The sequence below is a fragment of the Opisthocomus hoazin genome, chromosome 2 (assembly GCF_030867145.1).
Source record: "Opisthocomus hoazin isolate bOpiHoa1 chromosome 2, bOpiHoa1.hap1, whole genome shotgun sequence".
Taxonomy (NCBI): Eukaryota; Metazoa; Chordata; class Aves; order Opisthocomiformes; family Opisthocomidae; genus Opisthocomus; species Opisthocomus hoazin.
This window is the reverse complement of record NC_134415.1, coordinates 15,270,114-15,324,348: the sequence shown is the minus strand read 5'-3', so window position 1 is coordinate 15,324,348 and position 54,235 is coordinate 15,270,114. Positions and strand designations below refer to the sequence as shown.

General features: G+C 43.6%; 1 protein-coding gene across 1 annotated transcript; it reads right to left on the bottom strand.

The window, feature by feature from the left end:
• Positions 1 to 22,182: 22,182 nt before the first annotated feature.
• On the bottom strand, positions 22,183 to 52,566 carry LOC104329309 (visual pigment-like receptor peropsin). Its single transcript, XM_009934414.1, has 6 exons — positions 52,446 to 52,566; positions 43,516 to 43,721; positions 28,635 to 28,734; positions 26,468 to 26,572; positions 23,286 to 23,509; positions 22,183 to 22,620 (listed from the first exon to the last, which is right to left on the bottom strand). The coding sequence occupies exons 1-6, from the start codon at positions 52,564 to 52,566 to the stop codon at positions 22,183 to 22,185; spliced, it is 1,194 nt and encodes a 397-aa protein (XP_009932716.1).
• Between the last annotated feature and the right edge of the window lie 1,669 nt (positions 52,567 to 54,235).

Sequence of the window (54,235 nt, the reverse complement as noted above, 5' to 3'; positions counted from 1 at the left end):
GGCTCTGCTTTGGTGCTGGGATTTGCCACAGGGGAAGATCCATTTGCAAAAGAGCTGACCATGCAGTCAGGAAGCCACCAGTTTGAAGACGATAGGTATTGTCCAGGGGATGGACAAATGCTCCAAATCTGTACGTGTTCATGTCTCCCACCTTCACTTCTAGTCAGAGGCCTCTGCTTGCGTTTTCTGCTAACAGGTAGTACTGTTTGTGGTGGTAGTTTTTAAGTTTTACTATACTGTGTTTTAATTGGCTTGTTAGTAAAAACAAGATTTAGCAGGATCCATTGAAAGTATTATTAAATGTGTGAATGCACACTTTGAGTAGGTGACAAATTTCAAGGGACAGAGTCTTTACTACTGCATGACATAGATAGGCACATATACATATATACACATACATGCCTAGTAAGTAAGGCTTATGCATATTACAGCCTCGCTCCACCACAGCAACAGCAGCTCAGTAAATCCAAAAACCAAAGTCGTTACTCTATTCATTTCCATGTGGGTAGCAGTGACATGCGAAGAAGCTTTGTTTCCACTGTATTATGAAGCCTGAAAGCAAAGGAACACAGACCTCTAACCTGTCCCCTGAAAGTCTTAATGAAGCAGCTAACAAACAAGACCAGCAACTCGAAATACTTTGGTTTCAAAGAGGCTTTGAGAACATTCTTCATTTTTGAAGAAAATGTAGTGACTGCATTGAATTGTGATCTACTCAGAGGTTACATATGCTCTGGAAGAAAAAACAGCAGAGAGTAGAGATCTGAGAGATGAGTGTAAGCAAGGTCAGTGTGGACAGAGGAGATAGTCTGGCCAAGACTCAGTAAGGAGGTTTGGTGTTTTCCAAAAAGGTTAGTAGAAGACCTGGAAGACCCGACACTTGCTGATAGATCTTGGACACAGTCCCTTAAATAAATCTTCATTTTGAGATCATCTGTTACGCAGAATTTTTAAGGTATACAGTTTTTGTTTAAAAAGCATTGCTTTGGGTAACAGCTGGGTAAGGGCGATGTTGAGTAACAGCTGAAAATCTGACTTCACTGAAGTGAAGTTCACTTCAGTTAATCTAAACCTCATTACAAACCTACCTTCAACTTTTTTAAACAAAGTTTTTGTTTATAATGTAATGGGTGGGCTTACATATTTCAGCCAACACAAAAATGTAAGATCCCTCATGTCTCCCTCTCTCTGTGTGCAGTGATGCACAGGTAAATGAAATGGGGAAAACTCACCTATTTGGAAATGGCAAATGAATCCACCTGTTCTGGGTTTGATGCTCACCAAATGGTATGGCCCCTGAGCTGACGCAGGCAATGAAGTGACCATATACAACCATTTGGGCACCATCAGGGACAAGTGTGCTTTTGGACTCAGGTGTCCAAATTCAGTCCAAGTTAATTACTGACCTGGCCCATAATCTTTTGATCAGAGCTGGCCTTTCTGTAGTGACCAGAGCAAATGTCATACATGAACAGGTCAAACTTTTGTAGAAGGAGGAAGACAGAAAGGTTTTAACATGACAGGTTCACATAGGTCAACAACCCAAGTAAGAGCAGAGGATGGTGGCTTCAAAGGCCATAAATTGCTTCCAAGAGGTCTGTTCAAGGTGTTGATGGCGGTACACACCCTGTGGAGCAGCACAATCTGTTGTGTTCATCTCCCTAGCACTCAGGAGGGACTCCTGCCTCCATCAGCATTAATATATGCAAAGAAGATCATATTTGTCTGTGTTACAGAGCAAGGTATGCCTGCAAAATTTTTAGAGAAATCTGAAATTTAGTTGGGAACTTTTTAGGGGGGAAGTGCAGAGTCTTCCCCACACTGGGTCTTTGTCCCGCCTGTGCTCTTCTGACGTGGGGCTGCAGGCCACACTTTTAAAACCATGAGATCATTTGTTCTCCAGGCGACAAGTAGGAAACGTATAAGGACTCAAAGTGACTCAGGGCTAAGCTAACTGGTCTGTGATGGTTACATGGAAACTGTTGAATGTATCTTCTCAGATGAGCACTACAGCTTTAGTAAGCCAGTACTATAAAATCCTGACCTCTGCAAATAAGGACAGCAAGCACAGACAAATTAAATGATTTCTGGGAGATCATGCATAGCTGTGTCACATCTAATCCCATCCAAGTGCTTAAAGAGAAAGGAACAAGTTTTCTGCTCTCAGGCAATTATCCTCAAATCTTTTCCTCCACATACTACCACAGGAATCAGAAAGCAGAATATTCTCCAAGTTCTAACACCCCAAGATGTCACGCACAGCCTGGCAGTGCTGGCTCTGTTCAAAGACAGTGCAGCTGCACTTGGTAGTGTTAACTCCTAACAAGTGGCAGCGGAGTTCAAATTCTGCAGTTTTTCTACATTTCTGAGGCTCTGTGAAATAAAATATTAACTTATGTATTAGTATGCTTAAGGAAACCTGTGCCTGAAAACCATTTATACATGAAGAAAACAAGGCATGGGGAGAACACAACAGAAAGTGAAAAATATAATAGGATGGCAAGGCACGTGGGAGGTGAGCATTGTTTGGCTTTAGCTGCTTAAAGCACTTGCATCTAAACTGACCTTGGGTAAATAAAATAACCTATGTCCTGGAAGGCTTACGTAAGGTATGCTGATGTGTTTGTCTTGTCTTTGAGAAAGGTACGGAGGCTGAATTATGTAAGCTGCAGCCATTGCCAGCATCAGAAACTTCTTTACATAGTTAGAGCAATTGGGTAGCCAGGCATCTGTTCCTTCTTTTTATGAATGAGGAGACCTCCTGGGTCAAATGAATACATAATGTTGGCATGCTTGACTTAAATGGATGGATACCAAACTCACACTGTGTAAATTTGACCCACTGGGTGTTTCTCAATGAAGATGGCAATAGCCATGTTTCCTGAAACTGCAGAGAAGCTGGAGTTTGTCAGCAAGCCCCAAGCCCCAGGTTGATTTGTTCACCCCACAGAGAATGGAGGGAGAAATGGTGACAAAATCAGTCTTTGCAGGTTTGCCAGGAGGCAATGTTCAAACAAGAGATGATAAGCCTCTCGTCCTGGACCTCCTGCAGCGTACGGCATGGGAATAAGGTCTGGCTGAGACCCTGCTGTCCCAGCTGGGCAGGCTCAGAAAATGAGGATTCATAGTAGGAAATGTGGAACTGTGACCAATACCTGAAGAGCTTCAGCATTTCCAATTCAGCATTGACCATTTTAACTGTCATGGATTTAGATTATCTTTTTTAAGTTCTGGGCAGACATCTTTGGAAACTTTTGACCTCATCTGCCTCTAGAATAATTGAAAGACATAAAGGAAATTCACCTCGGGCTTGGAAAGAGAATCTAATAAGGCTTTTGAGCAAACTCAGAAGTTACAACTATCTGTAAAAAGCGTTTGTATACTCTGAAAGCCATTTAATGTGTAGTGCATTAGGTGTGGGTACGCAGACAACACTAGTTAGGATCAACAAGTCAGCTGGGTTTGCTTACAGATCTCAGACTGTAGCAGGAAGAAGCAATGTTCACAAATATGATTTTCCTTTAACTAATTTGAAATATATCTCTATAGGAAGAAAGAAAACAGAAAGAGGATGCACTTGCACTTGAAATACAACAGGGAGCTATCAGGGGCATCAAGAAATCTTCATTATTTTTACCATTCTGCTGAATCTACCTCCTATGCCCCATATTCCCAACACCAGATTTAGAACAGAGGCTGCCACAAATGCTGTCTTGAAACTTAAATAAAGTGAACAGTAAATGCCGGGGCTGGAACAGCCGCTGTCACATTTGGGATCAGGAGATCAGCCAAGGTCAACTACTCGGGAAGAGTTTGCCCTGATTATGGGCACAGGCCTTTGGATCTGAAGAACTGTAACCAGCTTTACAAGCTGTGATGTTATGGAGGTGGACTATGATGTTTGTATCTCACCAGTCCACTATCAGCAACCAAGCGACTGCCACAACGGAAATGCATTTTAAGAACCCTTTTTTTGGAAGAACTTGCAGTTATTGCAAACAAAAATGTATGGTGGCTGAACAGAACTGGGTCTGCAGGAAGCACAACATATGGAGTTTGTTCATCTTGAATCCAGTGTAGGTGGGGATTGAGTCTTCCCTGGGTAAGTGGGATATATTCCATTGCTCCGCTACCTCATGTGAAACCTGATTCATCAGCACAAAGCTCCTTGTATGAGGAGTAAAATCATCTGGTTAGGATAGTGCTCATTGTTAATCAAAAGTTTCAGCAGTGTTGGATTCAGTCCTCAAATTTGCAGACGAGGACCACAGCTCTCAGAAAACACAAATGGCTTTTTCAGCGTGTTTTCGCTATCTGCGTACTGCCAGTGCGAGCCATGTGCTATCACTGCCACTGTTAATCCAGGTTGCCAAGAATACCAGGTCTCACTCTGGATCCCAGTGCCGCTTTCCCTGGCAGTAAAGCTCGACTATTCCAGGCAAATCAGGCCTGGAAAATGTAAACCCAGTAACAGTCTTCTGTCTGTTCTTCCTGACTATTTTCCTGACGTGTTTTCTGTTTACGCTCTGTAGGGCATCAGGTGTCAGAGCAAGTAGGTGATGCCAGTAAAAGCCACTTCACAGTAGAGAGCTCGTGGCTGCCTCCCAGCTACTGAATGCATCCCCTCTGTGGTGCCCTTATCCTTGTCTTCTCCAGCTTTGACTCTCGGCACTGAAGACTGTTCAGAATGCAGGTTTTTTCTGGAGGCAACATGCAGAAATCAGAGTGCTGCTCTGGCAAGCAGAAGTGTCCAAACATTCAGTGGGGCCAGAACTGCCAGTGTGTTTAATGGGCGGATTAATGTATTTACTGGTATGTATCTTTCAAAACAGGTACTTGCCAGAGTTCATGAAAAGCCCCTCTGCATGCACCCCCATGCAAAAGCTCACCGTGTAAGGGCATACATCGCTCTTTCTCCCAGCCGAGTGGTGGTGGCTTGGCCCCCCTCCAGGGCCTCCTTGCCCACTGTGCTTGTAGAGACCCATTTGCCTCCAGGGAGGTAATGCTTCCAGGAGGGATCCAGCCGGTGGAGGGGGAATGGGGTTGCATACCCATGTGCCTGTGTAGGAATGGGGGGATCTCAGCATGGAGTGGGAATACACAGGGTCCCCCCCAGCTCCTGTGGGGTGCTGCACCTGTATAAACCTCTCTTTATGTGGTTCCAGGTGCTGGCAACACCTTCCTTGGGGGACGGTATGCGTTGTGGAGGCAGACCCTCCTGTGTTTCAGCAGGGGTGAATTTAGCTGGGAAGGAAAGGAGAGAGGTAGTAGGGTCCTGGCACTGGGGGCTGGCAGAGCAGGGGAAGGCAATGGGGAAACTGGAGAGAAAATCAGGGTCCTGTTGGAGGGGAGGGGCAGGGGGAAGGTGCTGTGGGCTGTAGAGCACCTGCGACCCCTGTCATGTGCATACAAGGAGGGTGTAGAGCGATGCGAGGGCCTCACCAGGCATATAGACCCCAGTGGAATGGCAGAAATGCCACCACTTGCCCTTCTCACCATCGTTGCCCTGTCCTTCTTCTCCTCTCACTCCCAGTGGGCAGGTAGAGATGCTGTCTCTGATGTTTCTTTAACCGGTCACCACCAAGGTGTTCATTGCTGTAAGAAGGTATTGAAGCTCCAGACTACCATTAGTCACTAAAACACTTTCAACTAATTACTCTGTTGTCTGTGAATGAGCCCAACATTGGAAGTGCTGCTGTCTGCCCAGGGCGGCTGAGCCGGCAGCAGCTCTGCCGCTGCGGGGGGCTGCGGGACAGGGCTGCAAGCAGGAATCCCGCACCCCTTCCTCCTCTCAGGATACCTGTGGCTGGGCTTTTGTTGTAATATGTCTGCAAACGGGTCAGGGCTGGGGAGTACAGACTGTGAAGGACTGCTATGACGCTTTTTGCTGCCCATTTCCACTGTCTTACCCAAGCATCATGTTCTTTGGGGCATTTCCAGCCACACAGCAATGAGGTGTACCCTAAGGGACAAAAGATGTAGGTGCAAGTTTCTGCAGTGCAGTAGCCTGTATCTATGCTTCTGTAAGCCAGTAATTTTTCACAATTCACTTCCATTTAAAAAATCAGAAAACAGACAGTATGCATAAACATCACTCTAGACTGTAGCAGTTCAATTAACTATGAACTCAGTGATGTAGAAATAGAATAGCAAAGCCAAGCCATCTGTCTTCTATGATGCCTTTAAAGGCCACAGAAAGATCCAATGCAATTTTAAATCCTTCTCTGAAATCAAGCCTTGAGAAGAAATGCTGCTGTTTTGTTACATTCAAAAGAAGAAAAAAGAACTCTTCAAATCTTATTAGAAAAATAAATCTCTCTGAATAATCCCTATCCTCTGTTCCTTGCCTGCAGTGCCACAACCATATATTATAAGGTGAGCTCTGCATTTTGATCCCCAAATTAAGTAAATTACTTCTAACAAATTGCTTAGTCACAAGCACAGTTAAGCTAGAAATACCATTTTCATTCTTATAATTGCCAGCATTAGATGTCCATAAGAATTATGAAAGGAAAGTCTCTACATTTTATGCTTGCTAAGTCCTCAGAGTGTTTTGTACTATGGAAAATACTGTAAACGCTTTCAAACTACTTTAATAATTGACATTTTCCAGCTTAGATTCTCAAAGCTCTTTCCAAAGAGGAGCAAACAATGAAAGAAACTGAAAGATAGTTTTGGGGGAGAGAAAACTGAATTACATGCACGTTCTTATAAAGTAACAGAAGAAAAGAAAGGCAAGCAGCTTTCACAGAAAAGAAAGCCGAGAAGCACAGAGCTTACAGAACCCAGTTTGGAAAGGTGCCTGGTTTACTGAAGATACAGAGGAGGACACCTATCTGTAGAAAGACTAGCAGCCTATCTCCTGGGGCTTGCTGCACAAAAGTCATCTAAGAAGTAGTTCCCCCCGACAGCTGCTTCAGCTGCTGACTACCACCCCATAGCTGGCCTGGCCAGCCCTTGCCTTCCCCCGCCTGAGCGAAGGATGATGCCGGAGGAGAGACCTGGCCTCTAACCTGCCTTGCTTCGTTTGGACTGATGGTAGTAGGGGAAGCTCTTCTGCACACAGCTCCACAAGCAGCTTTTAAAACTGGTGGCTTCTGTCAGAAGACATAGGGATGTGGGAGGCAGTTGCCTTTTTTCAACCCAGCAACAACAAAAAAGTTGTTGCCAACAGGTCCTGGGTTTCCCAGCCCTGTGAGGGATGCCCATGGTCCTCACGGCTCCAGAGACATCCAGGGCTCTGCAGACACATGCTGAGAAGATGCGTGTGCTGGGGAAGGAGTTGCTCAGGACAAGGCAAAAGGGAAATGTTTCCTGCTGCTGCACCCACATCCCTGCAACACCATGCCATGTGCTGAGATCATTGCCTGGATTGTGATTTGCAAAATCCTAATTGTTTCTGTTGCATACTGATAGGGGTTTGGGAGTCCCATGGAGAAGACCAGGCAATAATCAAGCTCAGAGTAAGACTGACAAGGCATCTGTTGTGTTAATTTTGGTGAGTTACAGCTACAGCCATACCTTAATGTGTCCAGATCCTGGTTCAGTTTCTGCATCTCCACTGACAGCTCACCAAGGCAGAGCAGCCCAAAGCTGCTTTAAACTCTCCATGGCGAGTTTATCTTAGGCTGTTCAGTGCTGGTGGTGGCTTCTGGGAGTCCCTTACCATTGTTGTGGTTTTGCCTCAATTTGCAACAAAAGAACCACGCAGTTACTCTCTCACTCCTTCCCCCCTCCCCGGTGGGATGGGGAGGAGAATTTGAAGGAAAAAAGGCAAAAACTCGTGGATTGGGATGAGAACAGTTTAACAGAATGGCAAGGAGAGAAGAATTCAACAATCAATAATACTGATAAAAGCATATACAAGATGCAGTGTTCTCACCACCTGATACTCAGCTTGCTCCTGAGTAGCAAAAGCCTCTCCTTCAGCCAGCTCCCCACTTAAATGCTGATAAAAGCATGGCATCAGATGGTATAGAATATCCCATTTGATTGGCCATTTGCTCAGCCCAGCCAGCTTCTTGTGAAAATTAACTCTGTCCCAGCTGAACCCAGGACACCATAAAGTGAAAGATGTTTATGATCAGTGAGAAACGCGTCTGGCATGTCGTGTCTGCATGATGAACTTGCAGGGAGAACAGAGGAGACGATCTTGATTGATGGCAATGTAAGAGAAGGAGGTGTCAGGCCTGCAGAGCTGCGTAAAATGGTGCGTTTCACTCCCAAGTGAGCTAACAAAGTACGTAGCCAAGCTGCGATGTTAAATACTACACACTACCCAGCGTTACACAGCTCACTGATTGCCTCGGCTGTTTGCTCTGGAGCGGTGGAGCTGCTGCTGACGGCCCAAACGGGTTGTAAATAGCGGCTGTTGAGGCCCCCGGTGCATCACGGAGCAGCTTTGCTTTCAGCCCTCCTTGCGTCTGCTGAGCTCCCCTCTCACCGTGTCCTCCTCACAGGCTTTCTGCCATCGAGCCTTTTTTGCTGTGGATTGGGACAGAGTGTATAGGTACTCTGCATCGATGCTCAAGGGAGCTCAGACGCCTGGTGGGATGCCATCAGAAGCTCACCTTGTCTCCTCTGTGTCATTGCATGGGAAAGCCTGTAAAGAAACCTGCAAGTGCTAACTAGAACTGTTTCCATCCAGCTGTTCTTGTCCAGCTAAGCAGACAGTGATTTTTTTGGGAAACTACATTTTAAAGCTTCTGCTGCTCTAAATTGTATTTCTTTGGTCTTCAAAAAATTAATGCTTTACAGCTTTCTTTTTTCTTCTCTTAATCTAGTAAAAGGTCAATTTACAATAATGAGTAAGAAAATTGAAACAAGTACTAATTTGCATGTAATAAATTTGGTTAATTTGCAGTAAGCAATTGTTTGCTTTTAGTCTGTTGCTCTGTTTCTTTTCATATGCAGGAGGGGAAGGGATTTGGTGTTACTGTGAGGGATGCAGTTTGCTGAACAACTCTGCCTAGTTATGGGAAGTTTTAAGTAAATTGCTTGTTTAATTTATTTCACATTTGCAAGGTTAGACTTTCTGAAGGTCACAGAGTCAGAGGCATAAAGTCAGGCTGATGCCCGGCAAGAGATCCAAGAAATGAAAGACAACAGATAAACGGACTTCAAAAGAAAACTGAGTACAGCCCTCTGTACATTGTCTTTCTCCATCATCACGTCTGCTCTTCTACAAGAGCGGTGCATGCACATGATGACATGCAAACAAGCAGTGTTCAGAAAATGGGCGATCAAGAACTTTGCAGCAGATATAACTGAGGAAACTGGTACAAATGCTAGATTTTTTTTACCTCTTTGTTTATTTTTGTGTTTTTTTTTTTCTCTGGAAGAGTTTTTGAAGACATTCTGCAATGTCTTTGCCTTTTCATCTGTAGGAAACTTCACAGTACAAGTGAATCTTCATGGAGTCAGTTGCTATGAAAATAATGGTTCCTAGGAAATAGAGGGTAGTGCTTGGTCTGGTATTTGAGAAGAGATTTGCAACATTGTCACTTCTGCTGTCAACTGTTGTGTAGAGTGGAAATCAACAGGCTGAACCAAGGGCGGTCCCAGAGACCCCATCAGTGGGGTGGCAGAAGTGGGGTGTGCGCGTTTCATGAGCTTCTATGCCATAAATGGTTGTGGGAGAGTATGTAATTTACTGCTAATGGTGTGGCTATTGTTGCTAAGCTACAAAACTTCAGAAAGTCTGAGAACAGTTTTATGCACAAGAATTTCGGTAAGAGGGACTAAACTTACCCTGCAGCGCCCAAGAACTTGGCTTCGGTGTCCTCCTGTTTCACTTGTTCTGTGACTTGGCCTCATCTTGAGACGCTGTGGATGAAATCTTTGTGAGTTACAAATAGTCAGTTTGCTGTTGCTTGCAAGGGAATAGAACTTCTGTCCCATATCTCTAGGTTAAAAAGGGATGCCCTTTTCTGCTCCAAGGGACAAACATAAACACATAAGCAAGGGCATGATGGAGCAGGGAGAAGGGACGCTTCCCCTCTGACGTCCTGTTTCTCCTTCCCTCAGCACTGTGGGGAGAAGCTGCAGGGAGGATGCAGGCAAGATCCTGGCTGCTTGGGTCTGGCAGGAACAAACACAGGTGTCTGGGAAGGCCTTGGGTTTTGCTCGGTGCCTCAACAGCCAATCTTACGGACCTGGTCACGTCTCAAAACTGCTGCGGCTGTAAACACCAAAGTTGAGCCATTCCTCAGGGATGGGGGGGGATTTCACCCTGGATTTGCAAGGGATAATGTTTGTGATGACCCTTTCTGAAGGAGAGCATTGATGGTGGGGTTTGTTGCAGTCGCACGGCTTCTTAATCACAAGGTTTTACACAGGAAGGGTCAGTGCGAGGAATCTGAGCCAAAGCCCTGAATTTTCATCACTCCAGGCAGAGGAGTTGTTTTTTTCTCTAAGTGATATTTAGAGATTTCTGTGCTGAATGTCATTATCAATGACAACATTTCAGATGAATAGCCCCACACATGTATTCTGCGGCTACAATGTGAATAATTGTGAACGCTCCTCAATCTTTCTCTTCCCACTCCCCTCTCCCCCCTCAGCCTAAGTACAAACACTCATTTCATGGCTAAAGATATACTCTTAAACCACTTCTGACATTTCCTTGTTGTTGCCTAATGAAGGCTGCGTTAATGGGCTAGAGGGAAGTTTTATATAAGCCCTTGCTGAGATGTTGTTGTAGGATCGGAAGTGGGCTGCAGTTGCAAATGTTAGCATTTGTCTCTGGAGTTTATTTAACTGCAAGCCTGAATGTCTGCATGGCGTACAGGGCTTTGTGTCCCTCGCCTTGGTTTTCTGAGTCCCAGTGAAATGTCACAGTCCCAAGGACTGTGGGATTCAAAGATCAGCCACGCTGCTGTCCCTGCCAAGCTAACAAGGGGCCTCTATGCACCCCTGTTTGGAGGGAGACCACCAGGGACGTGCCTGCTGCTCCTCCTGGCTTTCCCAACCCTTTCCAAACACTTTTACATTCTGCTTCTTTCATTAATTGGATTATTTGGTTTTTAAGATTGTTGCTGAGTGAGTCAAATTGACCCACGGCTGGTTAACAAAGCCTGAAATAATAGTGACAAAGTCAAAGCAGTGCTGAAGGGGGAGACCGGCCACACAGACCAGGCTAGTTTCCCAGCCCTGCTGAGTGTGCTTAATCCTTGCTGGGTTTATCCAGGTGTCAAGGTAGGCTTGAATGGCAACCAGAGGCTGGGAATGTGCCCTCTTGCTGCCCGACAGTCTGGTCTTTCATCCTTTGTTTGTAACCTGGACTAATACAGGGATTTACCGACCGACTGGGGTGAGATGGTTTTCGTGTGGGGAATCTGGAAAAGCTTTCTTTGCTGTATTGTCCGTATACTAAGGAAAGAAAAAGGTCAGTTCAAAATGGGGGCTTCCTATGTTCAGCTGTAGGCTAGGATGGCAGGACACTTCTGCTCTTTGAAGGTCGGTGAGTTGAATGCTGTAAGTCCTCTAGACCAATAGATAAGGTAAACCTGCGGTTGTGATTAAGTAGAAAAAATAATTTCAACACTGTTAATGGCTGCCCAGACTACAGCTAATTTTTACTTTGCTTACTGTGCAAGATCCTGTATTAAAAAAGTAAGATAAACCTGAGTTTTTCAATGCAGAAGTGCTGTGAGTGCATTCTGCTATTCAGAAATCAACCAGATTCTTCAGGATTAGAGACAGCTGAGGCTTGTCATCTTCATTAAAAACCTTTGGGATCTGCAGCTGAGAGACCATATGCTGAGCATCCCTAGACCTGACTGTGCCCATTGAGCTGCAATGTATCTTGTTGGGGGAAGTACAATTCCAGATTTTTGCAGACAGAGGCATGAGGGATAAGTCTTTAGGTTATTGAGTAGATTCATGGAGAGGGTCTTAATTGGAGAACATAATTTTATGAGGCCAAAAGTATCATTCCAGGTATAGATTGTGGCAATACAACTAGCATTGTTAACCATTTCTGTTGCATATAGTTGTAAATGAAGAATGGCCCCAAATCCACATTGTTTTTGCAGAAGGGCTTAGGGGAGATTACTCTCAGGAGTAGTTTTTTTGATGCGTACGCCAGGCCTATGCTTTTCTGTTAGCATGGTAAATGCTTAGAGGGCTCTTTGTGGGCAGAATAGGTAAGAGCTAGCATTGTGGGAACTCCTCATGTTTCACTATTCCATGGGGATGCTCCATTTTCATGGGAGTTTGGATGAGGAAAAGCAATTAGGAAAAACTTTGCCTGCTTCTCAGTAAGAACTCTTGCTGAGAATTTTTATTAGAAAGTGTTTTGGTGTTATATTCACCCTAGTGCTAGCCTGGTCTTTCCTCACAGCCTTCTAAGAGAGAGTCAGCTTTTCTCACACTCTCTGACCCTACGTGCTCTACCTCTTGTACAAGTTCTGACTTCTTTCAGAAGCTGAAATGTTTAAGACTTTCTTGTGAGTTTAGCCAAGGTTTTGTATGGACATTTGTCTCCCAGAGAAAAGATTGCCAGTTCAAGCAGTACTATAGCTCACCAAATAGGCAACAGCTCCCCAGACACTGGTCTAAGCTGCACTCCCAGCCTGCCAACCCATGAAAGCAATTTGCAGGGCAAATAAACCATGCTACACCTCTTGTCCTTGCAGATGTTTGCATGCCTTGGTTGGATTGTGTCATCCCAGGAAAAAGCGAAATATGAGATAAGCATAGCAATTTTACTGTCTTTTACATGTTGCATGACCAATATGAGTCTTCCTTGGCTTACCAAGGTGTTCTTGTACTTTGATAGTCAGACAGCGATCAGCGACTTTCATGATGCTCTACCATCCCTCCTTTGCACTCCCTGTCCATGCCACCACATTAAGGTGTATTTTCAAGACTGTGTATTTCCAAGAATGTATAGTGTCTTTCAAATAATAAGGTGCATCATCTCTCCAAACGTGAATGTCTTCCCTTGCCATGGCTCCAAGGATGGGAAATGGTCTGGTAATAGCTCCTCCAAATTGTGGGGAGATGTGGGTCTTCTCTCTGGAACTAGGACTTGAACATTCAAATCGTTGAACTGGTCGTTTGCCTGGGATGATTTTTTGCTGATGGGACATTTCATAATGCTTCCGTACTTGACATCCTCTCTGCGAAGGAAGCTGAAGGCTGGGTTATCAGTTAACAAGGTATAAGTCAAGGATGAGCTAAAGCCCGTTTTCTGTTCCCTTGAAATCCATGCACAGGCCACATGCTGTCCCAGGGACTGGCTAGCATGTTCTCAGAGAAGTTAATTTTGGTCATTTCATACAGCAGTTTATCAATGATACGAAGCATGCCCTGAGTTCACCAAGTTTCCCCCACTTCTCTGTATGAACTTTACATGACACGAACCTATTTGAAATTTATCTTTGGTGTGGGGTGAAGCTTTGCCAGGTCACATCACCACAGAATCACAGAATCACAGAATCACAGAATGGTAGGGGTTGGAAGGGACCTCTGTGGGTCATCTAGTCCAACCCTCCTGCTGAAGCAGGGTCACCTACAGCAGGCTGCACAGGACCTTGTCCAGGCGGGTCTTGAATATCTCCAGAGAAGGAGACTCCACAACCTCCCTGGGCAGCCTGTTCCAGTGCTCCGTCACCCTCAGAGGGAAGAAGTTCTTCCTCATGTTCAGACGGAACTTCCTGTGCTTCAGTTTGTGCCCATTGCCCCTTGTCCTGTCACTGGGCACCACTGAAAAGAGTCTGGCCCCATCCTCCTGACACCCACCCTTCAGATATTTGTAAGTATATATTAGGTCCCCTCGCAGCCTTCCCTTCTTCAGGCTGAACAAACCCAGCTCCCTCAGCCTCTCCTCGTAGGGGAGATGTTTCAGTCCCCTCACCATCCTTGTAGCCCTCTGCTGGACTCTCTCCAGTAGCTCTTCATCTTTCTTGAACTGGGGAGTCCAGAACCGGACACAGTATTCCAGATGGGGCCTCACTAGGGCGGAGCAGAGGGGAGGGAGAACCTCCCTCGACCTGCTGGCCACACTCTTCTTGATGCACCCCAGGATCCCATTGGCTTTCTTGGCAGCCAGGGCACACTGCTGGCTCATGGTTAACCTGTCGTCCACCAGGACACCCAGGTCCCTCTCCGCAGAGCTGCTCTCCAGCAGGTCCACCCCAAGCCTGTACTGATGCATGAGGTTGTTCCTGCCCAGGTGCAGGACCCTGCATTTGCCTTTCTTGAACCTCATCAGATTCCTCTCTGCCCAACTTTCCAGCCTGTCCAGATCACACTGAATGGCAGCACAGCCTGCCGGTGTAAAAGACGGGCAGCAAGACGTGCTCGCGCTCTCATTTGCACTGCCAAACATGATTCTTGACATCGTACCCCCTTTTGCAAATACTGTGACAGATGTGACATGCACAGGGGCCTCCTGCTCGGGCAGCTTGCACTGATCTGGCACTGGACCCAGCAGATGTGTCTCCAGCCACATGCACACCCTCCAGGGCCATCCCAGCTTCGCCCGGGCACTGGGTCATTCCAGCAGCCAGACTGGCTGCGTACAGTGCCAGAGGCTGTCAAATAGCATCGAGAGAGGGCGTTCACTGCAGTGATTTCTGTGAGTCCTTCTGCTCCCATTTTCCGAGGTTACATCCTATGACATAATTAAATGCTGCGTGTTTGTTCTCCCCGAAGGGGTTTTGTCTCATTCAGTGAGCATTAAAGATGATGATTATTGGCACAGACAGCTGGTAGACAGTTCTTTTATTTATATTTATCATTCGGTGAAGCCCTGATTCTTGTGTTAGCAGTGGGATTATTGCTTTCCTTTTAGTAATTTTCTTATTGTTATATATTCTTATTGTATTACTATTTGGACATCCCTTGAATCCTAAGTTTATTCTTGTGCTTCTCCTGCACATCAGGAAGGATGCATTCTTGCTTCCCTCTTATCATGAACTATTATTATATAGACAGATTACAAAAAAAAAAATAATCCAAGGCCAAACCTTTAAACTGTTAAATACATATTTGTATACTCAAAGCTCTAGATAAAAACATAGGCCCAGATGACAGGCTCCTGTTCTCTGCTGCAGTTACTCCAATGCACTTAGCTACCTGTCTTAACTTGATTATGGGTATATGAAGTTTTATAAAAGTCTTCCAGGCACAAAACTTCTTGCCAGATCCATGTATATATGTATCCAGCAGTACCTTTACTCTGTTCTTCTGGAGAAGATCCCATTTTCAACTTTCATCCTGCTTCATCTGGAATCATCTAATTGCTGTGTCCCAGAAAGTGGGAATATATGCTGACCACGAGGACCTTTGAGGTATTTTCTTTCCCAGTTGCACAGTATTGTAGCTTTCCTTATTCCTATATCATCAATGCAGGAAGGGATTTGGGGCCAGCTACTGTGGAGTCTTTGCTGCATACAGGAATTAGGCACTTCAGACTACATGCTAGACACAGACCTGTTTGACCCTGCAGGCACCTCCACTTTGGTCTGCAGAGTTCCCTAAGTGCTTGCAAAAATCCTTTACATTTGTTGGTGTGCTGAGAAGATTCAGACTCCAAGCCTTCACCAACCTGAGAGGTCAGCAGAGGGATGCACAGCATTGCAAGAGAACCTGGTTTGCCAGTCTGGCTTACCTCCAGGATAGTTGAAAATATAGATGTTGTAGCATTACCTACCTTTTTGATTATTGCCCTGGCGTGAGAGCATTCGCCAGGGTAGACAGAGAACAATGTTCTTGTCCAGCCCTACCCTCAGGAAGGGATTTTGTCTCCTTCTCGCTCTCCTGAGGAAAGTGGCAAGCCACAGGCCATGCTTGGATGGGCACACTCTGTACCCCTCTTCTCTTGTCAGTCTGCGCAGCACAGAATGAAGGATTTAGGGGGTGGAGAGAAAGCCTGCAAGGGAGTGCAAGCCTGAGTAGTTCACACTGTAACTAAGTCACTGTCTTAGGGTGGTGGAGGGGGATTTCCTGTTTTCTGGTCTCTGCTACAAGAAATCCTTTTACATGAGTCATTAGAGAAAGAAGCATAATAGCACTGAGAACAGGGACTGGACTGCAGTGTGCTATCCCACTTCCTCCAGCTACACACTCCAGTTATTCATCTTACCATTAGAAATGTCAAAGCTATTAAGAAATGTTACTATGTATTTCAAAGTGCTGACACCCTAAAGGATTTTCAGCTTGGCAAAAATGCCAGCAGGGGAAATGTGGGCCCAAAAGGTTTTCTTGGGATAAATAAACTAATGATTGCTATAACTTCCCCCCCCCCCCAACCAATCAGAAGAGGCTATTTTTAAATGTGGAAATTGAACAGAAGCAATCCTGGGTTGATTGTTTAAACTCTGTATCCCAAGTGAAAGTGTTGTGCCAGTGACAGGGAGGTTGGTTATCCCCCTGAAAGCCAGTACTCACACATGTGAGTATTAATAAGTGTACTTCATGATTAATAACTGCAGTGGTTATGGTGTAATACTGATATGTTGATAATTATGAATAATATTAATAAGAACAAACAATCACATAAGAGCTGATGAGATTTTGATACACATGTAAATACATGAATTGCGTAATCATTAAGAACTCACCTACTGAGTGTACTCGTCAATAGCTAATCAAAGCAGTTGGGAACTGTTTGGAAATGAATATGTAGAGTAGCTGTTGTGGGTTTGCATGGCAAGGTTTTGGTAGTGGGGGGGGCTTCTGTAAGAAGCTGCTGGAAGCTTCCCCCATGTCCGATAGAGCCAGTGTCAGCTGCCTTCAAGATGTACCTGCTGCTGCCAAGTCCGAGCCCATCAGCGATGGAGGTAGCCCCTCTGGGACAACATAGTTTAGAACAGGAAAAACCTGCAGTGGCACAGCAGTCGAGAAAGACAAGTGAGTCTATGTGAAAGAAACAGCTCTGGAGACACCCAGGTCAGTGAAGAAGGGGGAGGAGGAGGTGTTCCAAGCGCTGGAGCAGAGATTCCCTTGCAGCCTATGGAGAAGACCATGGTGAGGCAGGCTGTGCCCCTGCAGCCCATGGAGGTCCACTGTGGAGTAGGTATCCACCTGCATCTTGTGGAAGACCCCATACCAGAGCAGGGGGATGCCCAAAGGAGGCTGTGACCCCATGGAGGGCCTGTGCTGGAGCATGCTCCTGGCAGGACCCATGGGAAGGACCCATGTTGAAGTCTGTGGAGAACTGTCTCCCATGGGAGGGACCCCATGCTGGAGCAGGGGCAGAGTATGAGGAGTCCTTCCCTCGAAAAGGAAGGAATGGCAGACACAACGTGTGATGAACTGATGGCAACCCTCCATTCCCATGTCCCTATGCTGCTCAGGGGAAGAAGGTAGAAAATCAGGAGTGAAACTGAACCCGGGAAGAAGGGAATGGTGAGGGGGAAGGTGTTTTTAAGATTTGGTTTTACTTCTCACTATCCTACTCCAATTTGATTGGTGATAAGTTGAACTTTTTCCCCAAGTTCAGTCTATTTTGCCCTTGATGGTAGTTGGTGAACGATATCTCCCTGTCCTTGTCTCAACCCTTGAGCCTTTCATCATATTTTTTCTCCTCTGTCCAGCTGAGGAGAGGGAGTGATAGAGCAGCTTTGGCAGGCACCTGGCATTCATCCAGGCTAAACCATGACAGTAGCTAAATGCATATTTTAGAGGGTGGCTTAAGGGCTTCAAGATCTTTGCAGAGTGACTTTACTATGCTCAGGCACGTCAGTTTTGCTGGAGTGCTTTAATGATGTCAACAGGGCTGTGAGTACAGAAATGGATAAGGAACAGGTATTTTTGGCTGGGTTTCTTACATCTAGAGCAAAAAAGGGCTAACCTTTGTCTCAGATCCTGCTGGAACAAGCCAGCAAATGTTGAGAGCATCTTTTGGAAATAGTGGAATTGCTTGGCCTACTGCCTTCTGACAGATGATGCTACTCAGCTTTAGGGTGTTGTACATGAAACCAACCCCAACAATTACAAAATCTCACAGTAATATCCAGGGCTGAGCAAGAGAGACAGAAGGAGCCTACATGCCGGAATTTCTATGCCAAATGGAGGAAGAGCTGAATATTGTTCTCCTACCTCATGACAATACCATTTGGATACTATCAATAGTCCTGAGATCTCATTTATGCAGGCTGGCACTAATCCATTCGATATAAATCACAGCAAAAAAGGCCCCTGGTAGAGGTAGTGGAAGAACCAGGTCTGATTAGCAAGCCCACACTGCTTGCCTGCTGTGTGTCTTCACACAGGACAAAGTGGCAGCACTAGGATAGTGTGTCCTCTCTGCCTTTGGCACACCCATTGGCTTTTGGCATTAGAAAAACATGAAAATACAGTGTTTCTAAAGAGAAAGAAGTGGGACCATGTCGTCCTTTGCTTCCCCAAGGTGAGTGGGACCTCCCTTGTAGGACTATCACAGACAGAGAGTGTTCCAAGCTGTGGCTTCCCAGGAAAGCACCCTGGTCACCAGAGTATCAGTCAGGACAAGAGCCTTCTTGCATCTCTAAGGTCCAAACTCATCCACTGTAAAAGAAAATCCAAGGTTGTGGGGAGCAGCAAGGTTATGGGGAGGAGTAATTTGACTCCAGGACTCTCTGTGCTCTTTGTACCATGTTCCGTTCTTGCTAAGTAAAAACCTTAAGACCCTATCATCCCCCTTCAGCATATCCAGACAGTGTCTATACTTGCTGACTGTCTTAAACCCCTGAGCTCTTTGCTTGTCCTGGGCAAGCAGCATGGGTTTGGTGGGCAGAGGAGCCCATCTGTGGAGGAAGCAGCAGGGGACAGCCTTGCCCAGGCACGTGTGGGTCCAGAGTCCAGGTCAGCAAGTGAGGGACAGAGGCAAAGTGTTTTACAAATTGATTTGTGTTGGTTCACACACTTAAAATGCTGAAGTGCATTCCCTTACCTGCACTCGAGCAGTGCTGGATTCTGGACCTGTTTTCTGCCTTCAGTCACTTGCTGGTGTCGTGGGTGCAGCTACAGGGCACTGGTGCTTTAGGGCTGGAAGCTTTTTAACCTGAATAACTTCAGTGACAAATGTGCTCTTGCTGCTACTGAACCTGGAGCACAGGCTGGTGCCTGCAAAGGCATCCATCCTCTTTTCCTCTGTGTAACCTGCAAAACCAGATATTCTGCTCTACAGTTATGTAGTCCCGTGGTATTACTGTATGTCCACAAAGGACTGTAGCCTTGCAGGAGGGAGGCCTGCCACAGTTGGTCCAGTCAAGGCTTTTTCTGTGTTGGCTGTTTCCAGCTGTCCTTCAGCAGGTATGCATCCTTTGGCTCCCGGCCCCTTGCTCCCCTGCTAATCCGGTTCTCCCCCTCTTACATTTTTCTTCTGCTTTGCTCCAGTTCTGGCTCATTTTTACTACTCCCTTATCCTCCCCCAGTCTAACCTCACTGTACATGCTCAACGGCGTATGAACGGGTAAAGATTTCAGCTGGAGTTTGGGGGCACTCTTGGAAATGGCCTGCTTGCTTTGCTTTCCCCCTTGCCCTTTTCACATCTTTCCATGTCAGAGTCTGAGTCCTGCAGATCAACAGCACTGCTACAATGTGCCAGGGCAAATATTTTCCCTAGTTATCTGTAAATTAGCTACAATACAGATTAAAAGCTAGCCTGGCATCTCTGGCCATGGAGGTTCGATGGGCAAGTGTCCAGCAGACCTGGGCTGCAGGTACCACCGAGCACCTCGTCTGATGGGGATGCGTGGCATTCCTCTTCCGTTGGAGCAGAACCCGAGCACTCTCAGCAGTGAGAAGGCTCAGTCCAGCGGGGTTACCAAGGTGGATTTTGTGCTACATCTAGAAGCTTTCAAAACTGCGCGCTAGCTTTGCCTAGCCCAGCCTGGCTTCATCCAGCTGTGACAGGATTTTGCCCTAAATGATTTCATCTATTTCTGCAGCTAGAGCATGCACTTTCATCTGGAAGCAAGCTGTTTACTTATTTGCTTTTAATTATTCATGGTAATGAAATAGCACCCATTTCTCAAAATTTTCCACAAAAATAAATACTCCTGTAGTTCAGATCCGTGGTCATGAAAGAAAACACAGTTCCCCACTGTTGCTTATAATGTTTATTTGTTTTTAACTTCAAAACACAGGTGACTTTCTCAAAACAAATAGAGTAATGGGGGAAATGAAGGCAGTCTCTCTTTGTAACTTTCCCAAGAAACACATCTGGAAAAGCATACTTTTGCAAAACAACTACATTTTAACACACCCAGACAGTGAGATTCCAATAAATCATAAATAGCAGTGAGGTTAGCGACCGACGTTGTTGGGTTTTTTTCCTTCTTTTTTTTTTCCCCTTGTTTAACTTGCAAATGGCACTGAATGAACCCACAATTTCCACGGCTAATACAGAGATATTTTACAGAAGTCTGTGAGTATGCAGTTAATTTCCAAGATGGGGAATTATGAAGATTTACCTCTGCACTTTGATTCTGTAAAACAAACTTGGGGTAATACCTGGATATCACAATATCTGATAGTCTTGCTACTGATGTAAGCCTACAGCTTAGCTATTGAAATCACTACCCTTCATTGCTACTTAGTTACGTTTACCTAAATGTTGTTTTTTACCCATAGGCAGGTACAAAAACTTTCTTTAGAAGCAGCAGTGAAGTGTTGGATTATATTTTGTAAATAGCTCTGATGCCACACTTCATCAGTACTCTTAAAACCTCAGTGTCATTTTTTGGTTTCATTGCCTGAACAACATCTCTTGCTCCACCTTAACAGTCAGGTAGAAAAACAAGTTTGAAGACAGATCAGTAAAATTAAAGCCCAGCTTTCCTGAATCTGAACGTTACAGCCAGGTCCTGCTCACCGGGAAGGTCAGGGAAGATGGAAATAATTCTGCAGATCAGTGAGGAAAATGATGAACTCACTGTTCAGATTCCAGTGACTAGGAAACACCAAGATCTACAACTCCTTGCATGTGCATAGACCCATGCAGAGGGTCAGGCACAGGCAACCGGACACATGCCCGTGCACGCAGAGGGCTGAGAGCCCCATGGTGGGCATGCCTTGGGATCCCACAAGGAGTACACGGCTTTGCTCACCAGCTTGCAGCCCTTGGAGCTGCGAAAGCTCCACAGCAATCTCAGCAGTGCTAGTCTTCTCCTAAGCCTGGGCTGTTCGGCACCACAGAGCTGAAATGATCCTCTGTGGCTCAGACTGTTGAAGAGGAAAAACACAGATTTGGAAATGTAACCTCCCAGTTAATAAAATTTAGATAGGAACACATTAGTTATTTTTGCTAGCTAATGCCTGCTCTTCCCAAGCTGAACATGAGTCAGCAATGTACACTGGCAGCCCAGAAGGCCAACCATATCGTCTGCTGCATCAACAGCAGCGTGGCCAGCAGGGTGAGGGAGGTGATTCCACTCTGGTGAGACCCCACCTGGAGTCCTGCATCCAGCTCTGGAGCCTTCAGCACAAGAAGGACATGGATCTGTTGGAATGGGTCCAGAAGAGGCCACAAAAATGATTCGAGGGCTGGAACACCTCTCCTATGAGGACAGGCTGAGACAGTTGGGGCTATTTAGCCTGCAGAAGAGAAGGCTTCGGGAAGACTTACAGCAGCCTTCCAGTACCTGAATGGGGCCTTTAGGAAAGAAGGGGAAAATATTTTCAGCAAGGCTTGTTGCGACAGGACAAGGAGTAATGGCTTTAAACTAAGGGAGGGTAGATATAGACTGGATATAAGGAAGAAATTTTTTACCATAAGGGTGGTGAAACACTGGAACAGGTTGCCCAGAGAGGTAGTGGAGGCCCCATCCCTGGAAACATTCAAGGCCAGGTTGGACGGGGCTCTGAGCAACATGGTCTAGTTGAAGATGTCCCTGCTTGTTGCAGAGGGGTTGGTCTAGATGGCCTCTAAAGGTCCCTTCCAACCCAAAGCATTCTGTGATTCTATGATTCAACGATTCACAAGTCAGTCTTACTTTTCCTGCACGCATGTGAAAAGCAAATGTTTCTGGCACTGGGTGTGCTGCCCACATCGTAATGTGCTTCATGGCATTTTGTACCTACACAGAAGGAAAATATCACTTTGCTGTCTGATTTGCTTGAGTTGTATAGGCATCAGTGCTACAGCAAGAAACAGATGGACTGGGAATTAGGAAATCAGTCAAGTGCTGATCTGAAGAGGGTCTTCCTGAACTCAAAGCAGGTGTATGTGTTAAGTGGCCACAAAATTTACAGTCTATCACATTCAACATCAGGGTTAGATGGTGTATTGAGAAGACCAAAATACGCTTCCCTGTTTGCTGGAGGTGGGGTGTTGGTTGGACTTCCCACTCCAGAATCAGGGCTTGGTGCGGGGTGCATTTCTCCTACATACTTCTCTTCTTTCTGAGAGGGCTCTTGCTGTTTTTGCTTGAGGTTTTTGAAACGTTTGAGCTTCACAGGGTCCTTGACTTCCTTGGCACAATGGAACAAGATGAAAATGTCTCTTCGAAATTTGGAGCTCATTCCAAAGTAGATAATGGGATTGTAGAAGCTGGCAGACTTAGCAAACAAACTGGCAAGGATGCTGGTAAGGTTGGGCACAGGGTGACCATAGGCAGACCATATAGAGATAACAGCATATGGTGACCACGCAATAATGAAGGCTGTGCAAATGACAATAGAAACCTAAAAGACAGAAAAAGAATAGTCTTAAATCTATTCTGGAAGACTGCATGAAAGAAGCAATACACTGGGAATAGTAGCTTAGACACTTCGCTGGAAGGGAAACACTCAGGTTGACCTGAGGCTATGGCTCACAGGAGAATATAGGCAAGCAAAAGGTTTGCTTTGATGGAGCCAGGCAGACCTAGAAACTATATATTGAAATTTGGCATGGTGGTGTGCTTGAGCAATGCGTCATCTAATACAAGGAAAATAGCTGCAGCCCCCTGCATGTTTGTGTGAATTCAGAAGTTTTTGGGTAGACTTAAGTCAGTGGTAAGTAAATTGCAAGCTCCACTGTAACTTCTGTGTATGCTCAGAAATAAGGTAACTTCTGAAAGGAAAGAATGTATGCCCAACCAAATTTTTGGTTTTGTGCTGTATAATCCACTGCAATTATATTTAGACGATTTTTCACATGTGATGTGGCACCAATGTTAGCCTACTGAGGGGATAGGAGTTTTCAAACAAACCGCATACTCTTCACTGAGTTCAGACTGTCACTAATCATGATAGCGAAATGAAATGTGACTGATGGGTTTTGTTCTCTTCTGTTCTAGTTGAGACCAATTTTTGGAAAGACAGACTTCACTGAGATAAATCCCACCCAACATGAAACCCAGACTCACCCTGGTGACGTCCCTCTCCATTCTCCTCTGTCTGTCTGTGGGATCACCCAGTCCTGTTAATGCATGGCTTAGCTTGACAGTGTTGATAATTGACACATATGAGAAGACCATGACTGTGACAGGTAGGAAAAAACAGCAGATAAAAATGGAGACAATGTAGGACTTGTAGATTGTAGAGAAGTTGGCTTTTGCCCAGTCTATCTCACACGTGCCATACATGCGATCTGGAAAGCAAAAATAAGTTGGTTAGCATTTTTAGAACTTCTATCTGCTTTTGAGCAATTAATTTATCAGTTCAAATGTTGTATTTTTCTTCTGCTAAGCACTAAAGAATGGATTGATCTTTCTGATTTAATGAATGTGACATAATTTCCTACATAAGGAAATTTTCAACACCAGCTAGGCTGTAACTAGCTTCAAGAGTATTATCATTCTGTCCAGTTTAGATTTCCAGTGTATACCCATAATGCACAAACTGTTGTTTGAAGACAGGAAATTGTGATATTTTCTTAGAGAAAAAAATGGTAATCATTGAGTAGGTCTGATATTCTTGAGTGTTATCTACCCTTTTTCGGCATAATCTTCTCCATAGTAACTTCCTAAGATGAGCATTGTAGCAGCATAACAAGCAATTGTAAAGAGGCAACATGCCAAATGTAGAAAGTCACTACTCACATAGCAAAGCAGGAAATAAAATATTGAGGATTTTTTAATAGAAACAAAAAGGCAATGAAATTTTCACTGTAGTGAGAGTCATGAAAGCAAATTGATACAGCTAATGATAAAGATTATGGAGAGATGAAAGGTATAAATAAATGCTTAGAAAGATATGAGACATTTTGCTAAACAGGAAGCATACAATTCTGCAACTATAGAGAAGCTGCACGCTCTTAAAATGAAGTCCGGCAGATCGCAGGATCTGCAGCTAGTGGGATTCACAAAAGGCCACCAGCTGATCAGGTACTTGAGGAAAAGACAGTGGGAATAAGGTGCAGTCTCTGCTCAAATACTTTTATGAATAACAGTTGACTTCTTCTGATGTGTTTGCAAATGTGTCCTGATGGAAAACTTGAGTTCGATAGCATTAGAGGTTTTCTATAGATTGTGAATTGTTGCTTTTTCTTTCTAAGTGGAAAAAGCTGTTTTTTTCTGACAGCTATGGCAGCAAATTGAATTGCAAACAAATGAAGCATGAACCAAAATTATGTAAGTCAAGTACTAACAAGTCCTGGAGATACAATACAGGTGAACCCTGCATGATTTAGTGCTGACATCCAGTGATAATTCTGAAGAAAATAAATATCCCTTAATTCCTCACAGAAGATAGGAGGTTTAGAGAGGATGAATTAAAGGAGCAAAAGATTAAAATCTCTCTTATGATTCTTCTCAAAAAGAGCTCAGTATTTTTATCACCAAAAGCTCTAGGTGTTGCTGGCTGGGTGTGTTCAGTAATAGAAACAGATTTTTTTCTCCTTTGCCTTTTTCATCAGTAGACCTCCAGATTCAGAAAGATAACCGCAAAAACTGGCTGAATTCCAGGTTTCTGGTTTGTGAAAACTTTTTACTGAAAAAAGAAAGCAGCCTCCAGATGACATGAAAAGAAAATCCTGCAGATTTTCTGCGAGTCACAATTCAGAGCTGTGTTCCCCCCGCCCCCCGCAGGGACACTGCCAAGCTGCATTTCCAAAAATCCGTGGGGTCCTGGGGACCCCTGCAGTGCTTGTGTAGAAGACACAGGTCCAAGGCAGGCAGATGTAATGCGCTGCAGTCTGCCGGCACCCACAGCCCGCTCCGCTGCCTGTGGCCAGCCTTGCCATTGCTGGGCTCCCACATCTCCCGGGGTGCCCTCGATGGGAACGTGTTTAAAGTCAGACAGCCCAGGAACCTGAAACCGCTGTGATTCTCCATAGGGAAAAGTGGTCCTAGAAGTGGTCTTGAAGACCACTGTCAGGGAGGGGAATCCAAAATACGAACAGGATCCATGGGGGCACTTGGATGCCCTGACAGGGCAGTGATGCCTGAGAAGTCCCTGGCTCAAGGTTAAGGCCAAAAATGAGATCCTTCTGTGAACGAAGAACTGATGAGATTAATGTAAAAAGAAAACGCAGATCGCCAGAAGATACACAGAAAATGAGCAGTCCAAACCCCCCCAAGTTTATGACATATCCAGAGTGCCAGAACATGACATAAAATGAGAACAATCTAATAAACAGTCTGGTTTTGTCTCATATAGAAGTTCTATTGAGCCTAATATCCTGGTAGCATTTTGGTTTTGGAAGGACAGAAGACTTAACCAGTCATAGAAGTGGATGCTTTTCTCACATGCGTATTTCAAGGGTCCAGAGACACCTCAAAGCTTGTGTGTTTAATGAGGATGTATTCACATAGCTGCTTTAATATGTCTTCACAGAATTCTCAAAGGATGCAGATGCCTACAGGATCCAGGCAGATAACTGCTGGACAATTTCAGTTACAGGATTTCAGTTGTTAGGACTCCTGAATGATTAACACTTGCTCCTAGAGATTTGGGTTTTTCACTTTTTAGAGACTTCATTTGAGACAATTTCTCCAACTTTTTCTTCTGAAGAAATTTTGTGGTGTGGAAATATCCCTTAGACATTGAAATACTGCCATGTTCACTATTCAAAATTTTTCCTTCCCCCCCCCTCCTTTTTTTTTTTTGCTATGGCTTTATATTGCACCCTAAGAACTTCTTGGACTGACAGACTTTCTGTCATCTTTTTCTTCTGCTGCTATGTTAGTTTTCATATTTTCAGCAAACTGTTTCATCAGATCTTTTTGGTTTGTCTTATTATAGTTTCAAGTTTAACTTGCTGGAACTTGTGTTCTTTTCTAGCTTCCTAATCTTGACAGTTTTTGAAGGATGTCTTCTGATTATTTCCTTTATCTCATTGCTTAACCATGCGAAATATTTCTAGCCCCTCTTTTTTCATAGGTAATATGCACTTGGTCCAAGTCTTTCCTGTGATATCTCCAAAAAAATCTCTTTATAGCTGACACCAAAGCACACAACACTGCGTATGTCATGCATGATGAATGATTTTCTCAGTTCCACTGATAATCGGTCTGGCTTATCACAAACAGCAAGAAAGAAAGGTAAGAATCTTTGTTCATTCAGGCGGAGAGGTGCCAGATAAGTATGACTGAAAGATACCTGTTACCTGTATAACTGCCCCAGCCAAGTAATGGTGCTGCTGACCAGAAGAAAGCTGCTACCCAAATGAGAACCAGAGCCACCGTCATACTGCTGTTGCTGATGCAGTGACCTGCAATGGCATTGTTTAGTCAGAAAAGAGTATCTAGGAAGGCAAACATATCTCTGAAATCTGAATGCACTCTTATACCAACAATTGATAAGGAAAATACAGCTATTTAAAAAAAAAATTAAGAGAAAATAATGCATATAAACAAGAAAAGCTTAAATTCAGAAGCATCTGTCCAGCTTGTGTTCAAGACCATTTGTGAACAGTGGAAACAAATGGGTTTTAAGCAGGAGACAATATGTTTGTTGAGCACTGCAGAATTAGTAAATTCTACATTAGACTTCTGTTTTGCAATTTTGTAAAAAGCAGGAAACAGTTAGTTGTATAAGTTTTACACAGAAATAAACAAGATAAGTCTAAATTCAGATGATTTTCTTATTCGCTTCAAGGTTTTTCCTTTTAAAAAGGAGAAAATATATTAGCTATAATATATATTATATTTACATTAGCCATTCAATACAAATTACTTAATCTGTTCTGCTGTTGCCATACGTTGTGGTTATTTCTTCGTTTATGTGGGAAATATTTATGCATCCACCAATGTCTGTTCCTTCATATTTCTGTAAAGTTATACTGGGTACTTGCTCAGATTTCCTGAAGAGGCAAACATAAATTATGCACACCCTCAGATGGACATGTGATACAGCTTTGCAAAAGAGAAACACGGGTTTTAAATACGACTTCATAATATGCAATGAACATAAGCTGTAGAATTCATCCCAGTGAAATTCTAGCAGTTGCAACATGTTGTGTTGAAAATGAGCTTCAACAAATGTATCATTACAACAAGCTGCTGAAGAACTTCCTGTGGAACAAAGACCTCCCTGCAGAAATTCTTTTCACAGCTAATATTACTAATGCTATTAGAGAGGAATACTCCTATAATGCATTCAGTGTATTTATGCATGCTTTACCTGTGGACATGAATAGGTTCCTGCCTGAAAAATGGTGTAAGCCAGTCCTAACAAAGGCATGAAAATTGATTCCAGGATGAACGGTAAGGAAAAGTTTCTACTGATCGTGTGAAATGGAGTGTGTGAGGCGAGTGTGGTGATGTAAAGAGGTATAAAGGGAAAGGGGCAGATGATAGCATGTTTATATAGGCTTGCAGATGGGGGTTTCACAGGGCAGGAAACATGTAAAAGCCCTCAGACTAGATTTGTACAGTGGGACACTCGTATGCGTTTACAGAGGCATTTACATCAAAGGTTAATAAATAAATGAAATTAGAAAAAAAAGCCCACCAGAAAGAGAGTATTTGGTAAAAGATTTCTAGCATTGGAGAAAGTAATGAACGGTGGTTGTTTGAGATATTCAGGTTACAGCTCAACAGGGCGATAGAGAAGGAAGAAGTGCAGGTATGAGGCTGTAATCATGCTTTGCAGACCTGAGAGACAGGCAGGAGACAGGGACCGTCTGGGCAGAGTCAGGTCACAGTCAGTTCTGGGGATGGTGGGACTAATTTTCATCTCCCATGGTATGAAGCTGTTCACAGGGCGGAGGTCGGAGAGGCATGTGGGGATGGCAGGCTGCACAGTGCTACAAACGCTGGAGGTAAGATGTGCAAATCAATGTTCCCAGCACCATCTGAAGCAGTCCATGATGCCTGCTGTGCTCAAACCCTGGAAACACACCCTGAGGAGTGAAAATATTTGGATGTAGGGCAGCCTTCAGAACCATGGGGCTTCTCAACAACTGGAAACTTCCCAAACATCATCTCATTGAAGATGAAATTTGCTTCTTACAGTGAGATCCAGACAACAGTGTATGCATCACTTAGGAGTCATTTAAGTTGCATTTTGAAGAATACAGAGGGGCAGCAGGACCTGTGGTATCTTTGGCACAAGGGTGAATTTAACCCATGGTGACCAAAGCATGATAATTTGGCTCTTATTGGGGTTAACCCTGGAGGATTCTATGCAAACAAGTTTGTAATGTAAATGATTGTATTGTGTTCTGGTTTCCAACGCATCTAATTTATACTTGATATATCCTGTGACTGAAAGAAATAGAGATTTGCACCAGGTTCAATGAAGGCAGAACTGGACCTGCCTTTATTCCTTACCTCTCTCAGGATGGCAGCCTTTGATGTAGCGAGTCACACTGATTACTGTGAGGGTGTTAATGCTAGCCAGGCCAAAGAGAAGCGTCAGGAAGCCATCAACCTGAAAAACAAAGCAGTGTGCAGGATGTTCTCTTACTGCAGATTGCTGAAGGGGAAAAGAACCAGAGGGATTTCTTCTGTTGTTTTCATGTTAATGCTCTTCAAATTTTTTTCAGAAACGCAACTAACAGGGAAATATAAAATGTCAGGTGCAGTTATCTTCTATAGGATCAGTGAGCAAGCAAATGTTTAAAAATTATTTAAGTGAGTGTTCTGTCATGTACATGAAATAAACAAGAAAATACACCCTTACATCTATGCTTTCCTAAAATGACCTGCCAAATGAAGGAGAAAAAGATTGAACTGAAAAGAACAAAAGCCCTGAATAGACAATAAGACACTGGATGCAGCTGCCCCACTGAGGCAAAGCAAACATGCAAACTGAACCCACGAATTTCAGGCCAAAGAGGAAACAACGTAGGAGGTAATGGGCTTGGCTAACCGAGAAAAGCTTTTTAAAAAATTAAATAAAAACAACCATAGCTAAATCGTCCAAATAGATTGAGTCTCAATATTAGTGCTACTAACTGCCTGCTATTTATTAAGCCCTGACCCTCATCACCTCTGGCTGACGCGGGCAGAGCCGTACGGCTCTGTAGGCTCCCACCAACGTCAGTGTCCCAGCGACACAGCACAGGACAGTTACAACTCTGAGCTTCACTCATGGGTCTAGGGAGGAAGCTGCTGCTGACTGCAGTGGAGATGGATGTAGTCATCTGCTAGGGAGCACCATATGACGGAGAAATGATCCAGGCAGAACGCTGAAGGCAGTCCTTTTTTTGAAAGCTTGCAATGATACCCCAAACTGGCCAGAGCAGAGGTGCTCTTGGAGGTGCCGGTTTTACACCGAGTGAAGCGGGAATATCAAGCAAGGGTCTCTGGACCGTAACTTGGTATTCAAGTGGTAAAGCGGAAAGGCACATCATTATTCTGCGGGAACAAACTCTGTCTTTGTGTGAATGGCCACAACTCCCATGGAATTCAGTTTCTCCCAGAACTGAATCTGGGCCTTTTATCCAGGCTTAAAGCTGAGACCATGGCCGATTGTATAAATTAAATTGGGTGAAGGGTTAGGAAAGGGCTGCTTCATCATTTCTTTCATTGGTGGTTTTTCTTGCCACCAACACCCCTATATATTGACTCTATATACTTCTTAATGCTAACTTTTACAGACTCACCACATTTTAAATGCATGCAAGTCTTGCTACTATGACAATCTACATCCACTTGTGGTCCACTTACAGTCAGCTCATGCTGGGTGTATAAATGCAACCACGCCTACACCAGAAAACAAACTTCCTTGGATATCTCAGCCACTTAGTAGATGCTGCACTTGACTGAATTTGGCCCACTGTGTGCTGTGGAAATAGTGAAATACCTGGATATGCAAATATGCTCTGCATTTCATCAACCTCGTATTGGTGCAAACAGCTGCCACTTCTCCATTTGCTCTAACAATGCTTCATAAATGCAGAAAACAGCATGGCCAAGGACTACTGAGAAACCACATGGCATAAACTTTAGTTATTAGCTTACAAAGGAAGCGGTATTTCAGCAATGATGCAAATAAACACTTTGAAATTAAGTCTAAAGAGCTATGAGATTGAATACTAAAGTAGCAGGACAAGCTTCTCAGTGTGTATCACAGTATAGCCCTCCTATGCTGAAACTGGTTGAGTTTTTCTGAAATAGATGGGTCTATATTTTATCACCTGCAGATGTGACCATTATTCTTCCACCCCCCTCTTCCCTGACGTCAGACCAGAGAGAGACAATTATATTAAGTTATTAGTTCAAATAGCCCTTGAGCACAACTATAAGGGAGGAAAGATTGTCATGAGGACAATCTTTTTAGTAGAGACAGCAGTGACAGGAGGAGGGGTAATGGTTTTAAACTAAAAGAGGGTAGGTTTAGGCTGGATATAAGGAAGAAATTCTTTACAATGAAGGTTGTGAAACACCGGAACGGGTTGCCCAGAGAGGCAGTGGAGGCCCCATCCCTGGAAACATTCAAGACCAGGTTGGACAGGGCTTTGAGCAACCTGATCTAGTTAGTGGTGTCCCTGCTCGCTGCAGGGGTGTTGGACCAGATGACCTCTAGGGGTCCCTTCCAACCCAAAACTTTCTATGATTCTATGATTCTATGATTCTAAATCAGGTCTACAAATACACTACTGCCCTTTACTATTTAAGATGAAACTCTGTCACCATAAAAAAGAACAAGCCAAAATGTTTTCTTTGGAGTGCTGCCTTGCTAAAAAAACCCGCAGCTTTGCGTAATTCAACATAGTTCATAGGACCAAGCTATCCGTCAGCGTCACGTCTCATTTTCATGCTATTTCATAACTTTCAGCACATCATCATACTGTTGCTCCGGCTAGCGTGGGGGCTGTCATCAGAGATTTGGCCAGGGCCACACGGTTAGCAAGTGGCTAAGGAGGCAGCCGGCTGCCGGGGGCGGCTGTGCGCACTGCCCCCTTGCTAGCCACAGGCTCGGCGGTTTAGGGACAGGCGATGGGTGACATGCCACAGAGGAGAGGGAGCTCTGGGGATGGCAAGAGTGTTGGGATGAAAAGAATAAAGGAGGTCAATGAGGCGGCTCTCAAGCTGCAGAACAGCCCATACAGCCTGTGCATATGCCATTTCCCAGCACGGCTTTCAGGTCTGCGATACTTCTGCATTGCTGCCACTAAGACAAGTCTTCAGAAGAAAAAGTGCGATCTTACTCTAGCTGTAGCCAACCTACTTCAAGCATAAACCTACTGGATATGAAAGAAATATCTGTGCTACTTTTTCTGCTCCTGAACAGACAACACTGACTGTAGGTAGCAACCAAAGCGACTGCTTGGAACCCAAAGTGGTTAGCAACAGAAAAACTGCTTTAGCATAGTCCCGAGTTCTATAGACAGAGATACTAATATATGTAGGTTAAAAATATATATAATATTCTCATTTTTCTGCACATTTAAAGATATCTGGAATGACAGCCAAAGAAATACTAGAGTGGTAGATAACAGTTAATTACTCTGGAAGGTTGATGCTCTTCACTGGTTCTGGTTTTCCTTTTCTTTAATCCTACCCCCCAGCCAGCTCCTTCTTTTGACTGTCATAATATTTCCTCCATTTTTGTGTAATGCAATCTTGTCCTTCCTATTATTAATTATGCTTAAATAGCAGCAGTGCTAACAGGCAATAGTGAATTCTGACATAAACATGAAGTTGACTGTATGGTAATTTTGATCCACCAGATTTCCTTTTTACCCATTAAGAAACAGAAGTACATTAGCAGTTTTGAAAGCTTTTCTCTCAGTGCTGTACCAGTATTACTCCCTTGGCTGTACAGATACTCACAGAGCTTGCTCATTATCTTTATGTTGCCTTGAAGCTAAGACACAACTGAAGAAAAGGCTGTGTTTTTTCTGCTTTGTACTTGTGCCTGATTTTAAATCTCACTAATGTTCTTGGTGAACTATCTACAGCCCACAATACATAAAGCTCCCATGGCACGCAAATTTGTTTCTTAAGCTTTGCTTCAGCGCAGGGAGAGTCAGGAATCCCCAGCGCACTTGCAAATTTTTAGCTATGAGCTTGGGTGTACCCCACTTCCACCACCTTTAATACTTCTGCATCCCTAGTGAATTCATAAGGGCTGTCTTCATTTAAAGCAGACAGAGTAAAATATAACCTATTGTTCTTACTACTGCATTAATCCAGGTTTAATGGCACAAAAGCAGATTAACAGAAGAGCTATTACACTTCAGTTCAGGCTGAAACATGGATCTCGCCAGCCAGAAAGGCCGTGTCACTCCCTCCTCTGGCCAGCTGGAGAATCTGTCGCAACTTCCTGAAGTCCCTTTGTTTCCTTTCAGAACCAAAATGTCCTGTCTTTCTCTTATATTAAATATGAGATAGGAATACGTAAAGAAAAAGTTAAACTTTAAACAGGGATGATTTTTAAATTGCACATGTTTAAAGTTTTTAAGTTCTTAAAGTGTGTACTAAGTGAGAAAATATTCCACTTGAGTCTGATGACAACATAATTCTCCCATGCCTCTAACATATCAATAATGTGTCCCCCGAACTATAGGAACTCTTCTGTCAAATGGAAGAACTACCAAGGTTTGTAATTAAAATCAGTCTTCACAGGAGACTTCTTAATACTCCCGATGCATGGTGTTCCTAAAGCACTCAAATTGTTAAAGATTTACTGCAATCCAGGAAGTGAAACAGCTTCATCATTTACCACAGTTTCCACAACGTCTTTCACTCGTGTGACATTGCTCTGCTATGGTTGTGTTCTGCCATTTAAAATGTCTCAGCAGGCTTCAAGTGTAGCTCTTCTTAGAGGTGATTGCATTAGCCCAAGCCATTATAGGTCTCCGACACAAATGGCGCTTCATTTACTAATACACAATGAGAACTGATCTGCTACAGGATTAGACAGTTTAAACCATTAAGTGAGAGCATCAGACACTCAGTATTTTGCATTCACCGAGTAATTAAACTTTTCTATTGATGCCATGTATTTAAAAGACAGGAGAAATATCAATGCAATGTTTAGGCTATACAATTATGTGTACAGTTAGGTAATTGTATTAATTATACTATATAGTTAAATGTACATTTAGTGCCAGGTATTAATACATGCAGGTCAGGTTTTGGCTTTAGTAATGTTAGGGAATGCAGAATAAATCTACTCATTTTCTTGTAGTCTTTTTAGTTTTATATGCTGGGTTAATCAAATGACATTCAACATATACTTACTTGGGGCTGACTTTTAGCCATTAGAGTTGTAGCCCTCTCAGGTCACAATTTATACTCATAGTAGTACATGCACCTATCAACAAGCACAGTTATGAATACAACAACCCCACCGCGTGCACTTCACTTAAGAGACAGAAATTTCTTTCAGGATTTCCTTACACCTCCTCATCAGATTATAATCTTACTTCAGGTACCCTGTGTCCACATGCTCGGAGCACCTGCTTTCTAGCTCTGGGTTGACACTGTGGGACCACGGCAGGTTTTGTCTCTCCTATCCACCCATGAAGAATGAATGGAGAGGAAGCAACCAAGCCTGTAGCTCATGCCACCCGATGATCCAGAAACAGTGAAAGATTCCCATCTTCAGGTTAAATGCTGTATTGCCATTGTCTTTCTGTGAATTACTGTATAGGGAAATCAAGAAGCATTAGATGGGAAACTCTAGCATTGCCCTCCAGGAACACCCGTGCTACGCTGTGTAAAACTTTTTTCAGTGGACCTGAGCCAACACTCCTCTCCACTTCGGTGATGTTAATTGGGAGCTTAGTTGTTTATTGCTAGCAGTACCACTAATACAAACAAATACCTAGACAAATAAAAGAAGAAAACAACCTCATGAGTCACCTGTCTCACCTTTACATTTCTACAGAAAACAAGGCTTGGCTTCGTGGCCTGTGGTGATCCTACCCCAAAAACTGAGATCCATTAACACCAGATTAAAGTCACACTTTTAATTTCGAAGTGAAGAAGTACTATCTTTGCCTTCTCAGAACATCATGGTAAATGTTTCTGGAGGCTTCCACGTGTCTCGAGGAAGCAGGGGTCCCACAGACTGCTCATAGGCTCTGCCAGGGCAGCCCAGGGATTACAATTGACCCTCCACATTCTCCAAAGTGCTATCACCTGTGATGTTTCCCAGCAAGGAGGAATCTGCTTAAGTAGCCACCATCAGGTTAATACAAGGTCATCACCTCTGATTGCTGGCTGAATGCCTACCGGTGAACTTTTTCTTCTGCTCATAAAGCTCCTAGGCACAAGGCAGGCCAGGTGAGCGATGGTACCAGCTCAGCCATGAAGTGGCCAAGACAAGAATGTGCTACATCCCTGAAAGCCTGGAAAAAGCTGCTTCGCTACTAGGAGGTCTCCTCTTAGGCTGATGGTCTTGGATCCTCTGGATCCTGTACCAAAATAATCAGAGAAACAGCAGACAACAGATTTGTCCCAAGAAAATGCTTATAGTCCTGAAATGGGTATGGGCTGTAAGGGTCTTCACATCACAACTGTGTTTGATAAGCTGGACCTGACAGCTCCGTTAAGGAGAGTCACATGCATTGCCAAGGAGTCCTGGGAGAGCATAGAAAGGAATATAAAAGATACAGATTATTCTTGGCTTTAAAGAGGTATCTGAAAAGCCACCAGGTGCAACGTCATCCCTTCTGCAGGGACAGTGGTGTGGAAATACTGGATGTCGTGTCCTCTACAGCCCACTGCAAGCAACAGTCATCTTGTCATTATTTCAGTCAGCAGAGATCAGGGTCAGGACCGCACTGCTTCCTACACGCTAGTGGTGTACTGACTTAATGGAATACATATGTGTGAAATAGAAGATGAGTAAATGTGAGGTAGGACTATAAGGATACTTACAGATATTATCACAGTGATTTTTAAGTTTCATATGAAATTTTGCTTAAAAGTCAGTGATGTGATATGGCACACAAGGAGGACCCAGAAGAATACGAATTGTTCAGCCCTGTGGTGAGAAGAGCTTGAACGATGAAGGTAAGTGATCGACAGCATTTTTTGAGAGAAGACCTTTAACCTCTTAGCAACACACATCAGCTCAGAAGAATGAGGAATGCTACTATTTTCCACAGAAGGAAACAAGCAAAGCATGATTCAAAGCCCACTGAGAGAAAAGGCTAGCGCAGGAATCAAAGTTTAGGCTTTTGAAATTCCCGGTTCTGTAGGATCACTCTCAGGCAACGAATGCCCTTTCCAGGCAGCAGCATGTGCTTTGATGCTGTCCTTGGGTGGCATGGGACAGGCTGTGTCAGACTTGTTAAACAAGCAGACAGATAGTTTGAGCATTCACAGTTTTTCAAGTACCAAATATATAACTTCCCTAATTTGTCGCAATTGGCTGCAGAAATAATCATTTACAGGAAAATGAGGGAGAATTCATGGCTAATAAAAACTGGCGTACCTTCCCTGCAGTCGCATTAGTTACACTGAAATGATCATCTGTGTTGCTAATGATTCTGTTTGTGCAAAGGCACAGTTTTTCTCACCTTCCCTGCAGATGAAGTATTTTTCTCATTAAAATTTAACTCACAGATGTCTACATGAATTGCTTTTACCTCGTTAACTGCAATGTGCACACTCTTTCAGATTATATCAAGGATGACCAGAAATAAAGAAATGGGAAAGACTAATATCTCTGCAACTTCTTTTTTCCAATATCTAAATCTCAGTTATTCAATGAAGCAAGAATGAGGATACATTCCAATGTTCATAGTATTTGAGATATAAAAATTGCTCAGAAAAATATATCTGGGAGGGGAAGATTTGTGTACCAGGGTACAGACAAAGTAAAGGGCACACTTTTTTTCAATTTATTTTATAGATCAGTCTCCACATCCTACCTTTCACAGTGAATCAGTGTGTTAAGGTGAGCTGAATACAGAGCTAATGTTACACAGCTTATCTTCAGCACCTTTAACACCTGCTTTATCTGTTAATGCTCTTAGTGCCAGTTCCATGATTTGACTTTGGGTTATTTTCATTTAACTGAAATGTCAGGAATGATAAACTATGTATAGGTAAAATCCCAGCAATATCACACCACAGTACTGTGCTAGGATAGTCAATTACTATTTTTCACTTCCTTTTTACATTTGGTTTAATGTCTTTTAACATCTTACAGGTAGATAGCTGAACATTTTTCAGCTAAGCAGACTTTAGACCACATTCCTGTACTATTACAGTTTGAGAAAAAAAAAAAATCTGTTTTCTTCTTCCTCAGCCTCAATCTTAGAGCTACATGCTTGGACACTGGGAGATGCAGTGATATTGCAAGATTTTTTTGTAGCAAGAAAGATTGACCTAGCTCAGTATTTAGATGGGAAACCTCTGTCAAAGTTAGATACTGCAGAAAGCCGTGCTGAGGACGAAGGTGCTCCTGCAGCATGCGTTCTGTCTCCACTGCATGCGAGCACTAGTGAACTTGTGGTGTGTCTGCACAGACAGTTCCCCACAGGGAGAGAGAGGAGGAAAAACGTGGAAGAACATTTGAGTGCTCTCACACATGGGCAAGGACAATAACCAGCAACCATCACTACATCTCCCCGTTGCCAGCTTGGAGGGAGGGTGAGCAGGACCAAATCTTTATCCACCTTGGCAGATGTTGCTAGGAGTAAAGATGAACAGCTTGTGGATTTGTCTGGGTTTTATGAGTGAGAGCTCTGTGGCGAGCAGGGGACTCACAAGGACAGCTGCTGGGGAGGATGAGAGGCAGAGCTGGGGGTGAGACACATATGCAAAGGGTGCTTGTTACCCATTGGGTGAGTTGAAATTGGGATGATTTTGCAAAGGAAAAAATGAATGTATGATGGAGCAATATGAATGGGCGGTTGTGCTGAAAGAAGTTTGATGAAAAATGCATACAGATACCTCAGTAACCTTCCAAGTATTGGGAAGGAAGGAGGAAGGAAGCCTGCAAGCTTTTATTTCGGTCCTTTCTGTCTGCCATTAATTTTATTACCTGGTCATGCTGACTGCTAAGCTGCTACTGGTCAGTCATCTCACCCAGAATGTGAGGGAACACCATAACACATACTGTAATAAATAAACACTGTCTTGGCATTTACAAGTGCATAAAATCACAAATTGAATCAACTGCATCAATAGTCTAGTTATGTCAACAATTGGTTGGTTTTACCCTTGGTATTAAATAGACAGCAATCAATGTCCTTCAAATCTACTCTACTTATAAAACAACATAAATGCCTTCAGGGTTTTTGATTTATCAGACAATTTACAGAACATTTTGTTACAAGAAGAAGGTATTAATCTTCTGTTTCCTCCTCATACAAGATTTAGCAATATTTTACAACCTGTGTATAGGAAAATAGATAAATGCATATTCTGAGAAAGCAAATGCTGAAGAAGATATAAAATAATTCATTCAAGATTACAAGTCATACCCTCAAAAATTCTGGAAAGAGCCCATATACTTTTATCTTTATTGATCTCAGGATTTCCTACTGTTGCAATTTTCCTTTTGGTGTTTCAGATCCCCACCTCTAATTTTTAGAAAAGATGGACATCATCACTTCTCAGAAATGTCATACCAGACCTCTAAACATTTAGTAACACCAGAAATGATGGATTTGTTACACGTCTACAGGAGGCAGTGACTGGAAGCTGAATCTACAAGAGGGAGTAAGGTCTACCATGCTCAGCTTTGCAGGGTTGCAGCTCTGGTTGCTTGCCTGGTGCACACGCAGTCGTGGCTCCGAGCTTGACTGCTCAATTGGATGTGGCAAAAGCTAGTGGGCAAATGAGGCTCCTAAAGTAGCCAACAGAACAAGGTCAGCAGCAGATCTTACCTCCCTTTTGATTTTTAATGCCTTACTCCAGGCTTCAAATGATCGGAATTGCTTGGCATTCACAGCCATATCCTTCCCTTAACTGTGCAAGACCTTTCAAAAATTAAGCAGTGTCACAGTGAAAAGCAGAGGGATTGTTGATCCATTCTCCCTTTTCCCCCATGAAGGGGGCGGGAGAGCTGAACTCACTTTCTCCATCCAAAGGTGCTTAGATCCACATTCCCTGCCTAGGGACGTAAGCCCCAAGACTATTCATTGTATGGGGATGCTCCACTGTCCTTAAAGCAAATACCAGGGCCAGAGACAAAGAGAAACTCCCTACGTGAGTGGTCAGGCACCTGTTGGAAGGAGGGGAACCCTTCTTGTCCAACAGCAGCATTGTTCAAGCAGGGCTATTGCAAGTCCAGCTTTTCTTAGAGATCCTCACTGGTCTGGGATTTCGGCTTGCAACTTGTTCAGCTACACCATGACGATTCAGAAAAGTCTGTTAAAGTGCAAGGAGTCCCAGACATCCCCGAGGGTCACGTCCTCCTCAATGCATGCACGCGAAGTCTGGCACTTCGCGAAAATTTTGCACTTCCTGGCCACACCACGCCCTTTCAGGATGCGCACATGCAGCAGGTATCGTGCTGCCAGGCGAACTGTGCACAGATGAATTCGGGGTAACAGAGTAAAACAACATATGCATGCAATATGGGGCTCACTGCTGCTCACTACATCGCCGGCTGTTTCTGTCCAGGGTATGCCAGACAGAAACACTGTACAAAACATCAAAACATTAAGCAGTGCAGGATTCAAAACCAGGTTTCCTCACTGCTGTGTAGCAAACCCAGTCATCTCACTCTCTGCTGCTCCCCTCTGTGGCTTTATTATTCCACACAATACAAAGCAGCTTCTGCAAAAGAGGGTGAGGGCAGACCCTTCCAAACTGGCCCTTGGTGGGACAGCGAGGGCAGGCTGCAGGGATGGAGGTGGTGTGGGCTGAGTCCTGTCGGGCAGGCTGCTGTGGTGCTCACCAATACCTCAAAGCTGAACCTATGTTTTGTTGGTTGCCCCTGAGGCTGTTTCTGTGCAGAACTGGAGCTGCTGGGGAGGGTCTGGCACCATCTGGGTGGCCAGATGGACCAGGGATACCGAGACTGATGATGAGGTGAGTGCATCTGCAATAGTGTTGGGCAGCATGTCGGTGGCAGTGGGTATGTCTGTCATGGTACTATGACCTAGAGGTAACTACGATGTGCTCTGGTGTGCACAGCCGAGATACACCTTATATGTAAGAAACAGTCAGAAATAAGTAACATTTTTTTAAAGAAGCCTATACCAACAGAGTGAGCACATTACAAAAGCGGTCAATCTTCTTGACCCTTGTAGTAAAGTTCTGAGGTATGTGTAAAATTGATGTCAAAACGACCAAACCATAGTATCATAAAACAAAATGAGAAAAGTCGATTAGTGGAAACAAGTTTAAACGAAAGTACCAGGATTACGAAGGATTTCAAGTTCTAGGGCACCCCACAAGACCATTCTTGGTTTCTGACATGACAGCAATGCACCTGTAGGGATTGGATAGGTTATAAACCTTCCCCTTTGTACAGAGGCTTCCTGAAACCTGCATCTTTGGTATTCACCACATGATTAACAGATACAAGAAAAACTTTCTGTTGGTTGATTAATGATGTTTTGAAGAAATTGCCATGTTTACCTGCAGAGAATTAACATTTATCTACTTCCTACATGTAAGACCATTTGCTCGCAATGTTATTTACAGCTTTCAGTGAAAATTCTAATTCAGCAGAACATACGAATAAAAAATGTACGGGAAAGACAAAAAGACATCCTGACGCAGCTTTTCACTAGAAATATGGTCAATGGGGGAACAGATGGCTCTTGGTCCCTGGCTTGCATTCCCTGACCTGAACTTTACTATATGAACTAGTTTACTTACTGATAATACTACCAGAGGCAAAAACCCAAACGTCCTAGAGACTGACTGTCCTCCCTCTGTCCAGCTCAGGACTAAGACACAATGGTGGAGCAGGGAAGAGATAACCAGAAGCAAAAGCAGAGTCTGAAAGCCACCCTTGGAAAACTGTATCTGTACACAGCATTCAGTGGGGACAGCGTTTGGATACAGACCTACTATGCAACTACATTCCTAAAAGGAGAGCTCTGTCAGACCTCCAAGAAGAGAAATAACATTTGACATGGGGAATAACAGTGGTATTTCTTCTGTACAGAGGACAACAGGAGCACACCGCTTTGCAAGTATGCCACGAGATGGTCATTCTAGCTGGCGAGGCATTGTTTGTTACAGTTTTCACAGAATATGCTGTTTTGAAAGAGAAGTAGTACCTGTCTGTCCTCTCCCCACTCCCTCTAACTGGGGCACCTAAGTATGGTGAACCTTAATTTTGAAAAATATTACCTGAGGGCACAGAGGGAGGTCTAAGTCAGAGGAAAGGAAAATAGTTAGGTGGATTAAGTGAGATGAGATCATGAAATTTCTTCATAAACAGAAATGACAGGCTGGCTTGGGAAAATAAAGTTTCCCTAAGCACACCTGACAGCAGAAGCTGACTGATCAAATAAGAGCAAACGTGTAGTGAAACAGACAGTGACAGCAAGCCAAGTAAGGCTGTCCTCTGGATGCAGCAAAAGAAACTGAGTCAGGGAAAACACATGGGCCGTGCTGAGGAAAGAGCCGCGTTCATGTAGACAACAGCCCAAATTGTCACCCCAGCTACTCACAGAGGAGTGCAGTGAGGGGAGAGACACTGACTTCAGAGAGCTGCAACAGAAAGCACAGCCTTTACCTTCCTGGCATCAAGCTCCTCGCTCCTCATATTCCAGATGTGACACCCATTCTGTTCAGACTACGAATGCATCACGTTTTATAAACACCACAAACTAAGCAATCAAAGCCTTACCACTGTTCAATGTTGAACATTTTTAGAACGACATTTGTGCTGGCTGTCTATACACACGTGGAAATGTTCACATCTTTTTTTATGCACAGAAGCTTCCTGCTATTTCTGCACAATATTCTTCCTAAAAACAGCCACTCTGCTTCCAGAAGTTACTTTTTCATCACTGGCTGCTGTTTTGTCTAACTTAACAATCAGGAAGATGGATGTCAGTGTTTAAACACAGTTTTGAGACACCCAACGCAGAACAAAATCTTCATGTAGGATTCTTGTTTCCATCATTTTCTCTCAACAAGCCACAACCAGCTCAACCACTCCACAAATCACAACCAATTCAAACTATTTATTCAGAGCACAAATTGGCTTTTCCAGGTTACCATGAATTTTTAGTTAGCATTAATACAATATCATTTCCTATTTGAAATTATAATTGTTAACTTTTAGAGCCTACAGAGGATCACCAAAGCAGAAAACATAATATTTTTTGAATCTGAGCATTCAGAAAAGCCTGAACAATATCTTTGGATCCCATTACCTTAAAACTTTGCTTGACAGCCATATTTTACCTACAAATGCTCTTTAAAACCAGGAGATCCAAATAAGATCACTTAACACACCCTGACGAACAAAACATCTGGGTACCCCAAAAATGTTGCAGACCACTTCTTTCCTTGTGAAGGCAGTTCAAACACAGTAGAATTAAGCACACCTCCTTCACATTAAGTTCAAGCACACCTCCATCCCAGTCTTTTTGCATATAAAAAAATAAAAGTGCCAGATCATCATAACAAGACTCTGAACAGCTCAAAGTCCGCCAAAGAGGGACTCCCTGGCAGAGGCATCAGGAAGAAAGCTGTAAGGCTGCTGACAGAAGACTCCCATGCAAGTCAAGAGGTATGGACACAGTGTGCCATGCTACGTCGATTCCTGCGTGTGCTGCTTTTTACAGCTCAAAAAAGGAGCCACAGCATAGACAGGGCTCTGGAAGAGCTTGGACTGGGGAGGCAGAAGCGTCATTTAATGTTACCTCTTTCAGCCGGCTGGGTTGTAAACACTAAGTTATGCCACAGATCTTGGTTCAGCGTTTCACACTGAATGGCTTACCCTGTCTTACACAGCAAGTCTGCAGCAAAGCTAGAACTGAACCCGGAGATCCAGAGTTCATCTTTCCTTTTGTAATCATAGCTCCAACCTTCCTTGAAACAGAGAAAAATGGGAATCTGTTTAATTCTGAGTGTGGGTGTGAATTCTACAGTTTTCAGGCATGTTTTTGTTAATCTAAAGACTTCAAAGGTTTCTATTAATAAAAAAAATTAAAGAGGTGTCCTCAAAGTTTCTACTCAACAGACCTTAGATGATTGGAATTGTAGGTGTTCTCGTTAGAGGAATAGTGGGATTTTGCTGAGGAAATAAATAGCTTCATTTTGCTAAATCCTTTTCTGCCAAATGACTATAGACAAATATTTCAAACAAGAAAATACTAATTTTTTAGATCAAGTTATAGCTCCCAGGTTAACCAGAGTCTTCTGTGGGAAGTCTTCCTTTCCTCTCTGTGTAAACTGAACTTTTGTATTGAAAGGGAGGGGACATGAGCTGTAAAAGTTCTTTTGTCTATGTTGCACAATAGTTCAACTTCCTCTTTTAAAAAAAAAAAATTACCCCCCCAAAACCATAAAAAAACCAAAACAACAAGAAAAGAGGATTATTTCTCTCTTCCTTTTCTTTCATCATGCTCTTTCTTACACCTTGCCGTAGGCTATCCTGTCATTTTCAGATTTTTGATTCTCTCATGAAGCAGCCGCATTAAGCATTAATCTTTCTCACAGATGTTACCGACAGCACCAGGGAGCCAGGCTTGTGCCTGTCTCTCCAGGGGATGTATTTATATTCTGTCTATGCAGGTTTGTTTCTCCAACAAAAAGCTGCCTCCAAGTTCAGGGATGACTGTGCCATAAAGTGAAGTCACTCATCTTACAACAGGCCTCAAAGCAGCAATGAAATTAGGGATAAGAATGAAGAGTTACAAATGATTTAGTACAAGTAGTTGCATGCCAAAATATATGGGTATACCCAAGTGCTGTGTGGAGGCTTTGCTCTGCTTGCCTTGTCAAATAGGAGACTACATTGCTTTGTGTCAAATGTTAAAGTGCCAACAACCAGCTTGACTTCAGGGGAGCTGAAGACAAGCACAGACTACCCCTCAGCTTTCCAAGCTGACTGGGAGCTATGACATGAAGTAAAAAAACCAAACTAGTAGAAACTATTGCAAATATCTTTGATAGAGTTAGAAAAATAATCACTGAAAATTGGTCAAAACCTGATCAAATACACAGATTCATAGGTGTAACAAAAAAGAGAACACTGTCTTTTTGGAAGGTCAGTCAGTATTTCTTTTCACTCTTTTGGCCCTGCCTGGTTATTTCTATACAGCATTTACACAGAAATAGATGCACTTATTTTGTCTAATTAAGTGTGATCCAGTCTTACCTGGCAAGTCCATATTGATGTGATAATGAATCCATCATCTCTGAAGACATTGAAGATTTCAATGATCCCCCGTGAATAACCAAACACGGAGATACTAGCATCTGACACTGCCAAGTTAAATGTGAGGTAGTCAGTGGGCTGCAGAAGATGTCTTTGTTTATACAGGACAAAAATCACAATGCTGTTTCCAAACCAAGACAGCCAACCTGGAAAAAAAAATAAATAAAATCCATGAAATCAGAAAGCAAATAAAGCAAGAAGCAGTTCAGTGTGTAAATGTGTGTTGTCTATTCTGAAATTACCCTTTTGCTCCACTAGAAACAAATTAAACCAGCTTATCCATTGGAAAACCTATGCATGAAGCCTTTTTAAGTAGCTGGCTACTTTTCACAAGCAGGAAAAAGCGAATAACTCCAGCAATAAAACAGAACCAACGTGATGAGCTGCTGTTGAATCTAGCAAAGATCCCCATTTAAAGGTCTGGAGAAGTTTTTTTCCTCTAGGTGGACAGATGAGACTCACAAAACGGAACTTGCATGGAAAAAAAGGAAGGAGCAAAGATTGGTAGAGTGGAGCAGAGACTTCAAGCAATCTGCCAAAAGCTGTAGCTGTTTAGGTACATTGTATACAATAAAGTATACCTAAAGTTCAGGTACATAGCCTGAGCGAGCGGCTTTACCAGTCCTCTCTCGAGAAGTGTTGCCTTTTCCAGCTAATACAATTAAGTTTCTTCTCTTCGCACAGCCTAGCATCTCCTTGCAGCAAAGCCTGTCCCAGCTGGGAATACTTTTCAGTGATACACCTGTTAATCTATAGGAAGAGAACATTTAGAGCAGACCTTTCAGAAGCTTTAAGTCTCTTTATTTATTTGTAAAGAAAGTTGTGTCCTCTGTTACTGTCCAGGAACAGAGATGCCTGACATCTACAAGTATAGTTACATGAGGAAAACACAAGGGAGATGACCGTAAATCTGATGAAAGTCAGCCACCTACCCAGGTGGAGAGACCTAGAGCTTCCAAATGTGAATGGCGATCGCTCCACCCATCAGAGCAAGACCCTGGTAGTCTGCATCTCACTTTTTGAAGTGAAGAAGATCTGTAGAAATGAATGACTTTTAACAAAATGTTTACTCATAAACATCAGTCTCAGTGTTGAAAATGGGGCTTGGCCAGTGGAGGGGATGGCTCCAGGGCGGCTGCTGGAGCAGGGCCAAGCAGCAGGTCGGGCAACACCCACCTCCCCACTGGTTCACGTTTCCAACCCAAGCCAGCTCTGCCACTGCAAACATCGGTGGCCTCGCTTCATCTTGGCAATGTGGAGCAAAACACCGCCTCTTCTGAGCACTTGTGACCTGGGACAGGCATAGGAACCCAGCAGCGGGTGATTCTGTTCCCCACAGCCGATGCCACGGTACAACATGAACTGCCAGGTGAGGGAGAACGGTGTTGATCCCTAGCCCTCTATCCAGGCACAAGCTGACAGGTTTAATGTTGTAGCAAGAGGGCAGCTGCCTTCCCGCAGGAAGCATCAACAGCTCCGCGTCGGGAGCGCAGCGCTGCTCTGCTGGGCTGCCTCGCCTAGGGAGGGAGGGGAGCAAACGGCCTCTGAGTCTCCAGGCCATCTGGGACTCCCACCAGCTGAAATGCCAAAGAGCAAAGCACATGATCTCCAAACAGAGAGGTTGGGTACTTACTCCCAGTGAGGTGCTCTGGGTAGTCTGGAGTGGGAGGGGAGGTGGTTGATGGGAAGGTCTCTGCACAGCACTATGAACTGCTTTTTCTCCGAAGCAATTTCTTTTTAATAACTTCTCTTCACAAACCTGCCAAGCTGCTGCTGCTCTGGCTTGATTAGCAAATGCACATGGCTTACTAAAGCGCTTTTGAACTGGGAAGAGCTGACGTGTCGGCATATGGTATTAAGCAGAAATAGTCACTGGTGCAATGATACACTGAGATACGTACATATATTTTATACATATCTCGTTATAAGATCAACCATAATAAATACATCTTATTCTGGCCACTAGGTGACAATGTTTCTTAATTGAGTCTCGTTTCCAACGGCTGCATGCACTTTAAGTCAGGAATTGTTTCTGACTTTCGTCTGAGCCCAGGTATTATAAACAGGCACAGCAGGGCCCTGGAGGAGGACGGCTTTGCGAATGCATCAGGATAGTCTGCAATGAAAACATGGTAGTTGTGCTGTTTGTGCACATCAGCTCTACCTTCCGTATAGTAAAATAGCTTTCAAGGCAGCAGGCACGGAAATATTTCCCCTGTCAATACAAAGACATAGTGCTAAAATGGCAGACAAAATAAAATGGCACCCCCTTTGTAAATACCTGCATTTTGTCAATGCAGAGTAATGGATAGGAGGGCTACCCTAAAAATGTCATACGCATGGACTTCTGGGGATATAAGGAGAGAGAATATACATTCCCCCTAGCCCAGAGGGTAAGGGAGTATTCAGTTAAAGTATCTTACAGTTGAAACTGAGCAAAACATCGTGTAAAACAACAATACACACATTTTAGATGGAGGTGACAGAGACACAGTATTTGTGATCATTTTTGGCACTACTTTCACACACTGAGGGTGGGGAGGAGGGAAGCACTGAAGGAGATAAAGTTACAGAGCCAGTATGACTTCTGCAGGTAGGCACAACCCTTCTAATCAAAGCAGGTGGACAGCTTGCACTGGCATGTCCAGCCCCTAAAACATCTGATCTGTCTGGGCAGTAGACCATGTTAATGCTGTGATAAAAAACCTGGAAGCACTCAATTCTCAGTAAACCATGGAGTAACAAAAACAGTGGTCACACAAAAGTGGTATCAACCAGAGCAGTGACTGTGGGACACTGGATCTCTGCACCATCAGACAGATGTGCTTGTCTGGGGTTGCCAACTATATCGACTGCTTATTGACTTTTTTTTTTTTAAAAAAAAAAAAGCCACAACAAATAACTCCAAAACAAAAAATCAACCAACACTAGACAAGCAAACACCTAAAACCAAACAATGTCCTTCCCACCTACCCCAAATCCTGACAGCACGACAGGGAACAGGACTACAAGTGCGCTGCGAGGCAGCACAGCAATGGCCCTGTGCCCTCCGGGAGGGCAGGGACCTCCTCGGCTGCTCTGCAGGTGGGCCCTGCCTCAGGGTAAATCACAGGCACATCAAGAGTTCAGAAGGAAACCTCTGTGAATTGCTATAAGGCCTTGGTGTCACCAGGTGCCATCTCAATAAAACAGAGGAGAGAAAAGAAACAACCGAGGGAACTGGTTTCACTTTTTGCAAGCTGCCAGCAACTCACTGACAAGAGAACATGAAAAAAAACCCCAACCCTCAAACCCCAAACCCAACCCCAGCATCCTAAGGTAATGCTGGTGAGAAAGGAAAATGGTGAGAAAAGGAAAAAACAGCAGATAGGAAGAAACTGAGCACTCCCTCCCAGCATAAGGTTGTGAAAGGAAAGGCATTTCTCCCATAAGCTGTAGCGCTGCCTGATATGGGCTGCTCATCAACAAGAGGTGCTGGCCCTTCTGAAGTGGCAAAATACACAGATAACATACAATTACTGAAGTTCGTTAACACAAGGCAGGACTGAGAGCAGCTGCTGTGAGTCTCGCAGTGTCAGAGTAGAACAGGTTAAATGAGTGTTGATAAATGCTAAATGTTCAACAGCTAAGGAGTCACCTTTACTCCTCAGAGACCCACAGAAAAGTACTTGGTACCACATTTGCAAACATTAGGAGGTAGGAGGAATAGGGTGGACAGTGATATTAAACATGTTTTATTGCCCTTACTTAATTCTGCAATAATCCTTCCCCTGGAATAATACCCCCTAATAGAGCATTTTAATCCACAGATGTCAAAATTGCTCCACAAAGGAGGCTGATGCTGTTATCCATGATTTCTGGGGGAGGCACAGGAAGCCTGTCAAGCAAGCTGCTGGTAATCAGAAGCCGAAACCCTACTGAAGAAGTCCTGTATCAGTGTGCTGTCCACCAGCCTGTGCAAAGAAAGCACCAAAAATGTAGACAGCAAGAGTGACTAAGGATACTGAAAATGCCTCTGCTGAAAGCGATGGAGAACAGCGAGATTGTTTAGCTCTGGGAACAGCTAAAAGGGAACACAACAATTTTACAAAGATTTCTGCCAAATCATTCAAGCCTGAGCATCCTCTTTTTCTCTCATGTACCTGAGATGGTCTTCGAACAATCAGTAAACACCTGAAGCTGTGTGCAATTTCATGGTTAACATTCAACTTATGTTTTCACAGAGTTAGATTTGGTACAAGGGAAGTGATAGATCTGAGCTGGTCATCCACATTTCCATCCGATGACTGCATCCCCGCCCAGCTAAGACAGGCTTTTATGTTCTGTACTTAGACTTGTTATTATTAGACATTGTTACATGGCCTTTACTTCTAAAATCTCACAAGAATGAATTAGAAAAATGTGTATTACAACTCATCCATCTGCAGTTTAAAATACACAGGGAGCCTTAAGTGGGAGAATTCAAGAAATGAGAGCAAAAGGTGAAGGCTCAGTGTCACAAGACAAGCTACGCTTTTCTCTCAGCAAATAACCTTATCTCTAGGACAGAAACTGGATTGAGCATCTAGATATAGAGCAGGCATGAATAAAGTCAATTACTGATTCAGCTACCTATACGCAAGCATAAATGTCTATCTGAAGAAGTTTGCTGTAAAAGATTTTCAGGCTAGAAAGCTTTATTGAAAACAGTGACAAAATCCAGAGAATTTGCAAAGCTGTCATTAACTATTGCAACTGCGAAGTGACCATGCTCTGTTTTTACTCTTCCCTGCTAACTATAGATACACAGTATCCTATCCAGGGCGTATTGCCAGTTCTGGCAGGAAGGAGAAGAGTCATCACATTTTAGACTTGACAAAGCATGGAGAGATTGTTTATTCAATACACGAGATCATTTTGCGGATGCATGTTTTGTGAATAACTTGTTTCCTTTCCCACCTTCGCAGATTTATCTGTCAAACAATGACCAAAATAACACTCACTCTGTCACTTGTCAAATTACTATTTTTTAGTACAGTACAGTATAGTATTTAGTTCACTCTTACCATTCGGAAATGTGTGCCTTTTAAAGGCAGGTTTGGGTCTTGTTTTCTGATGGGATTGGTAATGCTCTCACCATGCCTTTCTGACATAAGCACTCACAAAATGTCAGAATTTGACAAATATTGTCTCCTACTGACTTAAAATTTCCTTTGATGCCAAGCACTCACACTCCCAGTCCCAGTTAACTGTGAAACTAAGGAAAACAAGCACAGAACAAATTGCGCATAAATGTAGAAAAGAAAATTTACTTCAGAATTCCAATGAATAATTATGAAGAAAATAATGTTTCATTTTTTCCCCCCCGGGTCTAAGTTTGGCTTAGCAAGCAGGCGTGGACAGCACTTTTAAATTGCACCTAAGAATTTAAACTACACAAGGATTTTGCACAGTATTCTACCACTTGGGCCACAGGTGAAAAGGGGTCAGATGTAATGCTAGCAAGGGGCCAGGCTTCCCCCTGGCTGTCAAGCACAGTTCTGAGCTCTTGGAAGGGAAAGATGAAACAGAGCGCTGCCTTCAGAGAAGGGATTCTGACGCAGCCGACCTAACGAAGGGTAATACAGTAGCTGCTGCTACCACCCGCAGCTAGTCCCTCTCAGCATGCTGTGACGGCTCACCGTGGTGGGATTGGCTTTGCATTTTTCCTCCATTTGGCTGGTTCCCTGGACAAAGCACTAGCAAGGAGAATGGTGGAACAGTGACTCAGATGCCAAGAAGCAGTGCAGTGATCTCAAAATCTTTCAGGATTTGCAAAATGCACTGATGCATTTTGATTCTGGTTTGCTTGTGATGTTAGTATGCGATACCTCTGGGTATGGGCTCATGGGTATGGGCTGAGAGCATGGGCTTTGAGCTCAGGTTTCCATGCAGTGTGCTGAGGACCCCTCTGTCTGGATCTGATACAGCCTGGCTGGTGTACGATGTATGTAAGGCATGCACACACATCAGTGTCCTCTCAGTCACACATGACATCTGCGCTACCTGTGACATGAGAATTTCCAGGAGGGGATACGCAAAGAGGCTTCATCTCAGCAGAAGGTGTTAGAAAATGGTTCTGGGATATTCACGTCCTCTGTCAAGATGTGTGACTGTGGGAAGACTTGGCCAAAGACGGTTAGGTTTTTTAGACTTTATCCTGCAAACGCGAAGAGATTCAGAGGAACCCCATCTTCTGGGTAAGCAATAACACCACATATATCCCTTTGGTGTCTGAAATGTACGTCAGAATTTGCAAAAAGCTGCACTGGCATACTTAGATGCAAAAGAGAAGAAAACTTGGAGCAGTTACAGAAGTGTAGTCACTGAAAGTGTTTTCCAATGGATCAAAAACCCAAACATATGAAATATGAACATCTTTGGGACTTTGTGTAAGGAAGTACCCATAGACTCCTGCAAATGCAGGCTGTCTTTCCAGACCCTTAAAGAAATGCAGATACGGGAAGGTAATGCACAGACTTGCCTTTGTCCTCTGCTGCCAGCAGGGCAAGAGGGTGTCTGCGTAACAGGGTACTTTGTCCTGCCATATCACTGCTCCCCAGACAGAGTTACTGGTGTACATAAAATTGGTAGCTGTAAATTGTTACAATTGGTGCTTGCAGGAGTGTGGCAGCAGACCTTTGAGGAGAAAAAGACATGAGGACTTGTCTGATTTATGTATTACTAAGATTTTTTTTCAAAAGTTCTTATTGCAAAAAAGTATGCTTACCTCCATCACATTTTAACCAGATCCACACTACACTTAGCTTGGAGTAATGCTGTTACTGCTTATATATACTCTGCAAGAAATGCAACTTGAGTTTTGAATCTGGAAGTAAGTTTCAAGAACAGCAGCTATAATATGCCAAGCACTTGTATGCCTGGCAGAAGGATCTGGAGCAGTCAAAAATCAGTATACATATAACCTAAAAGCTCAGGCACTGAGTTACTTCAAAGTATTTGCTAGAAGATGTGGGGTCACCATTAAGAAGCAGCAAAGGAAAACACCTCTGTTGGTCAGTTGATGGAAGAAGTTTGAACTACCAGTGTGATGCAGCGGCAACACTAGAAGAGACCAGTAGAGCTGAGGAAGCGTAAATATTAATGTGAATGGCAATGGCAAGACCTTGCTTGGATGCTGTATTTGGTCCAAAGAAAGAGTGCAGAGTGGAAAAGACAGCGTAAAAGGCTGCTGTAGGGGACAGGGGAAAGGGTATTATGACAGAAGAGAAACAAACTATAATAACCACCATCAAATCTACCAAACAAAAAAACCCCATCACTTGCTTAATAAAGGAATACAGAGATTGACCACAGGGTACAATTGTTCCTTCAGGAACACAGACCGGCCATAGGACGTTAATTGCAGGCAAAAAAATTATTTCAATTAAAAGGAGTGACAAAAAGGATATAAAGTTATTATGATCACTTTAGCTAAGAATTTAGGGAAAGGCTCCTACTGAACAGAGAAACAAAATCAGGAACAGGCTGTCAATTGAAAGAGTGGTAGCAACACCAAAAAACCCCCAGCCAGTTCTATGAGGGAGCATGATTGCTTTGTAAATGAGATTATATATTGTCACAGCAGGAGACAGACCTTGCTGACCTAAGATGTTCTCTCTAGTCTTAAATGCAACTGATTAATTCATTAGCTGATGGTGCAGCCATTTCCCAGCCACTCATGAAGGGATACGCAAATGTGAACAGATTGGGGATAAATTGGAACAACTCTGATTTATCTTATGGCCACTCTTCTAATTAAGCCTCCTAAGACAGAAGCCATAAATTTTTCTGCTAGAACCTCTGTTTTTATTTGAAACACAACGTTTTCCTCCTAGTTCCTATAGGTAAAAAAAGAAAGTTTCATGTAAACATATGAAAATACTTAGCATTTTCTATAGTGCCTTCCCTAGACCTTCCTCACGCATAAGCTGAGGGCTAGTAAGCTACTTGCAGTATGTGATAAGCTTAGAAAAAGAAAAAATCAATTTAGATCAATCATTTAAAAACAGCGATATTTTTGTATACGTTGTTTGAAATAACAGATTTAATGAAAGTTACGTTTTCTTGTATTTTCCTGTGAGGTTTTATGGTCGGAAATTTTGGTTACCTAGTAAACCTACATTCTTTGAAATTTCATAAAGTTTCCTTGTATCCTGCAATGAGTCTACCCCAAATAGACAGTATTAAAACGAACAAAACTGCGCTGGGATCAAAGTGAGTTCATACTGGGTGCCATTTTCAAATCGTTACTACACACTTCCACTGGCTGTCTTGCAGCAGAACCAAAGTAAGCACACGGTATTGTGGTTGCTAACACAGGATAATGTTCTAGTACTTAGATCTTTCATAGACCCTGTTTGAAGATGTTTATTTCTATGTGCATCAAACGTTTAAAGCAAGAGCAGTACAAATAGTTAAAAAAACATTAAAAACTACAGAAGATATTTTCTGTCTCTGCAGGCGGTCATTGTAGGGTGTCAACTGACCATCCTCAGTCAGAACTCTGGAAATCACAGAACGTTAATTCAGTGCTACCAGGACACAAGAAGACATAGAAGTATCATGTACTTCTGATAAGGTTCTTCATCTTCCTACACATTAAGTTTAGTGAACAGGAGTTAAAAGTTTACAGGCTTGACTATTTTTTTCCCTCAATATTTCTGCATTGATTATTAATCTCTTTTTAACAAGAGAAAGCTGTACCTCTTTGCTCTTGTAATAGCTGAAGAAAAAAAAGTTGCTTTTTCTAACATCCTGTCCCATCAGGGATGAAACCCCAATGAATCGCTTTGAACTTTACACCAAACTCTACTTCGGAGCTTCCTTTCACGTCCAAGCTGAGTACATACCTAGAGCGAGCAGGTAGAAGCCTATGATAGTCTCTCCTTGCTCTGTTACAGCTGCCTCTCTGCTCAGAAAACTGATGTTGTTGTTCCTCCAGGGTGCCTGTGGAGAAAACTGGACAGACATTTTCAGCGGAGCTTATGACCCAGAAATTGCCCTTTCCTCAGTACGTCCCGGCGAAAGAAAACAGTTTCAGCCCTATCCTCAGTTCCTGCTCCCTGTATTTGAGGGAGCTCTTCAATGGGACTAATGATCTAAAGAAGGAAATCTTGAGGGACAGCAGCTTTGCAGCCTTCTGCCCTGTTCTTCTTCACTAATCCTATCTATTAATACAGCCTGCGAATCTCTGGCCAGCCCAAGACGGCAGATTTCCTCATATCCTTATTACTGCTGCGTGCAGACATCTTTAATGAAGAGCATGTATCTGACAAATAGACAGCTTCCTTCAAAACAGGGTGATATCACGCAACCTACAGGCTCATAGGCACACCCACAAACACAGTGCATATTGATATGTTGCTAAAATAACAGTACTACTGTCTTTTTGTCTTCGGTGAAGACCAGTATAGCTTTAGTTCAAATGACATTGAGGAAAAATCTCACATAAATTTAAAAAAAAAAAAAGGAATGGTAAAAAACAATGGGGAGGTGTCACTGCCCGAGAATGTGACTTTAGCATAGAAGAATAAATCAGCTACGCAGTTATGTAACAGCAGTATAGCTGCTAATTTAAAAAGAAGGGAAGATAATTTCCAGTACAGATCGAAAAAAATTTAAGTCCTTTGAATCATATTTTTAAGACTGCTAAGCACCCTCCAATCTCGTACATTCCAAGTATATTTGGATTTTCCCACACTGTTGAAAAATGAGATTTCATCTCGTTGAGGAGACGTGTTAGATGTGATTTAAAATACCCCAGACTGACTCTCTACAGCCTTTACTGAGGTATTGATGATTGTGTTTTCGATATGGCCTCTCTTACTAATCAGATTGTAGTCATAATTAAAAAAAATTAGTCTGAGTCAATTCATCTGGACCAGCAAAGTTTTCCTGGGGAGCCACACACTCTCACTGCACTGAAATCCCGGTGCCCCGACCGGCTTGTCCCTTCCCACCCTGGGCAGCAAATCAGCCCCAGTGCTGGCACCCAGTTGGAGGAAGCAAAGCACCTCACTGGGAACCTCCGCTGGCCACGGGCTGGTTTTGTCTCTCCTGAGCTGGATTAATTCCTGTCGTTAAGCTTTCCCTGTGTTCGTTACGACAGCCTCACTGCGAGAGAGAGGAATAAAGGCAACGTGATGAGAATAGCAGAGAGAAGGCAGCAGAAATAGACGTGTTGTGGTGAAAGATGGAAGCCTCTCACCTTCCTGTTGATGGTAAGGATGGTCACCCACACACTTGCACCACCAAACCCCCTTGCAAGGGTGCTAGGCTTGACGTGTCCCCAGCCATCTCGCTCTTGTAGAAGTCACTGGAGAGCTGCTCTCTCTTTCTCCAACCTAAGGTCAGCAGCACAGGTCTGGCAGCTCCTGCAGATCCCACTGAAGCAGCCAATAGGCCTGATTTTCCCGACCACTGGCCACAGCCCACCTCCTGCTGACTTTTTGTAGAGACTGCTTCCTAAGTCTGACTATGGACACCTGGAGTTTAACCCTGACAAAAGTCCTAAAACACCCTGCTTAGCAGAATGTGACAGACTGACCTGGGACTTCACCAGCGTGGTGACTAAAAACGGCCCTAGGCCAAAGTTCTCCATTGCTGTGTTCCTGCAACTGCCCCAGGTTGCCCCCAATAT

Coding starts and splice junctions, on each gene's coding strand:
- LOC104329309 (XM_009934414.1), bottom strand. CDS start 52,566: ATGTCTGTCCAGTTTTCTCCACAGGCACCCTGGAGGAACAACAACATC. Junction 26,573..28,634: donor AGGCTGCCATCCTGAGAGAG/GTAAGGAATAAA, acceptor ATGCCATTGCAG/GTCACTGCATCAGCAACAGC. Junction 23,510..26,467: donor TGGCTGGGGCAGTTATACAG/GTAACAGGTATC, acceptor TTTGCTTTCCAG/ATCGCATGTATGGCACGTGT.